At 38.9% G+C, this 72089-nt stretch overlaps 3 protein-coding genes and 1 non-coding gene across 9 annotated transcripts in view; 2 read left to right on the top strand and 2 right to left on the bottom strand.

Moving 5' to 3' along the window:
- LOC110787285 (leucine--tRNA ligase, cytoplasmic) overlaps positions 1-44 on the top strand; it is a 9286-nt gene extending 9242 nt beyond the window's left edge. For all 5 annotated transcript variants that reach the window (XM_021991887.2, XM_021991885.2, XM_021991884.2 and 2 more), the window contains one exon: positions 1-44. This exon is cut by the window's left edge and continues 3416 nt beyond it. The gene's annotated coding sequence lies outside the window, so the exon portion shown is untranslated.
- Positions 45-27103: 27059 nt separating this feature from the next.
- On the top strand, positions 27104-42140 carry LOC110787284 (ubiquitin-like modifier-activating enzyme 5). Its single transcript, XM_021991883.2, has 14 exons — positions 27104-27490; positions 29714-29782; positions 29878-29991; positions 36670-36798; positions 37034-37102; positions 37814-37966; positions 38088-38124; positions 39842-39924; positions 40069-40143; positions 40670-40744; positions 41055-41141; positions 41247-41362; positions 41543-41589; positions 41779-42140. Exons 1-14 carry the CDS (start codon positions 27401-27403, stop codon positions 41925-41927), a joined length of 1293 nt encoding a protein of 430 aa, XP_021847575.1. The 5' UTR covers positions 27104-27400; the 3' UTR covers positions 41928-42140.
- A 171-nt stretch (positions 42141-42311) lies between these two features.
- Positions 42312-45962, bottom strand: LOC110787266 (uncharacterized). 2 transcript variants are annotated; one of them, XM_021991856.2, is made up of 9 exons: positions 45639-45957; positions 45151-45226; positions 44632-44671; positions 44455-44513; positions 44334-44371; positions 44170-44233; positions 43964-44017; positions 43078-43179; positions 42312-42588 (listed from the first exon to the last, which is right to left on the bottom strand). In XM_021991856.2, exons 1-9 carry the CDS (start codon positions 45836-45838, stop codon positions 42532-42534), a joined length of 690 nt encoding a protein of 229 aa, XP_021847548.2. In that variant the 5' UTR covers positions 45839-45957; the 3' UTR covers positions 42312-42531. The 2 variants fall into 2 exon arrangements, with proteins under 2 accessions (XP_021847548.2, XP_021847549.2); XM_021991857.2 differs by lacking the exon at positions 43078-43179 and having other exon boundaries at positions 45639-45962.
- A 25456-nt stretch (positions 45963-71418) lies between these two features.
- LOC130462132 (small nucleolar RNA R71) lies at positions 71419-71525 on the bottom strand. The gene has a single exon (XR_008922273.1). It is a non-coding gene; the product is annotated as a small nucleolar RNA R71 (small nucleolar RNA).
- Positions 71526-72089: the final 564 nt, after the last annotated feature.

Raw genomic sequence — 72089 nt, 5'->3', positions numbered from 1 at the left:
GGACATGCCTTCAATTTGAACATGGATTTTGTGTTTACCATACATATTTCGGAGTGCATCATTTTACAGTTCACAACAGTGTTCATTTACAACGAAGCATGTTGTATACTCGTATTGGTATCTCCAGTCGTCTTTCAACTTACCTAAGCTATGTTCCCATGATTTAATCGAATAATCTGTTGAGTGTTGCTGCACATGTCATGCTCAAGGTGCTGCAAGGTATTTAGAAGCTAAATATTCATGTAAGGCTGGAAAAGTCAGCAAAGCATTTTACATGTGAATAGAAGGCTCTTTGCTAGGATTCTATAGGAATAATCCAGTTGTTGGCTCTTTTACACATCCACTGAGAAAGAGTTACATATTCTAGGGCAAGAAGTGTTATTGAGAAGTAGCATTGCAGACTTGCTGTGAAATAGGTAGAGTTTCTCCACATTGTTTGCTGTCTACCTTGACTTATGGTTTAAAAATGATTTCAAACGAATAACCATCTCACTCGGTTTTGAAGTTCCCTTTTGATGGTACTAGACAGTATATATGTCCCTCTGAATTCATAAAGGCCTCTGAAATATTTATACCCTTTGTTAACACAGATTTTTTCGATCACAGGCGAGTCTGTGATGTTATCTGTCAGTTTTCTCTTAAGCTAATGTCCACAAAACTTCATGATATTAGATCTGAAAGTTGTGTCTTGAATTGTGTTAACTGTTACATTCAGAGTTTGTCCAGTGTAAGATAGTGAGATGTCTTTAGAAATCATGTTTGCACGACGTGAAAGCTGCTGAGGCTTCTGTAAATGACTAATGGGACAATAAAAGGTTATATTCATTAGTAATTTATCTATTTCCAGCATACTTTCTTGTGGTTCTGTTGATAATACTGTAATGAACTGCTGCACTTAATTTTAACTAGATGAAATTCACCTAAGACAAGTGTTAGAAATGGCATAGAGTTTGCAATGGACTCGAGCAGAGTACCTAGTACCTACTGTATCTTTTGCAAAATTTTAGAATCTCTTTTCACGTCAATGCACCAATTGAGGCTCTCAATCTCCTAAGTGGTAGCTATGACTAGTTTTACTGAGGGCATGCCCACTTTGAAAGACACTGTGACAGTGGTGAAGAACCAGGTCTGTTGTCGCGAACAGAGACAACAAAAGGCTGGATGAGTACTGAATATTTTGCTCACTATAAGCACGCTTGAGCTTCATTAATACTCTATTTGTCAATGGTAAAATTATGATGTCCTTTGTTGAGTTCTAACTCTTTTATAATCGTTTCAAAAGTAGAAGGGTAGAGCTAGCGTTAGCCAGAGTAACATTAACAACAGTGTCTTAAAATACAGTCACTAATACTCCGAACTACTCCGTAGTTTTCTCCTAGTCTCTTACACAAATCAATACTCTCTTCTCGGACAACACTCTTGTCACTACTCAGTAGTGCCTTGGGAGCGGAATTTCGGCATGCTGTGATGTAGTACATCACATGGCATTTTGTGTACCATTCATTAAAAAGAAAGTACCATTTCGTTAGACAGAGTACCATTACGATAAAAGCATGTACTATTACGAATAAAACATGTACCATTGAAATTCAATTTATTTACAGAAATGCCCTTGTGATGTGTTTTGAAACACATCACAGCATGCCGAAATGACTTCCTCGAGTTTAGTTAAGTTCAAATTATATAAGTTCAGAAAAAATAAGTTTTTTTCAAATATTTTCACACACAAATAGGTTTATTTTAGACAACATAATTTTTTTTTTCAAATAAAATTAATTCAGATAGGTTAAGTTAAGTTCGAAGAATATAAGCTCGGTCAAAGTAAGTCGAACATAATGGAGCCTTAGTTTATGGTTTCTGATATGTATTTTGCCTGATTCCTGCATAACAATAAACAAATAATAACATAAAGAAAAGTAATAAAAAAAAAGAATAAATAATCAATTAACCATTTAAAATGTTTATTTATCAACTTTTTTCATATATTATAAAAGTCAATGAAACATTATAGTATTAAAAGTTACAAAAAAATTAGGTAAAATTTACAAAAATTTGGCAAAAGTTATTTAACTATTGTACATCATGTGCATGCAAGACCTTTTGCCAACCAATAGGTTGAGAGTTCAATCCCCACTAAGGACACTTTAAGGAAGAGTTCAAAGTTTCTAACCCGCTAATCTGGGTGCGGAATGGCCCGTACGAGATTCCTTTCGGTAGGGGCTTTATCTTACCTTCAAAATAATACAAGTACAATACTTTTATATGAGGTCCATCTTAAACCCTATTGATAATCGGTAAAGCATTCTAGACATATTTAGATGTGTTGAACGTGAATGTGTTGGACTTGATTCATGTTGTAAGAAAAAATCAAGCTACATTAAGTGTTCATACAACTTTGTCATGCATATTATTACCTAGAGGCGGATCTTTCATTATGACGGCCAGGGCCTGATCCCTCTTAGATCTCGGGACGAGTCTGTTAACCTCAAACAAAAAGAATAAATTATCGAGACGTTTGGTTAAGGGAAAGGTGAAAGACTAATAAGTACTCTTTGTTGTTGTTTGTTAGGCCTATTTCGTAATTATTTTTATCCTCTTTTATTTTTGAGTTCACCTCAAAGTGTTCTATATTGATTCCCCACCACCCATATAGGTTTTTCCATTCTCTTTCCCCTTGACTAAGGTTGTAACACCAAACTTCCACCTAAGTTCACCACCCAAGCCACCTACACCAAAGCACCACCGACCCACCACCCCAGAAACACCACACCACCAAATCCATCACCCCACCATTTATCCACCATATACCCTAGAAGCAGTGCATCGAGGACCCCACAACCCAGAACCACCGTGACGCCAACCCACCACCTTACTTTAATTGATCTCACCCTGAAACCACGTACCACTCTAACCCACCTCTCCCCACCCGTCTTCTACTCGAAACACCCACCTCCTCCTACTCGAAAATAACCCCACTACCTTGTAAACGCACCCCTAACCACCCGAAAACTACCAGCGTAACACTCATAAAAAAATATAACCCTAAAATTTGAAAAATAAAAAGCACGAGTGAAAATTGAAAATAAAACATTTCTTATCATCGATTATGGTTTTATATGGCCAAATTCGACGGTCTAAAGTTTTCATGTTTGAATTTTACCATTTAAATCTAAAACTTAAACTTTTAGGGTGGTGGTGGTGAAAAATAAGAGAAAGAAGAGAAAGAGAAAGGGACGATGGCGCGACCGTAGGGGGGGGGGGGGGGTTAGTGGCGAGAACATGGATGTATGGCGGTGAAAACGTTGAGGAGCGGCGGCAAAAACATGTGAGTAGGGAGAATATATGATGGAGTATTGGTGATAGATTGAAGAGGGTTGAGTGACCATATATGACCCAAACAACGTATTTCCCTTTGTTGGCTTCATTCCTTTTATCTCATGTGAACCAAACGCCCTTAATAGTATTAGAGTAATGTCGAGGTTCCCCAAAACTTCTAACTTCTTTCCTCTTTCCTCCACCTCACTTTCCACTAACTTTAATCTCCAACCTTTCAAATCATTTTTTGTTTTCCACAATGCTAGGCTAGCCTAAATCTTTCTCTCTTTTACTTTTTGTACACCCCACTATTTTTCTAGTAAGGGCTTGCCTGAAATTAGGAGAACTTTCAAGGGAGTACTATCTAGGAGGATAATTATTGGGGTTGGGGGGGGGGGGGGAGGGGGGGGGGGGGGTTGACTAATTTATGGGGAATTGTCAGGGAGAACTAATTACTAGCAATTTTGGTATAAGGTAAATTTACAAAGATAATATATTACTGGGTTTACTATTACTATGAAACATTGTTGTTGTTCCAATTCATCATGCTCGCCACTGCTCCGCTCATTCCCACTTCTTTCATTTTGAAGATACTTGTGCAACACATATTTTCTGCATCGAGAATGATTATAACAAACTTATGTGCCAGCACCACCCATTTGAATTTACAAATTGGCATAAAGATCATGAATACAACAACCACAATAATCTAATTTAAGATGATTTTAATTAAAGCCTCCATTGAATTATAGTAAACTCAAGCAAAAAAATTCCATCAAGAAAACCCAAATTCAGTGAATAAACATAAACCCAAAACTCTAGAAATTAAGATAAAAGGGTAAAAATTGCCTCAAATAGATAAAAATAAAATTGGGGAGAGAGAGATTAGATTCGTACTCGAGAAGTTAATTAACCAAAAAACCGTTTTGTTGAAGGTAATCGTAGATATAAAAACACCAAGTTGAAGGGGGGTCGGTAAATTTTACTCAGGGGAAAATCACACCAGTTTTGGGGTGGGTAAATTTTACTCAGGGGAAAATAACTCTAGGGGGGCTAGGCTAACTCATTACGCTCTTATTGGGGGTAATAATTTCGAGCACAGTTCATTAACTGAAGGAAATAATGCCCTTGGTCCAAGTATGCATATAATATTAAGTCTAATAAATGCGGTTCAGTATTAATTAACAAGTTAATAATTCAGTGAGATCAAGTGAGCTGAATGCCTAGCTAGAGGCCGCTTCAGTTCAAGTGGAATTAATTATATTAATCCACAGCTTACTCTTGACTGAACCCGTAGGGTCACACAAATAGTACGTAAACAGATCAAGTATTTAATGGAATTAAATACTCTATCTATGGATACTCGGAATCGACGGATCTTGGTTTCAGTGGGAGCTGAGATCGTCACAAGCAAGAAATGAATACTCCGGAAACGATGATATTGCCAGAAACGGAAATATGGATCGTATCGGAAATATAAATATTATCCAAGTCGTAGATGTTGCCGGAAACGGAAACATGGTACGTATCGGAAAATATTATCGGAAATGGAAATATTGCCGGAATCGGAAATATTGCCGGAAACGGAAATATTGTCAGAATCGGAAATATTATCGGAATCGGAAATATTGCCGGAAACGGAAATATTGTCAGAATCGGAAATATTATACGAATGCTTCTATTGCAAGAAGAAGGGGCATTGGAAGAGAGATTGCTTGAAGCTAAAGGAAGATCAGAAGAACGGAACAGTCGTTCCATCTTTAGGTATTTTCGTTATAGACTGTATACTTGCTAATTCAACTTCTTGGGTATTAGATACAGGTTGTGGCTCACACTTATGTTCCAATTCACAGGGACTAAGAAGAAGTAGAAAGTCAAGCAAGGGTGAAGTCGACCTACGAGTGGGAAATGGAGCACGGATTGCTGCATTAGCTGTAAGAACTTATTATTTGTCGTTGCCCTCTGGGCTAGTTTTGGAACTGGAAGAGTGTTTCCATGTTCCAAGTCTTACTAAAAACATCATTTCTGTTTCTTGCTTAGATGCTAAGGGATTTTCCTTTTTAATAAAAGACAATAGTTGTTCGTTTTATTTTAAAGAGATGTTTTATGGATCTGCTAGATTAGTCAATGGACTTTATTTATTAGATCACGACAAACAAGTTTATAACATAAATACCAAAAAGGCCAAAAAGGATGATTCAGATCTCACCTATCTGTGGCATTGTCGATTAGGCCATATTAACTTGAAACGCATGGAAAGACTTCAAAAGGAAGGAATTCTAGAACCATTTGACTTAGAGGATTATGGTAAGTGCGAATCATGTTTACTTGGCAAAATGACAAAGCAACCTTTCTCTAAAGTTGGAGAAAGAGCAACTAAACTATTGGGTTTAATCCATACAGATGTATGTGGACCAATAAGTACAAATGCTAGGGGTGGTTTCAGCTACTTTATCACTTTCACTGATGACTTCAGTAGATATGGTTATGTCTACCTAATGAAGCATAAGTCTGAATCCATTGACAAATTCAAGGAATTTCAGAGTGAAGTAGAGAATCAATTAGGCAAGAAGATTAAGGCACTGCGGTCTGATAGAGGCGGTGAATATCTGAGCTATGAATTTGATGACCATCTGAAAGAATGTGGAATTCTATCAGAATTGACTCCTCCTGGAACACCACAATGGAACGGTGTGTCGGAACGGAGGAACAGAACCTTGCTAGACATGGTTAGATCAATGATGGGTCAGGCCGAACTTCCAATAGAATTTTGGGGACATGCACTAAATACAGCCGCACTCACTATAAATAGAGCTCCGTCTAAAGCTGTTGAAAAGACTCCATATGAGTTATGGTTTGGAAAGCCTCCAAAAGTGTCTTTTCTTAAGATTTGGGGATGTGAAGTATACGTCAAACGATTAATTTCAGACAAACTTCATCCAAAATCTGACAAATGTATCCTTGTGGGCTATCCAAAGGAAACAAAGGGGTATTACTTCTACAATACATCTGAGAACAAGGTGTTTGTTGCTCGAGATGGTATCTTTTTGGAAAAGAATCACATTTCCAAAATGACAAGTGGGAGAAAAGTAGACCTCGAAGAAATTCGAGTCGAACAACAAACTCTAGAGAATGCTCAAGATGACATTCAGGATGAAACTCAGAGATCTTTAGAAGTTTCTGGTGAGAATCATGGACAATCTAGAGATGTAACCCCGCGTAGATCGCAGAGATATAGATCTCAACCGGAAAGGTACTTAGTTATTTTGACGAACGAGAGCTATGACGTTCTATTACTTGAAAGTGATGAACCTGCGACTTACAAGCAAGCTATGACGAGCCCTAGCTCCAAGCAATGGCAAGAAGCCATGCAATCTGAATTAGACTCCATGTCTGAAAACCAAGTTTGGGATTTGGTCGATTTGTCAGATGGCTACCAAGCCATTGGAAGCAAATGGGTTTTCAAACTGAAAAAGGACAAGGATGGGAAACTAGAAGTTTTCAAAGCTAGATTGGTTGCAAAAGGTTACAGGCAAGTCCACGGTGTGGATTACGATGAAACCTTTTCACCAGTTGCAATGCTAAAGTCTATTCGGATAATGTTAGCAATCGCTGCATATTACGATTACGAAATATGGCAGATGGATGTCAAAACCGCTTTCTTAAACGGCGTTTTAATAGAAACTGTGTTTATGACACAGCCCGAGGGTTTTGAAGATCCAAAGAATGCTAAAAAGGTATGCAAGCTAAAGAAATCAATCTACGGATTGAAGCAGGCATCCAAGAGCTGGAATATACGTTTTGATGAAGCAGTCAGTGACTTTGGTTCCATCAAGAACGCAGACGAATCTTGTGTATACAAGAAGGTCAGTGGGAGCAAAATTTCTTTTCTAGTATTATATGTCGACGATATATTACTTATCGGAAATGACATTCCTATGTGAACTCTGTCAAGTTTTGGCTTGGGAAATGTTTTTCGATGAAGGATCTAGGAGAAGCACAGTACATATTGGGCATCAAGATTTACAGAGATAGATCTAAAAAGATGATTGGACTTAGTCAAAGTACTTATATCAATAAGGTGCTTGATAGGTTCAAGATGGCAGACTCCAAGCGAGGCTACCTACCCATGTCTCATGGAATGACTCTAAGCAAGACTCAGTGCCCAAAAACACTTGATGAGCGTAGACGAATGAATGGGATTCCATATGCATCATTGATTGGTTCAATAATGTATGCTATGATATGTACACGCCCGGATGTTGCGTACGCACTCAGTGCTACGAGCAGATACCAGTCAGACCCAGGAGAGGCACATTGGACTGCTGCCAAGAATATTCTGAAGTACCTGAAAAGGCACAAAGATGACTTCCTGGTCTATGGTGGAGATGATGAATTAATTGTTAAAGGCTATACGGACGCAAGTTTCCAAACCGACAAAGATGATTTCAGATCACAGTCTGGGTTTGTCTTCTGCCTCAACGGAGGTGTAGTAAGCTGGAAAAGTGCTAAGCAAAGCACCATTGCGGATTCTACAACTGAAGCGGAGTACATTGCTGCACATGAAGCAACAAAGGAAGCTATATGGCTAAGGAAGTTCATAGGAGAACTTGGTGCAGTCCCCTCCATATATTAAAGGACCAATAGCCCTGTATTGTGATAATAACGGAGCTATTGCACAGGCAAAGGAGCCTAGACACCACCAAAGAGTCAAGCATGTACTTCATAGATTTCACCTTCTACGAGAGTTCGTTGAAAGAAAAGAAGTCGAGATAAGCAAGATTGGAACTGATGACAACATATCAGATCCATTGACTAAACCTCTGCCGCAGGCGAAGCACAACTCGCACACTGCAGGTATGGGAATCAAGCATATTGGAGAATGGCTTTGATGTCCTTGTTTGATGTTTTAAAGTTTTAGAGTTTAATACGTTGTAAAACATTATTGGTTAATCATTCACAATAAATGAATAGAATTCATTTTCCATTTAATTTGTGGTTTATTAAATGATGAGTCCCTTCAATTTGACGAAATATTTAAGATAGACTGTCAGGACCAGTCCTGTGACTAAGAAATATCTATCAAGTGAGCTTGAATGTCAAAAGTTGAAAATGGTCCCTGGTCGGAGTTTTCTATAAAGATGGACGCATAGAAAACGTTAGACGACTAGAATGCAAGATGACTAGTAGTTCTGTTTCTTGAACTATGTGGACATGGCAATATCACAATCATTTGCATAGATACTTACTTTGGGAAGACTAGTATCGGACAGACCTATGAAACTTTTACTGTAAGAGATGAAAATCTGTCATAAGTAAATTTCATTAAAATTATTAGACACTAAATCCTCAATACCTAAGTGATTTGAGATTACTTGTTTGAGAACTGGTTACTTTGACGTTGACCAACCGTCGCACCGTAAAAGGAGGCTATAAAGGCAATGCTCAGGTAATCACCTATCAAACGAAGTCTAATCTCAAGATCGCAAGATTGAGATTGTCCTCCCATAAATCGGGATGAGATGCTTAAAAGTTGTACAAGGCCACTCGGAGAGCTAGAAACTGTAAAATGCATGGCCGTGCTCGGATGAATCATAGGCTATGATTATCTGTTTATTTGATCAGTTGAACTCTGAAAACGAGAAACACCTCTGGACATAATAAGGATGACAACTCTTACCTTATGTTCAAGAGCAAGCATCGAGCGACAAAGAAATTAGGAAATGCACACTTGTCCCTAAGGACAAGTGGGAGACTGAAGGAAATAATGCCCTTGGTCCAAGTATGCATATAATATTAAGTCTAATAAATGCGGTTCAGTATTAATTAACAAGTTAATAATTCAGTGAGATCAAGTGAGCTGAATGCCTAGCTAGAGGCCGCTTGAGTTCAAGTGGAATTAATTATATTAATCCACAGCTTACTCTTGACTGAACCCGTAGGGTCACACAAATAATACGTAAACGGATCAAGTATTTAATGGAATTAAATACTCCATCTATGGATACTCGGAATCGACGGATCTTGGTTTCAGTGGGAGTTGAGATCGTCACAAGCAAGAAATGAATACTCCGGAAACGATGATATTGCCGGAAACGGAAATATGGATCGTATCGGAAATATAAATATTATCCAAGTCGTAGATGTTGCCGGAAACGGAAACATGGTACGTATCGGAAAATATTATCGGAAATGGAAATATTGCCGGAAACGGAAATATTGTCAGAATCGGAAATATTATCGGAATCGGAAAATAATTCCGGAAACGGAAATATTAAACATTTGTTCGAAACGGAAATTAATTCCGGAATCGGAAATATTAAATATTGTTCGTATCGGAAATGAATTCCGGAATCGGGAATTTAATCGGAAAGCGTATCGTACGAATTAGCATCGGACGAGGCTTGTTAGACGAAGGCCCAGCACGAGGCCAGACCAACGCCCAGCAAGCCGCACGCCAAGTGCTCGACCAGGCCCAGTGCAAGGCCAGGCCCAACCAAGCAATGGCGGGCGCGCACGAAGCCCATGGGCTGCGACGCCGCATGCGTTGTGCGCTCGGCGTGGGCCGCAAGGCCTGCGTGCGGGCGTGCATGCGTGTGCGTGTGCTCGTGTTCGTAACGAATCCTAATCCTATCGGAATTCGTGCATTGATTAAATCCTAATCCTAAAAGATTAAATTTATTTTTTAGAGTTCTAATAGGATTCTAATTAATAAATCCATATCCTAGTAGGATTATAATTCCTTTCCATAAACTCTATAAATAGGTGCCTAGGGTCACATATTTACATCGAGATTTGAAGTATTCAAAAGGTAAGATTTTCAAGCAAAATCAACCAAACACTTGCAACCCAAATAGCCGAAAATCCTAGTAACCTTAAGGGCGATTCTTGTTGGTCAAGCTTAAGGCGGATCCGGACGTGTTGTGGACTATCTACAGAGGGACGACACCTGGAGTCCTAAAGACTTGTTCTTGTTCGGTTCGGGCGCAGCTAGGGAGGGCACGCTACAAAGTGTATGCATCTGAATTATGCTAAATGATTATGTGTAAATAATATGTTTCCTGGCTTTATGGTTTTTCCGCATGATTTATGTTTATTCATATGTATCATAACCCAACATTAACCTCATTCCAAAATTTCGTTTTCATTCCATAAAACCTACCATTTGAATTATTCCGACTCATTCCACTCAATCCAGGCAAGCCCTAAATAATTCAAAAGTTATACTTCTCAAAGTATATTGATTATATATATGATATTAATTTAGATATATGAAACAAGACATATTAAATAACAAACCTGATAAGAACAGTTCAAGAATTTAATTAAGTGCAGTAAGAATTCAACTTTCAAAAAGTTGATTAGTGTAACAATTACACAGGGTAAGGTGAAATGTCGTGACGATTCCATAAAATTTAAACGTTTGAATATAACGATAAGTTCCCCCGATCAATGAAGTCTATAAGATTTCACTTGTGTGGGTTGGCCATGGGGAGAGAGAAACTAGGTTAGGGTTCTTAAATATGGGTCATTCCTTGTTAAAAAAATCGTTTTCTCTCCCTCTTCCTCCTTCCACGACCCCCCTCTCCTCACCCCTAAACTAACACATATTTTTTTCGTCTCCTTACCGGTCTTAAATTTGTTGCACGATCTTCCTCCATAACAACCACCGCTTCCTTTGCTCACCGCATCATCATCGTTGATTGTGTTAACGAAGAGTGCAAGGGTTTATGATATTAGAAATTGCAATTTATGGAGAGATTTGGTGAATGGTTTGATTGACATTTTGAAACTTTCTCACAATTCCTACGAATTGAAATAGATTCGAGAGCAAGTTAATGACAAAGAAAATAAAGTACTTGGTAGCGGTGAATTTCAAAATCGAGCCACGTAGTTTGGAGGTTGTGCAAGAGAAAATGGAGATCAATATATATTTGGTTCCTTGTCGTGATGTTCTTTGAGTTTTAAGTGCTGATGATTCATAAATTTTTGTTGCCGCCAACAATCATTGTGGTGGAGAATTTTTCGAGAAAATTGGAGCCGAAGGTAGTGGTTCTAGGTGTTTTAGTTAGGACGAAGTCCGTTGTATTTATATTTTGTGCTCCTATATATAGTTATGTTATAACTGTTCTATTCTGGATTGAATTAGTTATGGTTTTATTGCTTTTATTTACGTTCTATATTGATTTAGTTATGTATTACTCCGTATCTTTTATTCGTTTGAATGTAATGCTTTTATTACTTTTAGGGGACGTTTGGTTGGAGAAGGAGAAAGGAAAAGAGTATAAGAAACGGAATCAAGGAGAATGGAATGAAAACCCTTTGATATAAAATATTGGTTGAGTTTTCATTCCATTCTCTCACTCCACTCTTTGCTTCCAACAACACCCTTCTCCCTCTTCCTCTGTCACAGCCCCCCCCCCCCCCTTCCCATACCGCCACACTGTTATAAATGAAGGACCTTTTAGGCTTGAATGTTGATTTGTATGACAATTTGATGTTTGAATAATGAGAAGAAATAATTAAAGAAATTAAAACACACACAAAGATTTAAGGTGGTTCACTCTTCAATGAGCTACATCCACCATGGGGGAGGGTTTGGAGCTTGTATTACTCTTCAATGGAGAAAGGATTACAAAGAGGAATTCTCAAAGGTGAAGAAGAGAGAATTCTATGTATGCTTAGATCTAGGGTTTCAACCTCACTTATGTTTCTCTCTCTTAATACTGAAAATCTCATTACATTTGGTATTTATAGTGTTAGACATCAAACCAATCTAAGGGACAAGAAAAGGCCACGTCGATTGAACCTTGCAGAGAAGAAAACAGTTTACCCGCAGAGTTCGGTCGAACCTTTAAAGGGTTCGGCCGAACCAAGGTCAGGTTCGGCCGAACTTACCCAAAGTTCGGGCGAACCTCCAAAAACAAAGCTACTGACTTCAGGTTCGGCCGAACAACCAAAGAGTTCGGCCGAACTTCCAACAGGTTCGGCCGAACTTCCAGCAGGTTCGGCCGAACTTCCCCTGCAGCATGACAGCTTCTCGTAAAACAGTCATAACTCCCTCATTTCTCATCCAAAATGAGATTATGACCAGGCGTTGGAAAGATATTGAGCCAAGCTTTCACCTCCAACTTGAATCAACTCAATCTAATGAGTAGATCATGAGATATGTCCATTTGAAGTCAGACCTTCCACTATAACACCCTAACATCCTTCAAGGAAGATTCGAGGCACACATAAACAATCTGGGAAATGAACGTAAGCCCTTCTACCGCATTCAAGAAGTAGTCACGCTTCCTCATATGCCCCGCCGTCAGTAATCCTCCGCCTCCACGACCAAGGCCGTCTTCTTTCAGCGATTGCTGGTGAATTTCCTGGTGCCTCTGGTACCTCAAGCGGAGTTTTATGGTTAGGCGCGATGGTCAGTGACGATAGTCGGAGACCCAGATGGTGGAAGGAGCTTGGTGGTCTCATGGTTGGACATTAGATCTAGGGTTAAAGGAGAGAGAAAGGAGGTGGGGGAAGTGAAGAGGGGAAAGAGAATGGAAAGGAGGGGGGTTGTGGGGGTGGGGAATGAATGTAGAGGGTTTTGGGGTAAACTCTGTGAGGGGGTCGAAAAAGCGCGAGGCTAATGCGTGACCTTGTCCCTCGTGGGTGTGACGATTCTTTTTATTCAATCAAGTGTAATTGGATTTCCTGTGAGTATACACCCAATTGACTAGTAATATAGGAGTCGCCATTCAGTTTTTAACGACAATGAGAAAAACTGACAAAACCCGGTTATCGTGACATAAAGGGAGTGCAATTATGTTTGACCACGACGGCCGTAGGTTCCCTTGTGATCCCTGGTGTGGGGATATCTCAATATACACCCGCAAGGTAGAGATTGAGGGTTCGAGGGACTGTAACTACCGAGAGGAGTACTTCGCTCGTCGATAACTCCAGAGGCAGGATATCCTTACTAGCTCAGCATAAATAATTGAAGGGACATGCATTAACTATTAAACTAATCTGAGTTGATTTTAGCAATATGCAACATATAACACTAATTCGATCGTGATTATCTGATTTAAGTAGCATTAAGGGACCTAGCATGATAATCCGATTTCCCAAAAATATTATATTTGTTAGGCGTGATAGAACAATCAGATTAGGTTAGTTTAACAGTTCATAAAAAGGGCGAGGAAAGCAGTTAAATCATCGAAAAGGGACACATTACGACGCACCCTTGAGAGGTGCGTCACGGTTCTCAGAAAACTAACCACTTTGACTTTGCTATTTCTCCTTTTTATTTAACGAATCTCAATTATGGGACAGGATACGTTCTGTTCGATTTATGGATCGATTGCGACAGAACGCGTGAACAGTTTCGCAGCGAGAGGCTTAGGCTAAGGGTTGGAGTCAATACTCTGAATATAATTGTGTGTTGTTGTGTGTTCTTTTCACGTCGAATTTAGGGGCTTATTTATAGGGAAGAGTTCGTGGAAAGATAGAATTGCAGAGTTTTAATCCACAAAGAATTAGGAAAAAACACGTACCCAGGTATTTTCAGCGCCCAGGCCTGGGCGCCGAAGATTTCGGCGCCCAGAGCCAGGCGTTGGAAATAGGGTCTGGGCTGTTTTCTTTAATCAGATTCGGATTCCTGAAATCCGTAGAGTTTGAGATTAATTCAAGTCTTTTAGCGCGTATCAATTTTAAGACGGAATGCGTCTGGGCCCGTTACGAACTCTAGGCTCGTTAGGATTTTAATTAATACGTAACTCTTATTTCTGAATCATATTAGGAATAGGATTCTCGCAGTTTTCTATCTCATTTAGGATTTATGTTGGAATGCAACACCTAATTCTGACAGGTTTCTATCTTTTATGATTTGCCACTTTTAGAAGCTACCTTTTACGGCAGTTACTATTTTTAGCAGGTTTCCATAAATAGCAGGTTTCGGGTGAAATGAAATGGGGAATCGAGATTCGTTTATTTTATAGGAGATGCGTTGTCAAGTGGAGATTTACGCTTTCATCATCGAACTTTTTCCCTTGCGGGAACGGGGACAAAAGTAGGTGTCTATAGTTAGCCCCCACTTTGATTGAGTCTTGGAGTAAGACGATGGTCAAAGTATTAGACGGAGTGCGTCACACAAGCCATGGTGTATGTGACCTGTTTTGCGAGGGTCTCACGAGCCCCCGAGTGATAACTTTTGACTTAAGGGTCATCACTTGAAGTGTCGACATATCCCTCACGTGTCATTGGGATTTGTCAACTAATAGTATAGAAACTTCCTTACTTTGTCATTGGAAGGATCTAAAGGTGCGTAGAAACTCCCTCACTTTGTCATTGGGAGTAGCTACAGATGTTTTCGAAATTAAAGCTGTAAAGTGTAATTGGGCCTGGCCAAGCCCAATCACGAGGTAAAACGTTTTTAAAGATTCTCATTTTCAGGGCTAGCTAAACGAGAAAACCTCCTTGTTTTTATAGGACGTAAAACGAAGGAAAATCCAGCACATCGTTCTTTTTTGGAAAAACGGAAAACCAATCCTTTAATTTTTGGAAAAAGGGAAAACCGAAAAAGGTTATCGCTGCAGCGACTAAGGACCTGCGCGGTTAGTGACGCAGACCCCGCCCGCTGAAGGTGGGCGAGCCTGTCCGCTGAGGGTGGACGCCCCGTCCGATAGAAGTGGACGAATCTGTTTTGATGTTTTGAAAATAAGGACCTACTCGGTTTGTGACGTAGACCCCGCCGGCTGAAGATGGCGAACCTGTCCGCTAAGGGTGGACACCCCGTCCGATAGAAGTGGACGAATCTATTTTGAAATTTATTTTGCTTTTTTGAAAATAAGGACCTACGTGGTTTGCGCCGTTGACCCCGCCGGCTGAAGATGGCGAGCCTATTTTAAATTTGAAGATTTTATTTCTTTCGAAAACTGAGGACCTGCGCGGCTAGTGACGCAGATCTCGCCCGCTGAGGGTGGGCGAGCCCTGTCCGCTGAGGGTGGACGTCCCTGAATTCGTTTTCTTTTTGATTTGGGAACTCGCGCGGTTTGTGACGCGATTCTTTCCTGACTGAAGATGGGCAAGTTCCTATTTCTTTGGTTCTTTGGATTTCTTTTGAGAATTTCTTTTATTCATTCTTGCAAGAGCGAATTCTTTCGAGGGGTGCTCGAATTTAGTTGTAACCTGAACGTGGGCTGACAACGTGTTCAGACGGATCTTTGTCTTGCGACCGTCCGCTTTCGTGATTTTGAGCTAGTCTTTACGGCTCGACTTGGTCTTTGATCAGAGGACCGTGCACAAGCGTCAGTGACGTCCTTTCGATGAGGTCGAACCTATTGTTGTTCTTTTTTTTTTTGAGATATCCAAACATGATATGGTGTATGGCGCAGTCCGCGAATGTGATTTTGATCGCGCGCTCCTCGTTGGAGTCTATTTTTTTCGCGAGCCCCCAAGCACTGGGGCTCGTCGGTTGTTTTTCGCATCTTGTAATCATGTTTGGGGTCATGTTCGTATGTGCGAGCGACCTTCTATAGTAGTGTGCTACTTTAGCGAAGCCGTGGAGTGCGGCTTTAGTTTTCAGGCGACATCCGGTTTTAGCTTGGCCCGGATTAACCCTTTGACGGACAAACATTTTTTATTTGGAAAACCAATGACTTGACGACACATTTTTTGGTGTTTCGAAGAATGACCATGATATTTAACTTGCTTCTTTTTTTTGAAAAGTGTACATTGAGGATTTTCTGAGACGAGTCTAAGTTTCAACCAAGTTTTAATGTTATATTTTTTTTCTTGCTTATTTGGGAGCTAAAGGTGCTTTGGGCTTGATCCTACTTGCAATAGGGCCTCGTGTCTTAGCAACACGGTCTTAAGTCCTTTCCTATTCCGTGTTTTGTGAAATCTAGGCCTTGGGCTGCATTTTCAGCGCCCAAGTTCAGGCGTTAAACATTTCGGCGCCCAGCGGTGGGCGCTGAAAGTCCTTTCCTGGTAATATTTGATTTTCGGATTTCTAACACGTTTCCGAATGGAATCAGGATGTCATTGGGTGCGTTCAGCTATATATAGGGGCTAGATACGTCCTTATTTTCCACCACTCTCAAATTCTTTCTCTTCTTTTGCTGTGCTCTAATTATTTACTGCTTTTGTCATGTCGATCCCTACTTTCTTACTCCAACGGACTGTTAGGCGTTGGCTACGGGCCCTTACTCCCACAGAAAAAGCTTTGTTAAAAGAATACCACTTAGAGGCACTTTTAGGCTTACAACAAATTAATATTGATTATAACTTTCTGCATGCTGCCCTAAGCTTTTGGGACTCCGATCATCATGTTTTTTTCCTTTCGGGGCAATGAAATATGTCCTTTGCCCGATGAATTTGTTGCGATCCTTGGTTATCCTACTAATGCTACTCCTGTTACCCCTGGCACCGTTGAAGAGGGTAAAACAACCATAAGGGCTTTCCTAGGGCTAGATGATAACATGTTTGCTGAAATTGTTGTAGACGATAAGGTTAACTTGGCAAAACTTGTAAAACATCATTTTAGGCCTAGTAAGAATATGACCGAACAAAAATTGAACATTGGAGCCCTTGTATATTGCTTGTTGAATCATTACTTGCTGTCGAATAATAATGGTGAGTTCGGTGACATAAGGTTGATCCCCTTGATTAGCCAGATGGAAAGTTGCTATTCTATTATGCCGTTGGTTGTTGCTGAGACTTTGCTGAGTGCGGATGAACTGAAGAAAGGCGCCAAATCTGAATATTTTAAGGGGAGCCCCCTATTGCTGCAGGTAATCGATCTTTTCCTTGCGCACATGTATGTTTTTTTTTGCATATATTTCTTTTTGCCTGGGGATGAGTTTCAGCGCCCAGGGCTGGGCGCTGGAATTTTCGGCGCCTGGTCCTGGGCGTTGAAAGTGCGCCCCAGGAATCTTTTTTCTTTCTTTTCATTCTTTTGATTCGATCGTACCTGTTTTTGCAGATTTGGCTTGCGGAACGGCTTAGACTTTTGGAAGCTCCTGCCGATCCTAAACATTATCGCCCTATAGCTTTGGGTAACCGAAAATACTTGCACCAAGGCCAGGACGAGGCCGAATGGACCTCCTTTTTTACTTATGGCATTTGTTCTATTAAGTGGGTGGTACCATGGTGGGGTTTGACTACTATGACAGGGGGGTCTGATGTATCGGTTTATGTTTCTTTGTTGGGGCTATCTCGTCCCATTTATATTTTCCCTTACCGAGTCATGCGTCAATATGGTTTAAGGAAGACTATCCCCTTTTCTGATACGGTACCACCTAAGGTAGCGGCCTTTGCACAAACACGGGTCCTAGCGTGGGCCAAGTATTATGATGGTCTCCCGCGTTGGGCCGTGGCTACAAATGGCTTCGTGGGTCTTTCTGAAAACTACAAGTTGTGGATGAGCTCCGATGACAAAGATGTGAGGACCGAGGCTCGTAATGGGGAGCCGGCTGAGCTTTTGATACCTCGTATTCGTGTTAAGTATGAGGGTCCTGATTCTGCCAGACCTCGTACCTATAGTGTTAAGACTGTGAAAGCTCGTCCTGATCGAAAGCAAAAGGAAGTTCCTGCCCGTTCCAGTTTCAGGCCTAAAAAGATGCCTAACATGAAGGGGCCTGCTGTTGTTAAAAGAAATACAAGCTCTCGCGGAGATCGTCGCCGGAACAATGTATGGGTTAGGAAGGCTCGGCCGCCTATAGAAACAGTGGCTAGTCTAGTTGATGATAATAATCCTTCTCCCACCATTGTTTGTGCCCTTGAGGCTGAGCGGGCTATAACTGAGAATGTTTCTGAAGCCTTGGCATCTTTGGAAGTTAGTGTCCAGGAGCCGGTTCTTATGGAGATTGACATTGGGGCAGCGCAGAGGACTGTGGGGGTGGATCCTGCGAATATTGCCCTCTACAAGACTTTATTTGATGATCCAGAAGAACTAGAGTAGTATAGTTCTTGTTAGGGTGTAGGTGCCCTCTATTTATTTTAGTCGTGTTTGTTTTTATTTTTAGCACTCTGTTTTCCTTCTTATTATATTTTAATAAAGGCGTATTTTTAGTTTTCATTTATTTTGTTTCTCCTCTTTTTTTTTTATGTATTTTATATGTCTAACACTTTTTTGCAAAGAATATATTATTTTTTTATTTGGACCGAATCCTTGGTAAGGATTGCCTACGTATCTTGTCAGAATCAGGTCGCGCGTAGTTCTAGCTTTAGGATAAGTTCTAGTATGCCGGATTTCGGTAGATATGTCCTGAAGTGGAAACATATTACTTAATCGGTCAAATGAGTGAAGTATTTATCATTATTTTCATCTGCCGTTTTTTTTTGCCATAGGTTGCGTAAAATTCGACTAATTTGTATACCTATTTGGATACGTACTGTACCCCCCAAGTGTTCGTTATTTTTCCGTTGTGTGCCGATAAGATGACGAGCACTTTCAAAAAGGAAACTTTTGGCAGGCAGATAGTTTCAACGCCCAGGCTGGGGCGTCAGAAATTTTGGCGCCCAGCCCTGGGCGCTGAAAATGACTTGGGCAATCAATTTTTGACGCTTTGCTTCACATGTCCTTGCGTTTACTTCTATTCCTTTTTTTTTGTGCCTTGATATTTTGCTTCGTATTTAAAGTTAATTTTGAGGCTATTTTGGAGGCTTTTTTACTGTTAGTGTGAAACGCATTTTTGTCCAGATTAATTTTTTCTATTGGTGACTCAAAACAGTTTTGAAAATGGAGTTAGGGTGCGGAATTTATGAAGATCTTTGTGTAGGCTTTGGAGGTGGGTTGTTAGTGAAGGGTATGATGGAATCTATGTTTTATGAATCTTTTTTTTGGTAAGTTTTGCTTTTTTAATTTTTTGATTTCCTTTGATTTTGGGTTGCATGGATTGGCTCTTATGATGACACTGGTTTGGTTTTTTAGGTTTTGGGGATATGAATGGGATAGTGTGGTTCATTTTGTGGGTTTCGGGAATTGGTTCCCATGGCACTATTTCAAAACCGAGTGGGCTTTGTTTGTCGGGCCTAGAGTGGGCCGCTTCTTTATTTTTGTATTTTGCAAGTACATTTGGTGTTTATTTAGTGTTAGAATAAAATTTTAGGAGAAATATTACGCCTTTATTGATTCGGAAAGTAAGGAAAACACACTGAAATAAAACTGACCCATATTCTAAAGGGCCTTAGGACCATCTAAAGTCTCTATTTTTTTTTTTATCAATCTAAAGAACTACTAGGCGTTTTTTACTAATGGTGCTCTATGTGGCTCAAGCCTGGGGTTTAGTCTCATAAAACTTTGGTCCTTCACCGGTACTCATCTTGAATTCCATTCCTTTTGCATTGACCCACTGATATGTCTTCACCCATACGTTCTCGGCCTCTTCTAGTGTTGATGCAGGAGAGATTAACCGGGTTGGATCGAAACCTTCATCTTGTAAATCTAGGGTAGTCATCACAGTCTCGTCCTTCATAGGCCTCGATTCGTTAAACAATGTCCATAGAGCCTGGTTGTCCAATATTTCAGCTGTTTTAGTCTTGGTGAGGTGGGGTGCCTCATCCAAGGTGTGGCAGTCATGGAAAATTTCAAATCCGGGTTTTAGCAAGCCATCCTGAACGAAGGGTTCAGGGAAATCACAGCATGGGTGTTCTTCTCCTTCCCGAACGAACATCCCGTTAAGGGTCCTTTGATATGGGGGAAGGAGGGTGGTTTGTTTGGCTTTGTTAAGGCGTAGCCTAGATAGGCGGTCAGCAATATCTTCCTCCGGTTGTTCATAACCTAAGGCAAAGGGAGTAGATTTGTCGGGAAAAGGACGGAACGTGTATTCCTTCTTCCTTATGCCCAATGGGGTTCCTGGGAAATAACCTTGAGCTAACAGCATTCTAGGGATGACTCGGGATGCATGCGGGTCTAGGAATGCTGGATCATAATCTTTGATGAACTGGATTGTTTCCTCCATTTGAAACCCATAAAGGTCGTCTGCAGTTTCGGCTGTTCCAACCATAGTACAACTGACGTCGAGAGGAGGGGCGCGGATTTCTAGTATTACCCCGTTATGGTTAAGTTTAACCATTTGGTGCAAGGTAGAAGCCACACCTCCTAAGTCATGGAGCCAAGGTCGCCCCAAGAGGAGGTTGAAAGTGGGCTTGATGTCGATTATTTGAAACTCCGTGGTGCGTGCCACAGGCCCGGTTTGTATGGTAAGGTTGATTTTCCCCAATACAGGCCTTCGGGAGTTATCATAAGCTCGTACCCCTTGCGTGGAGGTTTGGAAGTCATCGCTTCCTAGCCCCAAGCAATGGGCGGTTCGCAATGGGCAGACATTAACCGCCGAACCATTATCTACGAGCGCTAGAGGGATGTTTTGTCCTTTGCATCCAACCACTAAGTAAAGGGCTTTATTGTGAGCACCCCCCTCTTTGGGTAAGTCTTTATCAGTGAAAACTATGGCCTTTTCTCCGGCATCTCTCGTGACATGGCTAACCAATGAGTCAGGTGTGATATTTGTAGGTACTGAGATGAGGTCAAGTGAGCGAATAAGCTTTTCGCGATGTTCCTTTGAAGTACACATAAGATCCCAGATGGTAATCTCAGCCTTGGTTCTTTTTAGTTGTTTCAGGAGAGGATTTTCAATGACTTCCGCGACGGTGGCGTGCCGTCCATTCTCAGGAGTTTGCCTAACCGGGACGTCGTCCATGGGAGGTGGGTCAATGTCCGGTTGGTATATTCTTCCGGATCGAGTGAGGTTGTCGACCTCGGGCTCCTGAGGGGTGGTGTCAATGAGAGCATACCCGGGCCAAGTTTCAGTGAAGAAGTCCTGGCCCGAGATTTGAGATAGGTAAATATCTTCAGCATCATCGTTCCACACACCGCACACTTCCCTCTCGATTCGATCCATAGGGACCACAGCGAGTGGTGCACCTTGAGGTGTAATATACACCGTGGGGTCGAAATTCTCTGGTTGGTCGAGAGAGATGTGACAAGAGCCGAGTGGGCTCTTGTTGTTGTTGGGTTTGCCAACGTTAGGGAGAGGTATTACTTCATCCTCTATCATGTCCTGGATCGTATGTTTTATAGTCCAGCAGTTTTCAGTGTCATGCCCATTTCCTTGATGGAATTTGCAGTAAGTACCTTCGACCCAATATTTGTTTTTGACAGGAGGGTCACGGGTGGGGCCTATAGGTCTCAACTTTCCTTGATTGGTTAGTCTTTCAAAGGCTTGTACCAAAGTTGACCCGAGTGGGGCAAACTTTCGGTCTCGGACCCATCTTACAGGGTTTCTTCGGGCGGGAGCCTCTTCTACAACATGGACTTCTTGGGCTTGGGATGTGTTACCCCGATTATAGGTGTTGGTCTTATATGTGGGTTTGTTCTGTATGGTTTTGGCGAGGTCGTCCTCGATCTTTATTTCCACATCATAAACTCTTTTGAAAGTGCCGAGTCCCAGGTACCTAAGGTGTTGTCTGTAAGCCGGGTCCAGGTTGTCAATGAATTTTTGGACCAATTCTGTTTCGGGAGGCCTATTGATTAGCTGGGCCGCCTGGACCCTCCATCTAGAAAAGTAGGTTGTGAAACCCTCATTTTTCTTTTGGAAGAGAACTTCCAGCTCGCGCATGGTGACTTGGAAATCCATGTTCGACGAGTATTGCTTGATGAAGACATTGACAAAGTCTTCCCAAGTGGGGAAGAGCTTAGGGTCCTGGTGATAGTACCATTTGAGCGGCACAGGTTCCAAGGTCAAAGGAAAGGCAGGTAAGTTCATGGACTTGTCCACGCCTTTCAAGTTCATGGTATTCACAAAGCTCAGTAGATGATCATGGGGGTTGTCCGTGGCCTTGAACTTTGGTAAGTCAGATGAACTGAACTTTTCTGGTAATTTGCCAGGAAAAGGTTCAGGATCGAGGGAGAAGTATTTTCTCCCCATGGTTTGCTGTAGGACCATTTTTTCAATCCTCTTCTCGTTTTCGAGGTCATTTATGGCTTGCGCAGCCGCTAAAGCTTCATTTTCCATTTTCAGCTGGCCCATAAGTTGGGTCATTTGGACCATCTGGTCTCGCAAATCTTCGATGGACATGTTTGAAGGTGCGAATCGAGGTTGGGGAAGCGGTGATCATTGAAATGAGGGACGACGGACGGAGCTTGGGGCTACTAAACCTGGTGTTGGTGATGTATCTTCGAGACACACTAACCGTTGATTCCCTAATCGGCACCAAGTGGCAGGACCAGTCCTAGGCATAAGATAAGCTAAAGTTTTAGGTTCCCAAAGTTTCAAGCATTACTTAGTCTAGACTTCGACTCTCTAAATTGGTTTTTAACTTTTTCTTTTGTCGGTACACTTTTTGGTTTTGTTTTTTGATTTTGGTCATTCTTTGGATTTTCGAAACACTTGCCCGTGTGACATTCATAGTTATTAGCACGTTCGGTTTTGGTGCCGAGCATTGCCGTCGTAGGAGGCCCACCGACGACACAAAGAGTTATTAATTTTTTCACGAGTCGCTTTTGAAATCGAGTGCTTTTCTTACGCCCTCGTAGCAATTCTTTTGATGACCATTTTTTTTTGCTACGTATTTTCCTTTCGCTCGGGCACCGAGGCTGCTGCGCCTGACCAGAAGGCCAAGCAACAACTTCAGCGCCCAGCTAGGGACGTGGGAAATTCTGGCGCCCAGCCAGGGGCGTTGAAAATGCGTCCCTGACTGGTTCTCGTTTTCTGTCTTCTGTTTATGCGACTTCGACTTGCGTGCTTGCCTAATAACGTCCTTTACGCGTAACAACGTTTGTGGGATTCGTTACAGGCCATCCCGAGCGTCGCTTATTTTGTGGCGTTCATTCGGGTTTGCGGAACACGTGTTTCGGTATAACTCTTTGGCAAATTAGTCTATGAATGTTAGGGCAGTTTTTAAGGTCGTTGGTTTTCTAGGATAGTTTGTCACACACAATCACATATTTCGCTACACATAACTACATTACAAACATGGATTTGAAAATTAAATATGCCACGTAGTTTATGATAGCTAGGCTTCTATGGGTAGTTTATTTGCGCCTGGCTTGGTACCGCTTCTATCGTAGATCCAACACATGCCCCGGTCGAGGTAGTGTCTTCAACAGACGAATTTCGCTCAAGAGGCCAACCCGCAAGTGCAAGCCAAGGGGGCATGCAGGCGAGAGGGACCTAATGGGCGAGCGATTGGGTTCGGGATAGGTGTACTACCTGCACAAGTACAGAGTGGAAAACATGCGCGGCGTATGCACCCCCCTATTGGCGAAAAAAGGTATCCTTAGTCCCAACTCCCGAGGGAGCCGAGATTCGTTATGATGTTCTGCCCGTTCACATTAATATGCTGATTTTCAGGTCGTCCCAACTTGATGGGGAAATAAAGGCGGGGTAGGATCGTTTCACCCTTCGGCTATTTTGATTACCTACAAGCACGAGTATTTCCTTCACTATCCCCGGCGGAGTCGCCACTGTGAGGGGGTCGAAAAAGCGCGAGGCTAATGCGTGACCTTGTCCCTCGTGGGTGTGACGATTCTTTTTATTCAATCAAGTGTAATTGGATTTCCTGTGAGTATACACCCAATTGACTAGTAATATAGGAGTCGCCATTCAGTTTTTAACGACAATGAGAAAAACTGACAAAACCCGGTTATCGTGACATAAAGGAAGTGCAATTATGTTTGACCACGACGGCCGTAGGTTCCCTTGTGATCCCTGGTGTGGGGATCTCTCAATATACACCCGCAAGGTAGAGATTGAGGGTTCGGGGGACTGTAACTACCGAGAGGAGTACTTCGCTCGTCGATAACTCCAGAGGCAGGATATCCTTACTAGCTCAGCATATATAATTGAAGGGACATGCATTAACTATTAAACTAATCTGAGTTGATTTTAGCAATATGCAACATATAACACTAATTCGATCGTGATCATCTGATTTAAGTAGCATTAAGGGACCTAGCATGATAATCCTATTTCCCAAAAATATTATATTTGTTAGGCGTGATAGAACAATCAGATTAGGTTAGTTTAACAGTTCATAAAAAAGGCGAGGAAAGCAGTTAAATCATTGAAAAGGGACACATTACGACGCACCCTTGAGAGGTGCGTCACGGTTCTCACAAAACTAACCACTTTGACTTTGCTATTTCTCCTTTTTATTTAACGAATCTCAATTATGGGACGGGGATACGTTCTGTTCGATTTATGGATCGATTGCGACAGAACGCGTGAACAGTTTCGCAGCGAGAGGCTTAGGCTAAGGGTTGGAGTCAATACTCTGAATATAATTGTGTGTTGTTGTGTGTTCTTTTCACGTCGAATTTAGGGGCTTATTTATAGGGAAGAGTTCGTGGAAAGATAGAATTGCAGAGTTTTAATCCACAAAGAATTAGGAAAAAACACGTACCCAGGTATTTTCAGCGCCCAGAGCCAGGCGTTGGAAATAGGGTCTGGGCTGTTTTCTTTAGTCAGATTCGGATTCCTGAAATACGTAGAGTTTGAGATTAATTCAAGTCTTTTAGCGCGTATCAATTTTATGACGGAATGCGTCTGGGCCCGTTACGAACTCTAGGCTCGTTAGGATTTTAATTAATACGTAACTCTTATTTCTGAATCATATTAGGAATAGGATTCTCGCAGTTTTCTTTCTCATTTAGGATTTATGTTGGAATGCAACACCTAATTCTGACAGGTTTCTATCTTTTATGATTTGCCACTTTTAGAAGCTACCTTTTACGGCAGTTACTATTTTTAGCAGGTTTCCATAAATAGCAGGTTTCGGGTGAAATGAAATGGGGAATCGAGATTCGTTTATTTTATAGGAGATGCGTTGTCAAGTGGAGATTTACGCTTTCATCATCGAAACTTTTCCCTTGCGGGAACGGGGACAAAAGTAGGTGTCTACAAACTCAAATACTCAATAATAAAAAAGTGTAAAGGGAATTATGAAATAGGCCTAACAAACAACAACAAAGGGACTGATTATAACCCATTTTCTTTCCCTTTGATCACTACCCCCAACCAAACGCCTCTTAGTTAAATCAATTTTTGAATATAATCTCAACTATTTGTATTATACTACAACTAATTTATGTAATATCTTAACTTTTCGACTCATAAGTGCAACTATTGTATTATAATTTAACTAATTCATATTAACTGTTCGACTCATAAGTGCAATTATTTGTATTATAACTAATGTATATAATATCTTAACTATTAGGCCCATAAGTGCAAATATTTGTATTACATTATAACTAATTTATATAATAGCTTAATTAGGCCAATAAGTCCAACTATTTTTATTATATTTAACTAAGATTTCGTTCTATTCGACTTATTATGACTTAACCTTATATTATCTAAACTTATCTGAACTCATATGAATTTGTTTTATCTGGAAAAAACTTATTTTGTCTGAAAAACTTATTTGTGTGTAACATGTCCGAAAAAACTTGTTTTTTCTGAACTTATATTTTCTGAACTTAACTGAACTTATTTTGTCTGAAATAGGTTAAAGTAAGTCGAACAAAACAACTAAGTAATTTATTTAAGAAAACTTAATTATTCGGCTCATAAGTAGGGGTGAAAGTTTGGTAGCAAAAAAACGAAAACCGAACAGAACAGAACCGAACCGAATAAGAAATTCGGTTCGGTTTTTTTCTATTCGGTTTGACTGAGAATTAAAAAAATTTGGTTTTATGGTTTGGATTGGACTAAAAAGTCTGAAACCAAATAAATTGAACTTAAACCGAATAAACCGAACTTGGCTAAAAAGTATTATAAGGGCCCGAAAAATGGCTAAAAACAGGTATAATATAGGCCCAATTGAAAGGCCCATGAAAATTCGATTATATGGTTTGAATTGGACTGAAAATTAAAAATCCGGTTTGGTTTGGTTTGGATTAAAAGGTTATTTGGTTTGGATTCGGTTCCAGAAAATGGAAATCGAATTAGTTCGGTTTGGATTCGGTTTGGGCCTTAATCCAAACCGAAAATCGAACTATCACCCCTACTCATATGTGCAATTATTTGTGTTGTACTATAACTAGTTTGTTCTTTAATTATTTATGCTTTATTAATTTTAGTTACGTTCTACACTGATTAGTTTACCATCTTTCATTATTTTAATGTATTATTCCATTTAAAAAAAAAAAAAAATTAAAAAACACAAAAAATGATGAACTTCAGTACCGCATGACAGGAAATGCACCTGGAAATGCAATGCACCTGTCAGGCGGTCTTACATGATATGCCCTGTCAGGTGGTCTGACATGAAATGCCCCTGTTAGACGAACTTACAAGAAATGCGTTGAAAACTGTAAAGTGTAAGAGCAAAATCAATTGCATCTTGTCTTAAGACTTTGTTCATATGTCATGTCAGCATTTCATTATTAATAATTATGTTATTGTCAAGATTTAAAACTCATTTAATACCTTACAAACTCATGTAAACCTATTCGTTTATAACTTAACAAAATTTAACTCTACACCTTACAAACTCATTAAAAACCTTTCGGTTTATATCCGATATTATTTTAGTGAATTCACATTGAGTACTCCGTATTAATTTGAGTTTTGATTTATCAAGAATAAAGTTAAGATATGTCAAATTCTGTTGATTTTAATGTGTTGTGAAGTGTAACAGAGTTGTTGCTTGTCAATTTACCATATAACAAAACTAAGTCATAAACTTAGGCTAATCAAAGCTAATCTCGTCTACACGCTTACATCATTGCCCTGTCTTTACCAATTGTCTATTGATTTAATGGTGATTGAAGTTGAACTTGGTAGGGAGGACTCGTGTTCGATCCCCTGCAACAACGATTGGGAGGAGACCGAAACCTATCCACTCAAAACTCACCCCGAATCCGGATTAGCCCTAAGTATGAACCGAGTCCTAACACCAAAAAAATAAAAAAAAATAAATCATTTACGGAGGCTGAGCTCCGGGAAAAAAGAATAAAAAAAAAAAAAAAAAACACACACACTCAGGGGTCACAGCTTGAAAAAGGACTTGAGTCAACCAAATCAACCCAACTGAGAAATCCTCAGTCCGATTCCCGGCGTCGAGATTTGGACATTTTCGAAACAATTACAGCATCATGGAGGCTGAGCTCAAAGAGATTCTTAGCGATGTCGACGCTCTCAAACGATCTTCTATAGATCCATCTCTTCATAATTCGATCGATCAGGTATATACGGAGTATTTCTTTAACTTCAATTTGTCATTTTTACCCCAATTTTGTTGAAATAATCCACAATTTCACTGGATTATTGTTCTCTGGCCAATGCATTATCGAAACGATTGTTGTATGTGTTGCGAATTAATACCATAAAAGAATAATGTTGCAACAGTATTCTCACTAGGATTTCCAACAGTATGATTGTATTTTTCGACGGAATGTTGCGTTCTCCAAGATTTGGTACCTTAATTGCATAATGTATTTACTGGATTTCGCTGATCTTAGGTCAATTGAGTGTTTCATGCTCTTCTGAATTAGTTTTTTGATCTCAAAAGAAGAAATGCAGTATTGGAAATGTAAAAGTGTATATAAAGTTATGTTTTGCTTATACTTCTTATGAAATCTTACATGCAATTGCCGCTGCAGTGATCTAATTGAGCTTTAACTAATTAATTGTGTGGCTGTTCTGAATTTTGAGATGTTGAACAATGGAAAATGTATTTGAAGTGCCTAGTTCGTCATCATCTTCGAATGTGCCTTTTCAAATTCTGTAGTAGTGAATAACTGAAGCAAGAGTTGTTTCTGAGGAATGTATTCCCTTCCTTATTATTTTTTAATAGCTGTGTACGTTACAACAGCATCATTATTGTCCCTTCGTTCGTTGGAGGTGGGGGCGGGGGTGCAGTAGTGAATAAGTAGAACAACAGTTGTTTGTAAGGAATGCTAGCTTTCCTGAATTTTACCATACTGTATCACTACTGCCCCTTGTGGGAGGTTTGGGGGGGGTGGGGGGTGGAGATGTTCAAATGTTCAATCATAAATGACAGTTATTGTTAAGTTTTGAGGGACTGAGGGGTATATTGATGTCGCTTTTATGCTCGCCAATTTTTTTTTTTGTGATGTTCGACATGCCTATGTGGTGTTCTAACCATTTCTATTTGGAGGACCGAAGCTTTTGAATTCACAAAATAATCACCACGTCATGTGTATAGTCCACTGCATGACTCTTGTTTGGAGGAAAAAAGTTACACCGTAAATTAATTGTTAAACGAAGACATGGGGATGCAATGCTAAATATCCGTGTTTGTTTGTTATGCGGAATGGTAAAATTGTCCAAAATACATCATTTATCACACGAGTTGTACCTCTGTATGATATTTCTCCTAAAGTAAGGCAATCATTTAGTTATATGGAGTACTCTAATCTTTTACTTACATCACATTCCCCTATTGTCTTGGCTGTTGAAGAGTTTTGATACCGTGAAATTGCCACATGGTCTATATTCAATTTAACTGCCATCGAGGAGAAGATTTTCATAACCTTTTAGACTTGGACGCATGAGATGCTTCATGGTAGCTAGATAAGGGTTCCGTTTGGTTAGATGGAAAACTCAATTCTAAACTAGTTTCCTTTTGTTTATTTCATTACAAGAAAAGTCATAGAGAAAAGAAATGAAAGGGTGAGGATTGATGGGAGGAGAAGAAAAGGGAGATGAGGAAGAGGGAGAAAAATGTGTTTCCCTTCCCTTCAAAAGGAAAATGTTTCCACCTTGAGAGAGATATATTCCGTTGTGGGAAAAACTGTTTTCCGTCTCTTTACAAACTGAAAAAAGGGAAATGGGAAAATTATTTTCCTGGAAAACATTTTACAACCAACCAGACACTCCCTAGATGACCCATATGACAATTTGATGTGTTAAAAGCCTACCATTTTCAATCGTGAAGGGAAAGCGAGATGGCTGTTTTTCTTCTTCCTGCGAAGCGAAGATCATTCGTAAGGAAAGTGAGTATTCCACTTACAAGGCCTACTGCCTTGTTTATGAAGAAAACCCGCGGGAGGAACTTTTTTTGGGAGCCAGTGATGTGTTAAGTTATTAAGTGTATTTGTGTACGTTCTAAAATGCAAAACAAGTTACTCAAGTTAGCATTTCCGTTAAGATTTCGGGCAACACCGTTATGTTAATTTTAACATATGATTTCCACAAAAGGTTACAATACGTCAAAAACACACCTAACAGGATATATTGTTAAATAATATGCAGGGTGCCCATGTTAAATGTAACTTGTTTTGGTAAACACCCTTGATTGGAAAGACATTGGCTGATTTACTAGTCGATTATAAACATGAAGCGATACATTTGACGGGGTTTCTAGGATTCTAAGAAATAATATTGCTAACTGCTTTTTCACCATCTTTTGTTTTCCTTTACCCGCTTTTTTTTTTAATTTGCAGTTGCGACTTCGAGTGGAGCATCTTGCTAGCCTTGCAGAGTCAGCACCAGTCCAGCGTTCCAAAGTCAAGGTCACCTTCTTTTTGTTGATTGTAGTTGCAGCATTACATTAACACTGTATCTGACAGTCAGATTACTGATACATGTGTTGACCTGCTTGTAACAGGATATGAGTGCAGAGGTTATAGATAGCAATCCCTACAGTCGACTAATGGCACTTCAGAGAATGGGCATCGTCGCTAATTATGAAAGAATACGGGAATTCTCAGTTGCAATTGTTGTAAGTGATTGACTCTTCCCATTCTTTTCCTTGTTGTTTCAATTGCTGATTTTGGTTAGAGAAAAAATATAATAAGTTAAAGAACATTAAGTTTTAAAAGAAAAAACTACACACACAAACAAATTACGTATATGTTTAAATATGTAGGAAAAAGATAAAGAAGAATAATAAATGTGAAACGAAAATTTAAAACTTACTTCGAATAACTTTTTTCTTGAATTAAGACCGGCAACAATAGATACAATCTTGAATGTACTAACACCTCTATGGAAAACTTGTGTCCCTCTTTTTAGTAATAATAGCACTTGTGTACTCTTTTTGAAAAGGTGGTGGCTTGAATTGTGGCACTTTGGAAATTGATAATCAAATTCTTATATACCCCATTCGTTCATTTTTATTCTTTACGTATTCCATATTTCCGTTTTGGGGTTCCATTTTAATCTTTTCATTTGGAATATTTCCTTTTATATTATAATATAAATGCCCCTAATATTCAGTCAAAAATCGTATCAAGTGATTATATTAACCAATCAATTTTATTGGGGCATTAAATCTCCAACAATTTCTCATTGGGGCATTAAGTTTCTATCACTTTCTCAATGTCAAATTATGGATAAATGTGAAAGCAATATTATTTTATGTGATTTACATTGTTTAAATAAATAAAATAAAAATCTTTGCCCATATTAATTATTGTTAAATCGCGCGCATGATACCAAACGTAAAGAATAAAAAGGGATAGAGGGAGTAGCATTTTGAGTCATTTAAAATTGTGACGTCTTAGTCATCTTCCATACTTGGCCACCTATTATTGCTTTTCTCATTTGTCCATTTCTTTGGGAAAAGATTTTTCAATACGATCATCTCCTTTAGAAAAGAATCAAGTCTCTTTTGTCCGGTCATCGAAAATTTTGACTACCAGTGTAGCTAGTTGAACGAAATACGACTCTTCCCTGGTATTGAATATTAGGAGGTGAAGGTCTAGGGAAGACTTATTGTGAAGTTTATTAATATCAGAAGTTAAGGATTTAAGGATTCATCTAAGTTTGTTCTAAGATAGTGATATTTTAATGAGTTTTTCACCATCATATTGTTCAAATTCTGATTCTGATTCTGATTCATAGTCTGTTTTGTCTGGACATGTTTATCTAAACAGGCTATTCCTTTTGAAATTGTTGGTAAGTTCTCAAGGATTTGTGATATCTTTTGTAAAAGACCATCTCGTGCAGACATATTGGCTTCTGTCTATGAAATTTTCTAGATTTAAAGTGGGTTGTAATATGTTAGAGAAAACAAAGACTAGGTTCTGGAAGAGAATCAAACTTTGTAGATATTGAATCAATTTGAGTAGTTATTTTTTAAAACAAGTTTATTAGACTAGTCATTTTGACGTATTTTACGAATATCGTAGGACGGCAATCAGGATGTATGATAACTCATACAGTTAAGTCTGGGTGGTTTAAGTTGATAGTGCACAACTGGTTATTAACTTATTTTGTGACAGTAGTGTGCCTTTATGGTTGAAAGGGAAATTCTATAGGATGGCAATCAAATCGGCATTACTGTGTAGGTCCGAATGTTAGGGCATTTAGGAAGAGGCATGTTAAGAAGATGCGTGAAGCAGAGATGCACATGATGAGATGGATGTCTGTGTCGGTCCTATATACCCGAACTGAAGTTGGAGCCGCTAGATAAGACAAGGGAGAACCGGCTATGCATGCGAGACGTAGTCTAAAGGATGCACCGGTAAGGACTAAGGAAGGTGGAGAATAGTCGAGGGAGGCCGGAGATGGCTTAGATTGAGGGAGTTAAGAATGATATAAATTGGGTTTGCCAGAGCATGCAACACTGGATAGAAGCGAACGAAAAAAGATCTTTGTGAATGACAACAAGAGATAAGTTCTTAAATACTTGGTTCATGCACTGTACCCCCACCCCGTCCGTTTGGGATAGGTTTTTGTTGTTGTTGTATGAAGATTTTTAGCGGCCTTTGGTAGGATATACTACTTCTCTACCTCTCTTAAAGGGAGACGTGGTTACCTGAGGTACACATACTAAGGAGGGGTACTAAATGCAGGTGGAAGTTTCTTAAGAGGGTGTTTGTTTTGTGGGAATTGGAGCATGGGAATGGGAAATGAGAGAGTGGGAATTAAAACCCCCATGTTTGTTTTGTGGGAATGGGAAATGAAGTTGAGATTGGGGATGGGAAATGGAGGGATCAATTCCCTTGTTTTAATTCCCATGGGGAGGGCAAAGAATTGAGATGGGGATTAAAATAGAAATAAAATGACCAATTTTCCATTAATGAAACAAAAAGGGAATAATATTGTAAAGGGTGTTTTGGGAATTTGATCTTTTATTCCCACTCTATTCCCATCCCTAAACAAACAAAGGAAATGTAATATTTTCTTGAATTCCCGATCAACAATTCCCAATCCATATTCTACCTTCTATTCCCCAAATTCTCATTCTCAGTTATCAAATGCCCCTTAAATGCAGAACAACATAATATCATTTAAATTTTTATTTTTCTAAATTGCCCTTCTTTTATACGAAACTAAAGACATCATGATGAACTACAACTACTACACAATGAAAATTAAAATCATTTACAATACATAATATTATTGCTAGTTGAATCTTTTCTTTGCGCAAGATATTGATGGAATTAACACAAATTGTATCGCCGAAATGAATTTGAAACCACAAACTACCTATAAGGATCTGGTGCCTTTGACAAAAACTCGAGAATAAGTATTGGAAACTGTTACCACCCATCGGAAGCTTTACCCACAACCGTTGGTCGTCTGCCGTAAGCAACATGACCTGAAACCCCTTTTAAACCTCCGGAAGGAATTCTTGGAGCCCCTATTCAACCTTCGGTAGAATTTCTCGAAGCGCTTTATCAACTTCCGGAACCCTTTACATCGTATTACAAAATCTATACTAATATTTTAAAACACAATGTTTGCATAAGGTGATGCTCCGTGTCATCTCTTTTATATTATTTTATTTTGTTGTTAAATCACCATTTATATTCATCCTTTTAACTTCTCCCTAATTAGATATTCATTTTATTTCAAAATTAATTTTATTTGTTTCACATTCTAAGTTTAATTTCATTATACTTCAATTGCTTCACTTTTTATTATTTCAAAGTTTGTGTATCCTACTTTATATTACATAAACGATGTAACCAAATTTTTAAATTAAGAAACTCGTGCATCGCACGGGGTAAAAACTAGTTTTAATAAGAAAACAAAATTTGACAAAATGATTTGAACAAAATCACATACCTTAGCAAGGAGAGAAACAAGGGGGAAACAACAATGGAAACATCAAAAGAGGTGTAAAAAGAATAGAGAGCAAAGAGCAGTGAAGGAAATAGGGAGGGTATGAAGCGTGAAGATCTGGGAGAACAAGAAAAGGGCCATTTAATTATAAAGGGCATTTTGGTCTTAATATAATTTAGGTCTTTAAACCATCCTACATTTAGGTGTTTTTGTACTGGATTTAGTACTTGCGATATTGAAGATAAAAGGGGATGGGCAAACGTCATTGTTGTATTGTCAATCACTGTTCATTTCGTGTAAAGGGTAGTTCGTACATTAATTTTATGGTAATGAATAAAGGTTTAAAATACCATATGTTGATGTATATTTGGAAGAAGCCATCTAAAGAATGGAATATCGATAGATAATCGTTTCATGTCATTATGGCACTCTTCTTTAAGGTATTCTTGCCTTGATTAATCAAAGGCTGAAAACCATTCTATTTTATCTGCACTCGCTAGAAAATTTATGTATTGGTTGAGGTATTTATTGCCGGAAACAAATGTTGCAATATCATAAAATGGGAACAAGATAGGCGGATATTTTATTAGTGTAGGGCTGTGACGTGTTTGAAACATCGTCTTAGAAGCAAAATTCGCAGTTTCGCACCGAGGCACCGACTATGGTGCAATCATAAGTGGTGTTGCCCCCAAGATCACAAAAATCATTCGAATTGTGTACTCAAATAAGAAGGATTTTCGAACTCATTTCATGCTAGTAAATTACTCCATCTGTCCCATAATAGTCGTTACACTTATCTTTGCACAAAGTTTTAGGTGATAAGTGGTTGTTTGGTTATCAATTGTTATTTTATTGAAAAAGTAGATATGATAGGAGTTAGTGGGGTATTTTTTTAATTGAATGAGAGAGGGTGTGGGGACAAAAAAAAATTAGTGAGAAGAGAGAGACAATATAATAATTGTGGGGTCATTCCTAATTTAGAAGTGTAACAACTAATCTGGGACGGACGAAAAAGGAAAGTGTAACAACTAATCTGGGACGGAGGGAGTATTTTTTGGGGAGAAGAAGAGAGCAGATAGATTTATGTGTCTTTATAAGAACATCAAAAGTCTCCTTGTAAAGTCAAGATACAAATCGTAACTGATCAACCTCTAAACAAATTTTGGTAGTAACATTAATTTCTCCTATCATTTGAATCAGTTGGTGACATAGGCGGAGAATACTATTAAACAGGTTCAAGAATTATAGTTTTAGAATATACTATAAAGGAAGGATCACTATATGAGTTTTTTTTTTCAAGAAATAAATCAAGAACTTTTTTTCAAATTTTTATGAATATTTTTCTGAAGGGGTGGATGGTGTTTCTCTCAGTGAATTAAATTGTTGAAGAATTAGACCCATCTCTAATTTGTGAAATTTCCCTTCTGGATATATTATGAGTATGAGGCTGGATACATTATGAGATTGAGCCTTAAAAGACCATTTCGTATTTCAAAATTGGAGTAAGTTTAAATTTTAGGTTAGCCATTTTGGTCTCCATCAAAGTCTGCGTTGAATCCTTTACAAACTAACAGATGTAAACAAATAGCGCGCCCTTCCACTAAAATAGGTTGGAACGCCTATATAGCTAATCTATGAAGAGTAGGTGCTCTATTTAATACTTCCTCCGTTCCACAATAGATGCATCATTTCTCATTTGCGCACTATTCATCAATTAACTTTGACAACCTTTCTTTCACTGTTGTGTAAGAAAAAATATAGTCAAGTGAGATCTTGTTAAATTCGTATTAATGCAAGGATTCCAAATATCAACTTTTTATAATTTTTACTTATACTCATTTAGAGATATTAATGTTCAAATAAGCGCGTTGGCATACGTGCAATGAGAAATGATGCATCTATTGTGGAACGGAGGAAGTAGTACAGGATGCCCTTGCATAACTTGCCCTTGCATAACTTCCTGCAGTATTTTCCATACAATTTATGCTGAAGATGACTAAGATATTACAATTCAAAGAATCAAAATGTTACATACTCCCTCCGGTTTTATTGTTTTTTTATTTTTATTTTTTATGTACCCAACTATGTAGACTCTTGTTTTTAGAAGAGGTGAGTGGGTGTAAGAAAAATGTGGAAAAAGTAAGAGAGAGGTAGTAAATTAATGAGTCATAATGCGGGCGTGTAAGAAAAAGGTGGGTAAAGTAAGTGAAAGATGATGAAATGTGTAATTATTGTGAGGAAAATGGGGTAAGATGGTAAAATATGTGCCAAAAATAGAATAAAGTAGAATTGAGTAGAACAAAAATAAAACACCCATTTTTGGAAAGTGGGTAGTACATATAGAAAAACAGAGAGTTAAAATTTTGTTAGCAAATTTATAATTGGCTCCAATTGAAGAGCACGGCTACCTTTTTCAGAGAGAATACTCAAGTGTTGTGCCACTGCTTTAGAGAAATTATGTTAATTTTTCCGATAAAAGGGGCATAAATTTCCTCGTTAGTCTTAGAAGGCAAAGTGAATAGCATTGTAATATACTTGTACGTTCAAAATCAAAATAGTCTATTTCCTCAATTCTTGAATACAAGAATTCTTTTATCCAAAGTAAGTTTTAAATTTCGTTTCAAATTTATTGTTCTTCCTCATTTCTCAATATCAGTATCACGCATTTCTTTCTTAATTAAAGAAGTTCTTACTTGTTTAGTTTCTCTGTCGTAATGTCGTATTTATGAACCTGGGAAAGATCCTAGATCTTGATTTGTATTTATTAGTGTGTTTGTGTATTATAATACTACCTCCGTCTTTGAGTTAGTTACATTTACTATTTGCCAAAAGATTAAGGAGAATAGGAGAGAGAGTATAGAAAGTGGACTGTGTAAGAAAAAATAGGTGAGACAGTATTGTAAGTGGGTTTTATGTAATATGGAATAGGAAAAAGAGTGTTACAAATGGGGTTGTGTAAGAAAAAGTAAGAAAGAGAGTGTTGTGTGTGGGTAGGTCTAGTAGGGAGGGTTAAGAATGAAGAGACTCTTTAATAAAATGGATGAGAACGAAAAGTGTAACCAACTTTTAAAGGAACAAAAGTAGTATGATAGCTACATGCATATTTTCACAGGTAATGTTAATTTGCTTTGCTAACTGGCGAACTCAAGGCTCCAACCTTGTTATTAAGATTAGTGCTACTCCTCACCTTTGATTATAACAAGTCATTTTCATTTACACACATTATTTAACTGATACGTCTGATAGTTCATGTAATTAAAGTGAATTATTTGCCCATTTACTCATCTTCCCCTCATCATCTTCCTTTTACGAATAACTACTAACTGTATCTAATTTAATAGGTTAATATTGAAAGTTTTCCTACGATTTTACATTGTCAATTCAGGGTATAGGCGGAGTTGGAAGTGTTGCAGCTGAGATGCTCACCAGATGTGGCATAGGTCGGCTTTTGCTTTATGATTATGATACAGTCGAATTGGCTAATATGAACAGGCTGTTTTTCCGTCCTGAGCAGGTCTACTTCATATCTACTTGAATTCTCTTATAAATAATGTTTTTAAAAGAGCTGAATTATTTATGCTCCATATACCAATACTCTCTGTTGTAACTTTTCTACTTTATGCTGCGCACTGTAAAACATAGGAGTCGTGCTGACTTCAAATTAGTTGTACGGACTTCATTTTTTTGAGCTATGTAACGATCTACACCACTTCTAAGATCAATTAACATGATTAGATGTATGTTTACAGGTTGGTATGACAAAGACTGATGCTGCTGTCCAAACTCTATCAGATATAAATCCTGATGTTGTACTTGAGGCAAGTGTTTAAGCTGTTGTCCAAGCTGTTAATTCCTCCTGCTATCTGCGTGGGAATTTCCTGATCTAGTCATCCTCCGAAATTTGAGTGATTGTGTGAAAATGCAAGCTTTTTTGAGAACTTGAAACTCTGGTATTGGGGACTAATAAAGAGCGGAGATGTTCACCGTAATTTGCCTGTAGCAGTATATGTGGAAGTGGTTATTTTAGTAAAAAGCTATTTGTTATTCTAGTCCTTTTCTCTCCTCTAATCTTACAACTATTGTTTTATTTATAAAAGCTTGATAAAATATTTCTTTAGGAGCTACAACTTTGATGAGCTATCTTATTGTTGCTCAGGTTTTCCTTCATTGATATATTAATTTTGAAAATTTTGAATTGTAACTTATTACGTAAAATTGTAAACCATGAATGTTGACGCCTTTGTTTCAATAGTAGCCATTGGTTGTCGAATGCAGCTCTTGGGACTTATCTTAAACCTTTATCAACTCTCAGAATATAGTTTAGACTACCTTAATGGCATAGAGGATTCCTTGATTTTGGCATCACCATTCCATCAACTATAAATAAATAATAAGTAAATGCAAAAGATGATTAAAAGATTGGATGTAGAGGCTCCTCAATTTAGCTGCCAGGGAAAATATTAGTTTCTTTTCCTTCTCTTTTTTACTTTGTTTATTGTCTCAGCTAATATTTTTTTCCTTGTTTTCAGAGCTATACAATGAACGTTACAACAGTGGAAGGCTTTGATACTTTTATGTCCAGTTTGAAAAAGAAAACATTTCGCTCACATAAAGAAGGTTGTGGGGTGGATCTTGTTTTGAGTTGTGTAGACAATTATGAAGCCAGAATGGTAGTCAATCAGGTTGGATTTGTCATAATCATGCACTTCATCTGTTTTCTTAAGCTATTTGATGTTGGATCCTGCATTCAAATTGTTCAACTTTAATCTGAAATTCTGACTTAGAAATACTTTTTTTATGTAGGCATGCAATGAATTGAATCAAACATGGATGGAGTCTGGTGAGAAACACGTTCTTTGTGATAAACGTCACGTACTTGTGTAACCTCCGTTTTTAATCAGTTTTGGTGACTAGGTGCAACGTGCAACCGTCACAATTTATTAAGTACCACCTCTTGCATCTTACATGGTGGCCATAGTGCATTGGTTGATAATTGTTACTACTGTATGTCTTTATGTTCCTGAGTTATGTGAAACCTTCTTTTTTCATTGATGAATTTGTTTAAGATTTGAAATTTACCCTCCCTTTTGTTGCCTTGAAGCAGCAAAATATATTACTAGTTTAGTGGAGCTGAGCATTGGTTGATCCCGAGCATCTGGTGTTTTGTTTTCGTCTTTCACCTATGTATTATCTATAACTGAATTCAAAGTTGAATCTCTCTTTTTGTACTGGGACTTCGTGGGCTCTTAAAATAGGGGCTTATTGAGGCATCTGACTTCTTTTTTCTTCTTTTTTTTTTAGTTTATTTCTGTGGTCTATCTCAAAAGAGAATGTGGGGATATATCTGAAGAGTGAACTCTGACTTTGTGCGACGGGGATAATATTTATTATTGTTAACTGAGGAATATTTTAATTCGACTAAAAAATAGACATTCAGTTATTCATATAAATACTATTGTCCGCACATGGATATCTTGACCAAAGTGAATTATGGCCAACTTGTTTTTGGGTTGTTTGTACTGTTTTCCTTCTTCATTGGAAGTGTTAGTATTTCTAGAACATTAAGAACTGTTCCCTACCAAATATAAGGTGTAATAGCGAGTTAGCTATTCAAACCAATATATTGGAGAGATCACACCTGAATAGTGTGAATGTTCCAATTAACTGTTTGATGACAGATAAGAAAGTTCGTTTTGATAGTGACAACAGTCCTCAGGGATTCATGAAATGTAAGTAAACTTTGGGTATATTGAGGTAAAAATGCCATTCAACTGAATCCATGATGATTTCTCCCCATTAAAAGAAACCTAGAACCTAATGAAGAGGTTGGTATAAAATATTGTACCTGTATACAGTGTATTGTTGACCTGAAAAGGGAAACAAATTATTAGTTAGTACAATAGACCCAAACTTGGAATAGAAAGAAGAAGAAATAAAAAAAGTCATGGTGTTATTTGATTTTCTGTTTCAAGAACATTTTATAAGGGATATTATCGGATTACCACTTTTTTCTCTGTGAACTGTAATGAACTAGCCTAATATGAAGTGGTAGTTTAGTTATTGCATAGTTAGTGAGGAGTAAGATAGTCCACTATAAATAAGGGAATATAGGCATAGAGAAAGCATCCAGAAAAAATGAGTTGTTATCTTAGTGTTGTTTAGCATTTTAGAGTGAAGCAAGACACTCGAAAGCTTGTATCTATCAATCCATTGTTCTGTTTTCCATTATCAACAATCAGATCTCTTTGATCTTCCTTTAATTTATGTCCAGTTATTTTAATTCATAACATGAATGCAGAGTAGCATAGTGATCTTTATAGTTTTAGTAATTTAGTCATAGGAAATGCAAGAGGGGTCATGGGAAACACCCTACTAGAGGTGGTAAAAGTGTAGAAGAGGGATGACTTTGGAATTTCCTGCTTATAAAAGTAAATTAGTTTCTCAAACTCTTGATTGTGAAGCAATTTTAATTAATACAGTGACTTGGTGATGACGGGTATGGCATATAACTTCATAACAAACACCGGGAATGTCATATGAAGTTTTTTTGTGTGCAGGTGTCTCTGAGGATGCCGTCTCTGGTCATATACAATTATTAATTCCAGGAGAAACAGCTTGTTTTGCATGTGTTCCCCCCCTGGTAGGCTCAATGGTTAATTGATTACATCAGGCATGAACAATCCAACTAGCAATTGATAGGATGTATATGTTTATGATAAAAGAATGATTTTTTGAATGAGAACCAAACAACCACTGCAAGTATGTGATTTTGGGTACCTTGCAGGTAGTGGCGTCAGGAGTTGATGAGCGTACACTTAAACGTGAAGGTGTCTGTGCTGCCTCTCTCCCAACTACAATGGTAGGTAGTTAAATTTTCTGAATATAAACAATCCTTAATTTTCTTTATCTTTTAGAATATAAGATTAACAATTTAACATACTGTTTTCATACCGGATTTATGCTTTTCTGTTTGCCTAATCCTACATCATGCTCTGCGCCCTTCATATGTTCGGTTGCAATTTCCTTTTAGTTGAAACGTTACTATTTTTGGTTAATTTTCACTATTAAAATTATTCTCTTCTTATCCCCCCTTCGCTTTTGCCCAATCTACTACCTAAGTGGGGACCAAAAGGTCCTAGACCCACTATCCCTTTTCTTAATCCTCACGAGTCATGCCCATACATACGTTTGTTACTATTAGAAAACAGAGGAAGTACAGGCTAAGTGCAGTGGCTGTCTTTTCAGATAGAAAACATTTTAACAAACCAGTTTTGTTGGTGCTGTATGAGGATCTTATGCGCATCAACCTTGTTAATGATATAATGGGCATTTGCAGTATTTTGTATTGATATGTTCTCTATGTTTCCGTTCGATTGTTTATCTAGGGGGTTGTTGCTGGACTTCTTGTTCAAAATACACTTAAATATCTTCTGCAGTTTGGACAAGTTTCACGATACCTGGTAAGTCTCACGATACTTCCTGCGCTATGAACTGTGGCCCTCCGTTTCTCACTTCTTTTCTCTATTGTTTGCTTTTAAATGTATCAATATACAAGACTACATTCAAATTTCCAAAGCTTTTGTTGTTCTCCTGGTTGAATACTCGCATAAAAAAAATTCTAGATCTGAATAAACTTCTCAAATCTTTGCTGCCCCTTTCCTTTCATTCTCTGTCTATACATTAAAACCTGGCCGACTTATTGGTATAAGTTATAACAAGGAATCTACTTTTATTGTGTAACTTCAATTCTGCTCTGTTCCTTCATTTTAGGGATATAATGCTTTGAAAGACTACTTCCCAACTATGGAGATGAAACCAAACACACAATGTTCAAATAATGCCTGCCTGGAGAGACAGGTATAGCATCAGAGATGGAAACATTCTGCACTACAAGAACAAGATATTTTGGACCAATTTCTTTAGCTTGTGGTTTTCTCACTAGATTTGTCCTCTGTCATGCAGGCAGAATACATGTTGGCAAAACCTGCCAGAGATGCTGCTGCCAAAGCCAAGTTGGAGGCAGAAGCATTAGTAGTCGAGGAAATCCCACTTCATGATGATAATGAATGGAATATCAGGTACTTCTACAAAATCATTAATTGGAAACACTATGTTCTTCTCTGACGCAGACGCAGACACAGATTAGGATAAATTAGGACAAAACTTGGTGCTATTAATCTTTTCATCCACTGTATGAACAGTGTCCAAAATTCACGTATACTTGTTTTCGTTTACCATCTGATATTTCTTGCTTTCAGTGTTGGTGATGATATCGAGCTTGAAGAATCGGCAACACCAAGTACAGGTAATTTTGTCAATTTGCCAAGACAGATCTGTTCTTTTATGTTGAAGGATGTGATTTCGGTGTTGTCTTATTGTGCGCATGCTAAGTATTGACAATAAATACGTAGTGCATTTTATGTCGAGGTCTATAATCCTTGGTAACAAAATTTCAGATCTATACTCCCATTTTCTGACATGAAACTACTTTCAGATGTCCTTCCTGAGGGTCTTGTACACGAGCTCCCTGCTGCCGATGAATACAAACACGCATCTTCATTGGAGCAAGATACTCAAGATGCTAACTCAGCTGATGACCTTGACGAGCTCCGGAGACAACTTGAGGCCCTTAATGCAGTATAGGAAGTCTAAAGTTAAATACGGTCATTACAAAATATGCTTAACCCTGTTTGTTATGTACAAAGATTTTTGGGCACAATTTTGATAATATTTGCTCTATGTAGATTGGTAACTGTGCACAGATTTGTCTCATAGACTTTATGTCCTAAATGGGGGCTGTTGTTTCACTGACCATAGAGAACCTCAGAAGCTACTCAATCTACATAAATTGGATTACTTGTCTCTTAATAGGAGTTAAAATGACTTCACAATAAGATGAGATATATTTTAATGCTTGATGTATTATGAAATCATGTGTCTTGATCCCTTTGTATAAGATCACATCACCAATGTCATAGCAATTCTGTCTTCGGTAAGTGGAAGAAATGCGAAAAGAAATCATGCGTGTGACATGTGAAAAAGCTGAATTTGTACTTATATGTAGATTTCCGAAGATAACAATTTCAAGTAGTCTAATTAGAAGTAAAAGTTTGGTGGAAGTAGTCAGGGAGATTAAAAAGCAGGCAATCTCTTGCGAGCTGACTAGCACTAGTCGTAACATTGACACACTACTTTAAAAAAGGTACAAGAACAAGTTACAAAACCAGCAACAACATCAAACAACTGCTTAGGGTTCTTCAAATTTGATGTTGATCTGGTCCATCTGTGGCTGATGTTTCCTGACCTGCAGTAGAAGCCAAACAGCCAGTAAGAAACTCGATCACGACTTAATTACCATCTCCTTTCTGGATGAGATCTTTCCAGTGATACAAGTATGAAGAGCATATTCACAAGTTGATCAATATGATTTCTTTAGATATCCCAATTGCTACTTGTTAAATTTGAGAGTTTTGTTAGCAAACAACAGCAGAATATTTGGTCTGTTATTGAACGAGATTTAGTCAGAGTTACCTCCTACATCAGATATATACAATCACAGCATGTCAGAATGGTAAGTATCATATTTGTTTTGTGTAAAGCAACAAACATCTAGAACTCCCCGAACCCCATATTGGTGACCTCATTTATATTTTAATAAAATACGATTTGCTCTAGTTATTTAGCTAGAGAAAGTCAGAAAGAGGAACCAATGGAAAAAAGAGGAAGAATGTGGTTTTAATGGAGTTAAAATTGTGCGCAAAAATTTATATTTCGAGTGGGAAGGGAAGCTTGCCTTTACACCAGCCATTGACAGTAGTTTGTGAGAAGCAATGTAACATTTGTCTGAATTTGGAAGCCTCTTCTCCACAAAGTAGATAACTTCAGAAACACCTGACTGTACACAATAAATGTGAGGAGCTGAGCACAGAACTGGGAATGACAGGGAATAGATGAACTAGTAGAAAGTAGTTGAGGTTTTAAACATGCATACATCTTCTTGGTCTTGAAAGCACAGAACTCAAATTTTTGAATCAACCAGCAGTTAATATCCAAACACTTTGTTTGGATAAGAGGAAATGGACAGAAAGGGAAGGAGGGGAAAGGGAGGGGAACAAGCTCCCTTGTTTGAATACAAGGTTGGAAGAAAGAAGGGGATGGAGAGGGAGGGATCCATTTTCCCTCTCTATTTAATAAAAATATCATTCCTCTAAAATTGGAGAGATTTTGAAGGAAAATGGAGCTCACTCTCCCCCTCCCCTCCCTCTCTTTCCCATCCCCTTCCTCCTCTTCCCCTCCCCTCCCCTTCCTTACCATTCTATCTTGTTAATTGTTATCCAAACACACAGTAAATGACATCTAAACAGGCTGGAAGATATGTATTATTAGCAAGACAATCCTTCAACTCAAAATTATTCTTGTGTCACAAGATCAGTCTAAATTCCTTTTATTTTTTCTTCCTACATCTCCATATCAACGTGTTAGCTGAAAAGATTTTCTCTCATCATTGCCAATAACCTTTTCTCACTCATGTTAGCATTTGCTTAAATTGCGCAGAATTTGGTTTGAGGACAACTGAATGCATGTACAATATTGCAGACTTGCAAACAAAGGTCATGCTATACATGTAAGAACTGATACATTTCAAAGTTGAAAACCAAAAGTGTGATCAAGAAAGCTACCTGAATAATTATTTTAGCACATTCGTTGCATGGGAACATCGTAACATAAAGTTTCTGCGGAGAAATCAAGAAACAAATCAGCTGCACTTGTTGGAAATGACATTATGTGTAAACTGGAAATGAAAACGTGGGATACGATTTGCTCTTAATAATTGGACAGGTATCATCTGATGTCATGATAACTATCAATAGGCTAGTTTCGTTACCTGTCCTGCAGCAGATGCATGGTTTGTGTTGAGAATTGCATTCACTTCAGCGTGACAAACATACCTGAAAGAAGATATGTCAGGAAGAGAGACTCAGCCATATTAACCACAACCCCAAAAATCAGAAAAAGTGATGAAAAAGATGAAGTTTTAACATCACTCACGGATACTTAGTCTCCAAAGGATCTTCACTTTTCGACTTCTGAAGTGCAAAGAAAGATTTGTAAATGATTTGTTAAGAACTTGGACAATTTATCAAACCTAGCTTCAAATCAAGAACCTAACCTTTGCCCATGGAAGCTTGTCATCAGAACAACCTCGTGGAAATCCATTATAGCCAATGCCTGACTAGATAGCATATTGCACATAGCTTATGAGTGATGAATATAAAACCCAAGCAATAGAAAACCTCTATTGTTATACTATTTAATATAAATAATGGGTTCTTGCAAAGAATCATACCAAGTATTACACCATTTTGGCTAACCAAGCAAGCACCAACCTATGGCAATAAAATTTGAACTTTCGTGATTAGCTTTGTGTCAATCATAATTCATCTTGTGAGTCATAACAATCAAACTATGAAACACTAACTTAACTCGACTAATCAACAATATGAGTAGCAACAATTAGTTATCCATAACATTTTAAAGTGAAAAAGAATCATTGCTCAAGCATAACCAATTAGTCAGCCATAACATTTTTAAGAGAATATGAATCACTCCTCAAGCAGAACTAGTAAGTCGGAATTACTCAGACAAAATAACATGACAAGCCACTAACAACCAATTAATCCGCCTTCAAATTTCTAAGCGAGTTCAAATCATTACACAAGAGTAATAATCTCATTAATTTTAACATGTTAAAATCCAACACAAGAATTAACACTCAACTAGAAGTAAATGACAATTTTATTACAAGTTTCACAAATCAAATCAAGCAAAAAAAACTATAAACCAGATGAAGAACAAGAGATTTGACCTGACGATTCGGGTCTTTGGAGCGCTGAGCAGAAAGGAAAGCAATGGCCATAAAATAATCATCCCAAGATAAGTACCTAATACCTCAAACACTTTTAGCTATGAATTTCAACAAGTTTTTTCACAAAATTCACGGACTATTTAATTAGAACAATCAACAGAAAAGTAATACTCTGCACTTGATTTACAGAATAATTAACATTTACCGACAATTGAAGCAACATGGTACTAATCTATTAACAGTAATCAATGCCGAAATGTTTATTCACAAGCAATGTCAATAGAACAGTCAACAGAAAAAGTAATACTGAATTAACAGATCAATATTCAAATAGTTTATCAACAAAAAATTGAACAAAAATGTAGAAATCTGTTAATAATACTAATCAATTTCAACAAGTTTATTAAACAATTTCATTAGAACAATCAGCAGAAAAAAGTACCACTGAATTTGATGTAAAGAAATTGAAAGTGGATCAGAGAGCTAACCCTTGGCGCTTGGAAGGATCGAAAGGAGAAGGAGGAGGAGAAGAAAGTGTGTGTCCGTTTGAATTAGGGGATTTGGAGGAAGATTTATGGCGGTGCCGCGGCTTAGGGTTGTTGTTGAAGAAAAAGCGGATAACAATGGCAGACGCAACAGCACCGATTAAAGTAGCTGATGAGATCAAAGTTGCATCTCTTGAGTTCATAGCTTCACCATTCACCAACAATGGAAATTGGAGAGAGAGAGGGGAGAATGTTGGCGGCAAATGGTGATGGTAAAGGAAAAGGGGGCGGGAAATATTATTCACTTAGAAAGTTAGAAGACAAGATGATGCGGTTATTCTTGTTGTTAGGTGGGGGCAAATTTTAGCCACAGCTGGTTGTACACTTGTACCCCATCCAAAATTGGCGTGATTTTGTGTTGTTTAAAATGAACATTAATATACTGGTATGTAAATGAACATTTACTACTCCGAATTTTGGAAATGAACATTTATTTATTTATTTGAAAATAGACATTACTATTTTGGAAATAAACATTTATTTATTTATTTGAACATGAACATTTATCTACTCATTCGAATATGAACGTTTATCTAAGTATTTGGCAATCCTCATTTATTCAACCAATTTAGAAATGAACACTTATCTACGGATTGTGAAATGAGTATTTACTAATTTTAAATTGAACATAGTTATTACATCACTATGTTATTACTTTGAACATATATTTACACATGTTGAGCAATTAAAACAAGTCAAATGACATATTTTACCAAAAAACTGAACATTTTAAGCATTACATATGTAAAATTGTACTTAAATTACAATATATTGGTAGAAATCATCCACTTATTTTTCTATATCTTCAATCTTGAATCTTGTTTTTGATGTAGTCCCGAGTTCTTATAATTTCGAATGTGTGTATGAAGTGTGATTTGAACAGAATATTTGACTTTCACGATTTCAATTTCCTCGTTGTTGTAGGCTGAAAATGAAAATAGTAAGTAAGTTGATATGATGATCACAACTAATTTAAAAATGAACATTTACTGATTTGAAAATGATGAGCATGCAAAGTAAACAAATAGGTTTTAAAAAAAAGAACAAGGGTTTAAAAGATGCTCAGTAATAGAATAAGAAAGAACAAAGAATACAAAAGATACGAACAAATAAAATAAAAAGTATGAACAATGTCATTCTGAGCATTAACTAGATGATTATTATGAACAAAAATTAAACAAAAAAGAACAAACAGTATAAAAAAGAACATAAAATTCCAGAGGAAAGAACAAACAGTAAAACAATTATGAACAATTTTATGATGATTTTTAAAAAAGCAACATGAAAGAACAAACAGTACAATAAGAAAAAACAAACAATACAAAAAGAAGAACAAACAATATAGGTGCTTGGAAAACATAAAAGACCAATGAAGAGCTTAATTTCATTATGAACATTAACCAGATAATTATTATGAACAAACAAATAAATAAGAAAGAACAAACAATTCAACAAAAAATAACATACAATATTAAAAAGAACATAAAATTCCAGACGAAAGAACAAACCATACAACAATTATGAACAATTTTATGATGAATTTAAAAAACAACATGAAAGAACAAACAACACAACAAGAAAGAACAAACAATACCAAAAGAAAGAACAAACCATACAGACGCTCTAAATCACATAAAAATTGATGTGTAAGAAAATGGAGAGAGAAAATGGAGATTCAGCAAGAAAATTTCTAAATCACATAAAAATTGATGTGCGCACAAACGTAGAACATAAAAGGAAAAATCTACTGAGTTATCAAAGACATTCTTGTAATCAACATATAAATTCAATAAAACAAACCATAAAAAGTAAGAAAATTAAAAGCAAAAAAAGGAGAAAAGAGTAACAAGTTTAGAGCTAGTGGCAACGACATCATTCTCGTGAAGGATAAGGGCGGCGCAAACGTAAGCGGATTCTCCGATTGACATTGTTATTCAAGATTAGACAAAAAATCACATACAAATGAGGAGAGAGAAACTTTTGGGGAGAGAGAGAAAAAAAAAAAGCTTTCTGATATTTGAAAAAATTATATGCAATTTTTTTTGTTAAAAAGAAAGCACGTGATGTAGCTTTTTTTTAAAAAAATAAATAAATTCCAGCCGCGCGTCGTTTGGGGGGTGGGGGGTACAACTACTAATGTCTGTACCCGGGTATAGCAGTTAGGGGTATGTTAGGTGGGGGAAATTGGTGAAAAAATGGGTCTACGTGTTTGGGCTGAGACCTGAGGTATATAAGGTTAGAGATAGGCATGGGTCGGGCCAATACAGGGTTGTCTAATACGAATTTAGTTCGACACGACACTTTGCATGGACATCAATTTTAGAAACTTGGCACGAGTATGACGAGTGGGCCCGCACGTTGACACACTTATTTTTTAAGCAATTAATAAAAATCTTTAAATAAGTAAGGGAGTCCGCTTGCACGACACGATCCGGTCAGCGCCACACTTAGGACAGGTCGTGCATGAACCTCATTTATAGAAGAGAGGCACGGGTCTATCACGACATGATTTTCCCTTGGCCCGTTCTAGGCATGGCATATTATCACATGCAGGGCCCCGCATGCCTGCCTCATGCACGAGCCTACACAACCCGACATGTACCCAACTCTACAAAAGACATACTCGACCTGTAATCAACAATGACTATATATGTATATCCGAGCATCTATCTCAAGTAATCGGCATTTGATTTGAACTTGATGGTAAATAGACATTTGATTTGACTCGTGAATTCCATGTTCAAACTCGAGTTGAACCCGATCCATGGAAAATTGCTACCCAAGTTGGGCCTTATAATTATAATTGTAAACATCCGAATCGATAATAACATTAAACTCCTTCAATAATTTGGTACGGCTTCCAAGTTCCAACTGATGCAACTCAATTATGAGCCTCCGAAACAAGATTCTACCTCAATTATTGATCGGAATCGAGTAAACTCAAATGGTCATTCAATTAATCAAAGTCGATTTGATACCTGAAAAGCAACCCGACTCGAGATAATTAAAGTCAATTTGATACATGAATTCAACTCAGACTCGAGATAATCCGATCCCTATTGAACTCAACTTGAAGTTATTTGTGTTCCATTTAGATCGCAATTTTGATGGTGCAGGCGTGTGCACGTAGCTCTAGGTGCACCGGGATCAAAACGACCAACATTAAACATAAAACGCGCGTTTTCATTAAATTCCCAGAAAAAGATCAATTCCCTTGAATAAAAGAACAATTACCTTGAACAAAAGAACATTAAAGGCTCTGTTCTTTTTAGCTATGTTTTTCGCGTTTTTATTTGATTCGCTGTTATTTTTGCGATATATATTCTTCTGGGTTTTATGTTTTGGATTCAAACTGTGAATAGGAGAGAGAAAGTAATGAAAATTCCCAAAAATTCGTTGATTTTTCTGCTTTAACATCAAATTAAATTGATTCTTCTTCTTCGAATCTGAATTCTGCAGCTGATAATTCAAAGAGAGCATGTATAGGTTGAATTTTGGCAAAAATCCCATCTGAGACCCATATAGGAACGGGTGATTCTGATTTCGGAATAGCGAGCTCGACGGTCCATGCAGAGGCATTGGCATGCGTAAAATGCATGGCTTGGGCGAATGGCATAACTTTTAATAATATTGTCATTTTTACAGATTCTTTTAATTTGGTTGTTATTTTGCAAGGTACTATAGTCCAGGATATACAATCGAAATGGACGACTAAGCGTCTTCAATCGTGTTGGGAGAACTTTCAATCATGTGTGGTCTAAAAGGTTGATAGAGAAGTAATCGAGGTAGTACATCAAAAAGCTCAAACGTACTAGATTAAGATTGGTGGATCGTCTACGGATGTTTGCTCCTTTAGTTTTTTTGTTTGTTTAATCTATTTTATGTCAAAACATATATATAAAAGGCAAGTATTCAACCAACAAAGAAAACTTAAATGAATTATTCATAGGTACTAGTGTATTTATATATAAATTTTTTGAAATTTGACAGGGAATGCCCCCCTAGGCCCCTAGGCCTAAAGGTTGCTTTGTCCCTGCCTGTGTTAGGGGACGACGTCTCATGATTAAGGGTAATGTATGAATGTTTGTTTCTATATATCTCAAGGTGTAGTATAGTTAGCCGGTGTTTGTATTTTTTTCCCATGTGTATTAAATAGGGAGGGGAGAAATAACAATGTTACCTTCAAATTCATTGTATTCCAGGCGTAAAATAAAGGGATCTGGTGTGCTTGTAATTTGCACATATCTCGAAGACAATAGACATATTTCATGTGCATGTTAGCATAGATTAGTTACATATAGGTTCCATTTAGAGCAATTTCTATTTCCATGTGTTTCTTTACTTGTTTTCTACGGAGAGCCCATCTCTCTCTATTTTCAAGCCAAGCTAAAGCGACACACCCGAATTAGGAAATTCTAATCCAAAAGAGATAAGGACTATGGGCATTAGAACCTATAGTAGCCCGAGTCCGCTTTAGTTTTCTCACTCATCACCATCATGGACTCATGAGGAGAAGAAGAGTAAGTGTTGAAATCAGCAGTACACAACAAAATACTAGGACACAAAGGTTTGGTTCTTAGCAACCATAAACGAAGCTACTAAGAAAGAGAATCAGATTACAGAGAATTGCTTAATGTTCAAGCTATTACAGAATTAATGAAGTAAACTAGCTAGAATAATAACAAGCAACATATATAGGTAATAAATGCTCTGCTATCATGACCAATCAGAGAGCTGGAATAAACTCATCAACCAATAATAAAACAATAGTGCTAACACCCATGCTGGCAGTGCAAGAGTACAACTCAGTAATTCAGTTAGAGGAGCTCCAATCTAGTGTGTGCTAGACCAGCTTGAGAATGTTGTGGCTGCACTTGTTGTAGCTGATCATAATGATGTCCAACAACCCCCTCAAGCTAGGAGTTGCAGTAGAAAGACTTAGATAGGAAATAAGATCATTAAACTGAGGAGATGGTAAGGCCTTAGTGAAGACATCAACAATTTGAGACTGAGTAGGCAGATAAGTAAGTTGCAGAAGACCTTCCATAACCTTTTCCCTATTAAAGTGACAATCGATCTCTATCTATTTAGTCTTTTCATGAAAGACAAGATTCTTACCAATATACATAGAAGATTGATTATCACAATGTAGGGTGACTGGCTTCAGATTAGTGACACCAAATCCTCCAATAACCTGACTAGCCAAGTAACCTCTGAAGCAGCAGTTGCCATAACTCTATACTCAGCTTCAGAGGAACTTTTTAAAAATGTTCCTTGCTTCTTGGACTTCCATAAAACATGTGAATCACTAAGAAGAAGAATGTAACACTTGATTGACTTCCTGGTGTTAGGACAAGCTGCCCAATCACTATCTGAAAAGGCTTGCAGGGTGAGAGAAGCATAAGCTTCAGCAATATACCTTGTCCTTCAGTATGAGAAACATATCTTAGAACATGAACAAGGGCTGTAACATGAGGTAATCTAGGCATGTGCATGAACTGACTGAGAATTTGTACAGTAAAGCAAAGATCTGGTCTGGTGTGAGTGAGAAAATTCAACTTCCGCACCAAGCATCTGTACAACTCTGGTTTGTCATACATCTCTCCCTCATCAACATAAAGTTTTTGTTGATAGGAAGTGGGGTAAGAGAGTATCAAAACCACAATAATCTAACAATGACTTAGTGAACTTCTTCTGAGTTAAAATCACCCCATCAGGCAGATATCCAATCTCAATTCCCAGAAAGTAACTCAAGATCCCAAGATATTTGATGTTGAACACAATATCTATATGCTTCTTCAAGGCTGTTATAGTAGGCAAGTGATTCCCTGTGAGAAAGATATCATCTACATAAACAGCAACTAAAGTAATATGCATCCCATCTTTCTTGATGAACAAGGAATAGTCATTCTTGGATTGTACAAAACCTTGTTTCTGCAGCGCGCTCATTGTGTAACTACGCAAACCATTGTCTGCTTGCCTGTTTTAGACCATACAAGGATTTAGTGAATTTGGTTCTCTGGGTTTGGAATACCTTCTGGCATTTTCATGTACACTTCTTCATGAAAATCTTCATGAAGGAAGACATTGTTCACATCCAACTGATAAATGATTCTGCATGTTAGCTGCTAATGCAATGATACATCTAACAGTAGCCATTTTCACTACAGGGGAGAAGGTCTCCTTAAAGTCTATTCCATATTTATGTGTATATCCTTGTGCAACCAGCCTGGCCTTGCATCTCTCAAGACTACCATCAGGCTTAAGTTTGACTTTGAATACCCATTTGCACCCAATTGGTTTCTTACCATTGGGTAAGATGACCACTTCCCAAGTATGATTATTCAATAGTGCTTCAATTTCCTTTTCCATGGCCTCTATCCATACTGGACTCAAAATTGCTTCTTTGTAATTCTTTGTTTCAGTGAGACTTTCCAGCCTAGTAACCAAGGCATGATGACTTTGTGGTAAATAAATGTAGGAGACTAGATTACACCAGTGTTTGGTAGTAAAACAATGATAATTATCCAGACATGTAGGTGTCTTGTGTGATCTGGTGGATTTTCTGAGTGGTGGAGTATTGATATTTAGGGTAGGTGGGGAGAGGAAAGATTAGAAGAAACAGAAGTGGAATGAGGAGAAGAGAGAGGAGTAGTCTGTGGAGATGAGAGAGGAGTAGAAAGAGAGATGTCTTGATCAGTAGAAGGATCATGAGTGATGATTTGTGTTTGGTTTAGATGAATTGGTACTGGAAAATCAAGAGCAATATCTGGATCAGGTAAAAGAGGTGTATGTACAGGTAGGAATATGTAAGGAGTGAACTCTGAAACTATAGTAGCAGCATTATTGGTCAGGTGAAAAGGGAAATGAGTTTCATGAAATACAACATCCCTGGAGATGTTGATCTTGTTGGACTCTGTATTTAAGACCTTGTACCCTTTATGTGTTGGTGAATAACCTTGTACCCTTTCTTTGTTGGTGAATAACCAATGAAAACATAGGGTTTAGCCATAGGATCAAATTTTCTTCTATCAACCTTAGTAGTTGAAACATAACACAAATAACCAAAAGCTCTTAATTGATTATATGAAGGCTTGTATCCATGCAACTTCTCATATGGTGTTAAGTTCCCAATACTCTTCAGAGGCATCCTGTTAATCAGATAAGTAGCACACACAAAATGCATTCTCCCCAATATCTAATAGGCAACTTAGATTGGAAGTGTAAAGCTCTAGCTGATTCCAATAGATGTTTGTGTTTTCTTTCTATAACTCCATTTTGTTGAGGTATGCTACTACAACTGGTTGTTTGATGCACTATACCCTTAGCAATCAAAATCTTCTTCATGTCTCCTTCACACTGCTCTAAAGAATTATCTGATCTCACACATAATACCTTACTATTGAATTGTGTTTCAACTATTTTCGGAAAAGAATCAATAATAGAGACTACATCAAATTTAGACATCAAGAGATGAGTCCAAGTTGTTCTAGTAAAATCATCAACAATAGTGAGAAACATGGTACAACCATTGTGAGTTTTATTCTTGTAAGGACCCCAAGTATCTAAGTGTATCATCTGAAATATACTAGAGATTTTGATACTTCTAACAGGGAAGGAACTCCTAGGTTGCTTTGCTGCTGGACAAATCTGACATATGCTATCATTATTATGTGTAGAAGAAGTCAAATTATCAATAACATGTTTCATTTTCAAGTAAGGCATATGACCAAGTCTTAAGTGCCAAACCTTAGCATCTGCAGTGTTGCTTGAAGTAGAGGCTATGAGACAACTTGTAGCTGATTGAACTGATGTATGTTTAGTTGTATCCACACTGTACAATCCTAACTTTATACTACCAAGAACTCGTGGAGCTTTCATTAAATGGCCCTGAATGAAACATTTGTCAGTAGTGAAGGAAATAGTGCACTGCATGTCTGAACACAACTTATTAATAGATAATAAGTTGTACTGAAAATCTGGTACATGTAGAACTCCATGCAGCTGCATGTTCTCATTTATAGTTACAGTTCCTTTGTGATGTACTGACACCCTTCTTCCATCAGGTATAGTGATATATTCATCATTCCCATTCACAGATTCATATTGGTCAAACATATTAAGATTTGAGCACATGTGATCTGAAGCACCACTGCCTAATAACCAACTAGAATTAGAGAAAGTGAGGAAACAATAAGTACCTGCCATGAAAGCATGGCCAGATGTGTCTCCTTCCTCAAACTGTGTATCAGGTGTTGCCTTATCAACTTGTTGTTTGTTTAGAAGACTCAACAACTGTGTGCATTGTTCAGCTGTTAGAAAACCATGTTGGCTTTGAGGTGTTTCCTTTTTAGGTGTATAGAATTGTTGTTGGTACTCAGTAATATCATCTCCATATCCTTCATCTGAATATGTAGCTGTAGCTGCTCTCTTATCTGATTTGAAACCAGTGAAACCAGGTGGAAATCCATGTAGTTTGAAACATCTTTCTGTGTTGTGCCCATTCACCTTACAGTGATAAAAAAAAACTTTCAAGCTTCCTGTAGTTTCCTGAATTTCCAGGTTTGTTTCCACCAAAGTTATTGTAATTGCTCCTTCCTGGAGTAGAGGATTGTTGACCCCTGTAATATCCTCTATTGTGATAATCATTGAACCTCCTTCTACCAACAACATATGCACGAGACTCATGTTGTGGTGCAGGAGAGCTAATATCCATATGTCTCTCTTCTTGTGCCAACATCCTATATGCATGAGAAATTGTAGGCAATGGCTGTTGCATCAATAAGTTTCCTCTAACAGTTCCTAGATGCTCTTCTAACTTCATCAGAAATTGCATAAGCCTTTGATCTTGTTGCATCTTAAAGATCTTCCGAGTCAAGTTGCAAGTGCACAGGTTGCAAGTGCAAGTAGGCAAGGGATTGGCTGCACTGATCTTGTCCCACAGAGACTTGATTTCAGTGAAAAATATATTATGTCCACCTTGTGTAATTTCAGATGCATATTGTTCTAGGGAAAACAACCGAGGACCAGAAACAAAACCATATATCTCCTCCAAATTTACCCAAATTTCTCTGGCTGTTTGAAAATACAGAACACTTTTGGCAATAGTTGAATCTAAATTGAATAGCAACCATGATATCATCATATAATTACATCTCATCCAGGCCTGATATGTGGCATGTGTAGCATCTGGTTATGTTAAGGTGCCATTAATGAAACCTAATTTGTTCTTAGATGAGATGGAAATCATCATACTCCTCTTCCAATCTTCATAACCATGTCCTTTAAACTTGATAGATACCAACTGACTAGCAGTGTTATCTGTAGGATGAAGATAAAAGGGCTAGTAATATCTTGATTAGGTGTTCGTTGTTCATCCATTGTAAACAAGCAATTTCGAATTGAAACAGAAACTTGTGTTTGAATTTTCTTTGAGAAGGTAGAAAACAGAAGAAGAAATGTTCAATAAAAAAATTCTACAGTTACTGATTCAGAAATTATCAACCAAACAGGAGCAGAACAAATCAGAAATGCAGCTACAAATAACTTCAGATTTGCAGGAGGAAAAACAAACCTCAAAATTGAAAAACACAAAACTGCGATTAATTCATACCAGTAGAATCAGAAAGAAAATCTTAATCAAGATCTTAAACTTGTTGCTCTGATGCTATGTTGAAATCAGCATTACACCCCAGAATACTAGGACACAAAGGTTTGGTTCTTAGCAGCCATAAACGGAGCTACTAAGAGAGAGAATCAGATTAGAGAGAATTGCTTAATGTTCAAGCTATTGCAGAATTAATGAAGTAAACTAACTAGAATAATAACAAGCAACATATATAGGTAATAAATGCTCTGCTGTCATGACCAATCTGAGAGCTGGAATAAACTCATCAAACAATAATAAAACAACAGTGCTAACACCCATGCTGACAGTGTACTCAACAATTCAGTTAGAGGAGCTCCAATCTAGTGTGTGCTAGACCAGCTTGAGAATGTTGTGGCTGCACTTGTTGTAGCTGATCATGATGATGTCCAACAAAGAGAAAGCTCAACTCCCACCAATTCAAGTCCAAGACGCAATGCCTAATGGGCCCAGAGGAGCATTTATCCAAAGGAGAAAATAAACAGATCGAGTAGTCATCGACTCATGGGCACGATTTATGCACGAACCGTGCAACCCTTGGGACACCGGGCCATCAATAACATCAGAATATGGAGAAACTACGTGAACAAACCGTGCAAAAACATCGCACAGTCATGCACCATCACTTCTTCACGATGGTGTAGACACCTACTTTTGTCCCCATTCCCGAAAGGGAAGGTTCGATGATGAAAACGTAAATCTCCACTTGACAACGCATCTCCTATAAAATAACGAATCTCAATTCCCTTTTTCATTTCACCCAAAACCTGCTATTTATAGAAACCCGCTATTTATGAAAACCTGCTAAAAATAGTAACTGCCGTAATGGGTAGTTGTTAAAAGTGGCAAGTCATAAAAGATAGAAACCTGTCAGAATTAGGTGTTGCACTCCAACATAAATCCTAAATGAGATAGAAATTGCAAGAGAATCCTATTCCTAATACGATTCGAAAATAAGAGTTACGTATTAATTAAAATCCTAACGAGCCTAGAGTTCGTAACGGGCCCAGACGCATCCCGTCACAAGGTTAATACGCACTAAAAGACTCAACTAAATCTCAAATACTCCGGATTCTAGGAATCTGAATCTGACTAAGAAAAACAGCCCAGATCCTATTTTCAACGCCTGGCTCTGGGCGCCGAAATCTTCGGCACCCAGGCCTGAGCGCTGAAATTACCTGGTACGTGTTTTTTTCCTAATTCCTCATGGATTAGAGTTCTATAATTCTATCTTTCCACGAACTCTTTTCTATAAATAGGGCCTTAAGTTCGACGTGAAAAGGACACAACACACAATTATATTCTGAGTATTGACTCTAAACCCCTAAGCCTAAGCCTCACGCTGCAAAACTGATCACGCGTTCTGTCGCAATCGATCCATAAATCGAACAGAACGTATCCCGTCCCATAATTTGAGATTCGTTAAATAAAAGGAGAAATAGCAAAGTCAAAGTGGTTAGTTTTCTGAGAACCGTGACGCACCTTTCAAGGGTGCGTCGTAATGTGTCCCTTTTCCATGGTTTAATTGCTTTCCTCGCCCTTTTATGAACTGTTAAACTAACTAAAATCTGATTGTTCGATCAAGCTTAATAAATATGATATTTTTGGGAAATTGGATTATCATGCTAGGTCCCTTAAAACAATCTAAATCAGATAATCGCGCTCGATCTAGTACTATATGTTGCATATTATTAAAATCAACTCAGATTAGTTTAATAGTTAACGCATGTCCCTTCAATTATTTATGCTGAGCTAGTAAGGATATCCTGCCTCTGGAGTTATCGAAGAGCGAGTACTCCTCTCGGTAGTTACAGTCCCCCGAACCCTCAATCTCTACCCCGCGGGTGTACGTTGAGCGATCCCCATCACCAGGGATCACAAGGGAACCTACGGCCGTCGTGGTCAAACATAATTGCACTCCCTTTATGTCACGATAACCGGGTTTTGTCAGTTTTTCTCATTGTCGTTAAAAACTGAATGGTGTGAGGGGGTCGAAAAAGCGCGAGGCTAATGCGTGACCTGTCCCTCGTGGGTGTGACGATTATTTTTATTCAATCAAGTGTAATTGGATTTCCTGTGAGTATACACCCAATTGACTAGTAATATAGGAGTCGTCATTCAGTTTTTAACGACAATGAGAAAAACTGACAAAACCCGGTTATCGTGACATAAAGGGAGTGCAATTATGTTTGACCACGACGGCCGTAGGTTCCCTTGTGATCCCTGGTGTGGGGATCTCTCAATATACACCCGCAAGGTGAAGATTGAGGGTTCGGGGGACTGTAACTACCGAGAGGAGTAATTCGCTCGTCGATAACTCCAGAGGCAGGATATCCTTACTAGCTCAGCATAAATAATTGAAGGGACATGCGTTAACTATTAAACTAATCTGAATTGATTTTAGCAACATGCAGCATATAATACTAATTCGATCGTGATTATCTGATTTAAATAGAATTAAGAGACCTAGCATGATAATCCGATTTCCCAAAAATATTATATTTATTAGGCGTGATAGAACAATCATATTAGGTTAGTTTAACAGTTCATAAAAAGGGCGAGGAAAGCAGTTAAATCATCGAAAAGGGACACATTACGACGCACCCTTGAGAGGTGCGTCACGGTTCTCAGAAAACTAACCACTTTGACTTTGCTATTTCTCCTTTTTATTTAACGAATCTCGATTATGGGACGGGATACGTTCTGTTCGATTTATGGATCGATTGCGACAGAACGCGTGAACAGTTTCGCAGTGAGAGGCTTAGGCTAAGGGGTTTAGAGTCAATACTCAGAGCATATTATGTGTTGTTGTGTGTTCTTTTCACGTCGAACTCAGGGGTCTATTTATAGGAAAAAGTGGCGTAGAAAGATAGTTTTTCAGGATTTTGAATACGAAACGGATTAGGAAAAGAATCCGTCCCAGGTACTTTCGGCGCCCAGCTCTGGGCGCTGGAATTTTCGGCGCCCAGGGCTGGGCGTTGAAAATAGGGTATGGCAGTTTTGTTTAGTCAGATTCGGATTCCTAAAATCCGTAGAGTTTGAGATTAATTCGAGTCTTTTAGCGCGTATCAATTTTATGACGGAATGCGTCTGGGCCCGTTACGAACTCTAGGCTCGTTAGGATTTTAATTGATTCGTGACTCTTATTTCCGAATCCTATTAGGAATAGGATTCTCGCGGTTTTCTATCTCGTTTAGGATTTACGTTGGAGTGCAACACCTAATTCTGACAGGTTTCTATCTTTTATGATTTGGCACTTTTAGAAGCTACCTTTTACGGCAATTACTATTTTTAGCAGGTTTCCATAAATAGCAGGTTTCGGGTGAAATGAAATGGGGAATCGAGATTCGTTTATTTTATAGGAGATGCGTTGTCAAGTGGAGTTTTTATGCTTTCATCATCGAACCTTTCCCTTGCGGGAATGGGGACAAAAGTAGGTGTCTACAGTTAGCCCCCACTTTGACTGAGTCTTGAGTAAGACGATGGTCAAAGTATTAGACGGAGTGCGTCACACAAGTCATGGTGTATGTGACCTGTTTTGCGAGGGTCTCACGAGCCCCCGAGTGATAACATTTGACTTAAGGGTCATCACTTGAAGTGTCGACATATCCCTCACGTGTCATTGGGATTTTTCAACTGATAGTATAGAAACTTCCTCACTTTGTCATTGGAAGGATCTAAAGATGCGTAGAAACTCCCTCACTTTGTCATTGGGAGTAACTACAGATGTTTTCGAAATTAAAGCTGTAAAGTGTAATTGGGCCTGGCCAAGCCCAATCACGAGGTAAAACGTTTTTAAAGATTCTCATTTTCAGGGTTAGCTAAACGAGAAAACCCCCTTGTTTTTATAGGAAGTAAAACGAAGGAAAATCCAGTACCCTTGTTTTTATTGGAAGTAAAACGAAGGAAAATCCAGTAAAAGTTATCGCTACAGCGACTAAGGACCTGCGCTGTTAGTGACGCAGACCCCGCCCGCTGAAGGTGGGCGAGCCTGTCCTCTGAGGGGGACCCCCCGTCCGATAGAAGTGGACGAATATGTTTGATGTTTTTGAAAATAAGGACCTACGCGGTTTGTGACGTAGACCCCGCCCGCTGAAGGTGGCGAACCTTGTCTGCTGAGGGTGGACACCCCGTCCGCTGAAGTGGACGAATCTGTTTGAATTTTTTTGAAAATAAGGACCTACGCGGTTTGTGACGTAGACCCCGCCCGCTGAAGGTGGCGAACCTTGTCCGCTGAGGGTGGACACCCCGTCCGCTGAAGTGGACGAATCTGTTTGAAATTTTATTTTGTTTTGTTTTTTTTTTGAAAATAAGGACCTACGTGGTTTGCGCCGTAGACCCCGCCGGCTGAAGATGGCTAGCCTATTTTAAATTTGAAGACTTTATTTTTCGAAAACTGAGGACCTGCGCGACTAGTGACGCAGACCCCGCCCGCTGAGGGTGGGCGAGCCCATTTTGAATTTCTTATTTTGCTTATGCAGAAGGGCTTTTGGTGATTACAAACTGTTGGTGGGTCGTAATATTTCCTGATTAGATGTGTCCTATAAGTGGGTCCACATTGTGTATTTTTGTTTAACAATATTTTTTGAGATATCCAAACATGTTATGGTGCGTGGCGCAGTCCGGGAATGTGATTTTGATTGGCGCTCCCTGTTGGAGTCCGCTTTTCGCGAGCCCCCAAGCGTTGGGGCTCGTCGGTTGTTTTTGCATCTTGTAATCATGTTTGGGGTCACGCTCGTAAGTGCGGGTGATCTTTATAGTGGTGTGCTACTCTTAACAAAGCCGTGAGGTGCGACTTTCAGTGAAGAAATCGGCAATTTTCAAGCCGAATGAATCTGGCAGGGCCCAATAGAAGTTAGGGCCTTTTGAGCCTGGGTTCATTTTCGGCGCCCAGGCCTGGGCGTTGAAAAAATTCACGCCCAGGTGGGGCGTTAAAAGTGTTGTTTGGGCTGGTCTTTTGATGACACAGTTGGCCTCTTGTTCATTCGTTTATTTCACTTGGAAGTTCTATGTATTCTCTTTTCTTTTGTTTTTTCTTTGTTTTTAGAACGTGATGATTTTCTTGAGAAGCCGTAGCCGATTGGTGGACTACGGTGCTTGTCGCTTTTGGGCGATTATTTTAAGGAACTGTTGCTCTTAAGGCGTACAGTTATTGCGATAGTTGGGCGAGTCTATATGGCCCGAGAAACATACCTTGAGGTGCAAGACTTTGATCGCTCCTATATTTTTTGAACGTGTTCGTGAATGACGATATGTATGTGCGAACGAGCGTTCATAGAATGACCGTTGTGTGCAGTCCATTAATCAGTTTGCTTGAATCATTTTTTTTTGAGCAATGACTGATTTTGAATAGTTTGCTTAGAAGCTTGATAGGGGTCAGGTCCATTCATGAAGTGGGCTCAAACATCGTGCCCTTTCGATTGTTCAAACATTTGCTTCGAGATTTTTTATTTTGTTATGGTTGTTTCGTAGCTTGGAGCCCCCAAGTATGCATGTTGGGATGCTTCCCTTTGACGTACGATTTTGTAGGTTCTTTCGGGAAAGATGCCTTGGGGTTTCGCTCGTGTAGGTGCGAGCTATCCCTTCCGTGGTAGGTAATGTTTTGCTACCTTTAATCCTTAATGTAGAAGTCGTGTGGCTTGCATTTGGGCGATAAGTAGTCTTTGCCTCTTTTACACGTGCTCTTGGTCGTGCCTACATTAGTGTAATATGCCTTACTCTTTTTTAGACTTGTACCGTGGGATGGTTGAACTTATGGTGCGACGTAGGCTTGTGTGGCCTAACGGCGTGTCTTAGAACCTTCCTCCAGGCGTTGGGATATCATTATTATTTTTGCATTGGAGTATTTCATCATGCCTCGTTTAGGTGTTTGAACAAGTGTAGCATCTTCTGCGTGGGTTTGCACGGCTTATTACTTCGTTCGATGCGAGGATTCATAGATGTTTCTTTCTTATTTTTATATCTGGGCAAAACTTGGCTAGCAGAAAGATTCAGCGCCCAGGCTGGGGCGTTAAAGATATCGGCGCCCAGCCCTGGGCGTTGAAAATGATTTCTTGGCAGAACTTTGACAGTATTTTTTTCCTTTTTTTTTTTGGAACGATGTAGACTGTGTAACGGGCGCTTTATAGGGCGAGCGTTATGTGCAGTGGTTTGATCGGAGTTTTGGTGACTCGCGATTTTCAGTTACCCTTGTTAGTGGGGTGACTTTATATATTCTAAGTAGTGCTTAGAATTTGGGAGGGGTTGTAGCCATTCTAAGGTTTGTTTTTCACAATTTAAAGCTTAGGATTGTGCCCCTATGATGTATGTATAGCATTAGCGTCGAGAATTTGCGATAAAATCGTCATTTCGAGCATTTTTAGAGTGTTTTTCTCAAGCCCCCAATTGTAGCTACGGGATTGGCTTGGCGCTATAATGCTTTGCATACGTCTTTATGCATTCATGGTGACAGGGATCATGAATAGTTTGAACCAGACTCGTTTAGTGCGAGGTACGTTCGAGTAGTGACCTGCTACTTCTCTTGTAAGTGTCGTATTGTGCGACATTGCCATGGTCAAGGTAGTCACATGTTGAAGTGTGCCTTGACCAAAAACTAGGTGCCTTTCTTTACCCATAATCATATTTGGAAATCTTTTGACTCACTTGCAACATCGAGATAAATGCATACTTTAGATTAAACCAATGACACTTTATTATGTTCGAAGAAGTCTTTGAAAATTATTTGGAAATTGTTTAAAATCTGAGTCCTACTGTGTACAATCCGAGGTGTCCTAAGTAGGTTGACTTATAGAAGGGTTCGTACAGGATTACATGAGTGAATCAAAATACTGTTATGATTTTTGGAATGCTGTCTAAGGATTTGCTGGAAACCAGGGTGCAGGCGCCAAGATATTGCTTGTGCCTGTTTGGCATATGCTTTAGGCTTTTAGGGCCGTCTTTTCCAGAATGGCGGGAATATAAATTGTTTTCAAATTGACTTAGATTTACTTGGTGTATGTCTGTACAAAAGGTCAAGGTATACTTAGTTCTTTCCCTAGCTCTTTCAGTTCAATTTTTAGCCCCCAGTTGCTGTTATGTCTTCCCATTAATAATGTTTTCAGATTTCGATTTTAGATGCCCGTGTCGTATTCCTGAGTAGGGTGAGCCTTGGTTAAGTGCCAAATCCTATTGACAATGTCTGATTTTTTCCCCAAAGGGGATTCGCAAGCATTTGAATTACCATGAAAGGGTGCCCTGAGTTCGAAGGAATGATGGGGCGATGCCGTAGAACAATCCTCTTTATTGCAAGCTTAGCCCTTACTACTTGTTGGCGATCATGACTGTGTCTAGTGGTGAAAGAAGGTCTTTAAGCGAACGACTATGTCTAGTGGTGAAAGAAAGTCTTTAAGTGAGTTAGTTCGGTTTAGGGAGGGTCAAGTCGAGTATTTTAGAGGTCATGGACGCTTGCGTTAGCCCCCATTCAATTGAGGCAGAGCGATCTTTTGAGTCTTGGCTAAGTGCCTAGGAGTGTGAGTGCTCCTTCTGGCAAGGGTACGTGTCCTTATTATTTTTCGATGTGTGCTCATTAATTTTGGCATCTTGATGACTTGGATTCTTCCTTTGACCTAAATTTTTCTTTCGACTTGGATTGCAAGTAATTAAATTTCAATAAGGGACTTCTATTTTTATTCTTGTTATTCTATAGGCTTTAATATTTTTGCAAATTGGTTGGACCGAATCATGGATTGCCTACGTATCCGCCTTAAATAATTTTAATTTGGAATCAAGTCTTGCGTAGTTCTTAGCCTAGAGAATGGTTTCTTGGAATGCCGAATTCGATAAGTATGTTCTGAGGTGGAAACATATTATTTGAAATGGTAGAATAAGTGAATTTTATTATTATTTTAATCTGCTGCCTTGCCGTAGGCCAAAAATTTGTTTTATATTTTTTTTGAGTACATGTATTCTTTGGTGGTACGTATGTCTGAATACGTGTTGTACCCCTCCGAGTGTTCGTTATTTTTCCGTGCATGTGCGGATAAAATGACGAGCACTTCTGGACAAAATTTGGCGAGCAGGGAGATTCAGCGCCCAGGCTGGGGCGCTAAAAGATTTCGGCGCCCAGCTGTGGGCGCTGAAAATGATATCTGGGCAGATTTTTTTGGTGCGCTGAATGCTTCGTTTTTCTTTTTAGACTAACTTTAGAAGCGCTTTACGAAGTTCCTTTTTTTTTATTATTTATTACTTTTTTGTACTTTTCATTTGTTTCCTTTTTTTTTGTTTGTGACTCAAGACGGCTTGAAAGATGGGTTGAATGAGATAGGAGAATTTGTATAGGTGTTGGTCAAGCATGAGGATTATATCTGCTAGGGCTCACAATTTGCAGCTTCGTGCTAGTGTCACGAGTTTACATCAACCAAGGCCAATGAGCAGCATGGGGACGGCTCAAGGGTATATCAACAGGATGTATCCACACAAGTTATATGGTCATTATGCTAATGGTGGTATAAGAGTAGGTTTTGGAAATAAGGGGTATGACGCACGTGTCAATGGCCGTGCGTGGTTTGCGGTTGACAACGAGTTCAAGAACAAGAGTCGAGGTAATGGTTTCTTGGGTCATGGCAATGAGAACATGGATAGGTTAAGTGAGCTGAACAGGGACCCCAGAGCGAAGGCGTCTAAGAGCATAAGGATTGGAAAGGGTAGACATCGTAGAATTTTATGATTTGGATTGGTTGACTCAAATCTTTTCCTTCGTTTACTTAGGTAAATGTTGCACTACGGGATAAGTATTCCATGGCTTGCTCTTTTCGCTCTCCCTTTTCTCTTTCTATTTTTTCTTTCTTTTTTCCTTGGGATTCCTTCCCAACATAAATTCTTCAATTTTTAATTTGGGCTAAGAGGTAGATGGTTGTGGTCTTTGAGTCACGAGGCGAGACTGAGTGAGCCTCGTTTGGTAGGCCTATAGTGGACCTTTAATTTTAGTAGGCCTAGGGTGGACCTTTTAAATTGTCTTACTTTGCAAGCGTATTTAGTTGTTTCTTAAAATGTGAAAATAGCGTAGATTCAAAATGTTGTTTTTACCTTATTGAAATATAACGAAAGAATTACATCGAAAATAATTTTTTGTTTCTTTTCAGACTCCAGTTTCTGGGATTTAATTGGACGTTGTGATTTATATTTAATCTTTCTGATTATAACTCGTGTATGAATACAAGGAGGTGGCCTAGACTCAAAATAATGACGTGGCGTAAGCCTATAATACTTGACCAAGCAACTCTCAGACTTAGGCTAATTGGACCATGACTTTCGTTGGTTGACACTTTAGATTTTAACCCTTGGGTGTTCATTTGTCATGCGCCATTCTGCTTAATGTTGGCAAGGTAGTTAATTGGGGAGATCGAATTTTTATTTTTGCAAGACTAGAATCATTAGTGCAGCTTCTCTCTTAGTGTGTATTGCTTTACCCCAATGGTAGCCTTATGGTATGCCGATTTGGGTATTTTCATGGTTGGTCATGTTGTATTCATGGAAAATCTTTTAGTCCGTACTTAGGAGTATTTAAAGGAGCGAGTGGCTCGAGAGGACTACGATAGTCGTGACCCAATGTGATTATAAGCCTTGGGGCCATTAATTTTTTCTTTGCCAATGGTATTAACACCTTAGGTTCACTTTGGGGGTTGTGCGACTATGGGGGATGATTTCCAGAATGTGACTGCTTCCATTTTGCAAATACTATAATATAGTCTTTTTATTGGTGAGAGAGTATTGAGGCCGTGGATTCTTAGCAAGGGATGACAAATACATATGGGTGCTTATTGATTTAAATGTTAGGAAGGGAGGCTCAATATGGTTTAACCTTTTAACTTGCAGAACGACACCAACCATTAGGACCGATTCTATGGATAAGACAACTAAGACTTAGGATTTGGATTGTATTTTGGCATAGCCTAGTCTAGACTCGGATTTATTTGAACATTTATTTTTTCTTGAAGACTTTATTCGATTATTTTTTTTGAATACTTCGCCCATTGTGACATTCAAGGTCGTTTAATTAGCATGCTCGGTTTTGGTGCCGAGCATTGTCGTCGTAGGAGGCCTAACAACGACACAAAGAGTTATTTATTTATTTTTATTTTTTAGTCGCTTTTAGAGTCGAGTGCCTTTTCATACGCCCTTGCAGCAATTTTTACGAAAAAGTTTTTTTTTGCTACGTATATTTTTTTATGCGCGGGCACCGAGGCTGCTGTGCCTGACCAAAAGGCCAGGCAGCAACTTCAGCGCCCAGCAGTGGGCGTGAGAAATTTCGGCGCCCAGCCAGGGGCGTTGAAAATGCGTCCTTAGATGGTTCTCATTTTCTGTTTGCGTCTACTTTTGTTTATGCGACTTCGATTTTGCGTGCTTGCCTAATAACGTCCTTACGCGTTGTGCAGCGTTTGTGGGATTCGTTACAGGCCATCCCGAGCGTCGCTTATTTTTGTGGCGATCGCTCGGGTTTGTGGAACACGTGTTTCGGTATAACTCTTTGGCAAAGTAGTCTATGAATGTTTGGGCAGTTTTTAAGGTCGTTGGTTTTTTAGGATAGTTTGTCACACACAATCACATATTTCGCTACACATAACTACATTACAAACATGGATTTGAAAATTAAATATGCCACGTAGTTTATGATAGGCTTCTATGGGTAGTTTATTTGCGCCTGGCTTGGTACCGCTTCTATCGTAGATCCAACACATGCCCCGGTCGAGGTAGTGCCTTCAATAGACGAATTTCGCTCAAGAGGCCAACTCGCAAGTGCAAGCCAAGGGGGCAGGCAGGCGAGAGGGACCTAATGGGCGAGCGATTGGGTTCGGGATAGGTGTACTACCTGCACAAGTACCGAGTGGGAAACATGTGCGGCGTATGCACCCCCCTATTGGCGGAAAAAGGTATCCTTAGTCCCAACTCCCGAGGGAGCCGAGATTCGTTATGATGTTCTGCCCGTTCACATTAATATGCTGATTTTCAGGTCGTCCCAACTTGATGGGGAAATAAACGCGGGGCAGGATCGTTTCACCCTTCGGCTATTTTGATTACCTACAAGCACGAGTATTTCCTTCACTATCTCCAGTGGAGTCGCCACTGTGAGGGGGTCGAAAAAGCGCGAGGCTAATGCGTGACCTGTCCCTCGTGGGTGTGACGATTCTTTTTATTCAATCAAGTGTAATTGGATTTCCTGTGAGTATACACCCAATTGAATAGTAATATAGGAGTCGCCATTCAGTTTTTAACGACAATGAGAAAAACTGACAAAACCCGGTTATCGTGACATAAAGGGAGTGCAATTATGTTTGACCACGACGGCCGTAGGTTCCCTTGTGATCCCTGGTGTGAGGATCTCTCAATATACACCCGCAAGGTAGAGATTGAGGGTTCGGGGGACTGTAACTACCGAGAGGATTAATTCGCTCGTCGATAACTCCAGAGGCAGGATATCCTTACTAGCTCAGCATAAATAATTGAAAGGACATGCGTTAACTATTAAACTAATCTGAATTGATTTTAGCAACATGCAGCATATAATACTAATTCGATCGTGATTATCTGATTTAAATAGCATTAAGAGACCTAGCATGATAATCCGATTTCCTAAAAATATTATATTTATTAGGCGTGATAGAACAATCATATTAGGTTAGTTTAACAGTTCATAAAAAGGGCGAGGAAAGCATTTAAATCATCGAAAAGAGACACATTACGACGCACCCTTGAGAGGTGCGTCACGGTTCTCAGAAAACTAACCACTTTGACTTTGCTATTTCTCCTTTTTATTTAACGAATCTCGATTATGGGACGGGATACGTTCTGTTCGATTTATGGATCGATTGCGACAGAACGCGTGAACAGTTTCGCAGCGAGAGGCTTAGGCTAAGGGGTTTAGAGTCAATACTCAGAGCATATTATGTGTTGTTGTGTGTTCTTTTCACGTCGAACTCAGGGGTCTATTTATAGGAAAAAGTGGCGTAGAAAGATAGTTTTTCAGGATTTTGAATACGAAACGGATTAGGAAAAGAATCCGTCCCAGGTACTTTCGGCGCCCAGCTCTGGGTGCTGGAATTTTCGGCGCCCAGGGCTGGGCGTTGAAAATAGGGTCTGGCAGTTTTGTTTAGTCAGATTCGGATTCCTAAAATCCGTAGAGTTTGAGATTAATTCGAGTCTTTTAGCGCGTATCAATTTTATGACGGAATGCGTCTGGGCCCGTTACGAACTCTAGGCTCGTTAGGATTTTAATTGATTCGTGACTCTTATTTCCGAATCCTATTAGGAATAGGATTCTCGCGGTTTTCTATCTCGTTTAGGATTTACGTTGGAGTGCAACACCTAATTCTGACAGGTTTCTATCTTTTATGATTTGCCACTTTTAGAAGCTACCTTTTACGGCAATTACTATTTTTAGCAGGTTTCCATAAATAGCATGTTTCGGGCGAAATGAAATGGGGAATCGAGATTCGTTTATTTTATAGAAGATGCGTTGTCAAGTGGAGTTTTTATGCTTTTATCATCGAACCTTTCCCTTGCGGGAATGGGGACAAAAGTAGGTGTCTACAAATTGCGACTCCTATATTACTAGTCAGATGGGTGTAAACTCACAGGAAATCCAATTATACTTGATTTGACAAAAATAAGCGTCACACCCACGAGGGACGAGGTCACGCATTAGCCTCGAGCTTTTTCGACACCCTCACAGTGGCGACTCCACTGGGGATAGTGAAGGAAATACTCGTGCTTGTAGGTAATCAAAATAGCCGAAGGGTGAAACTATCCTACCCCGCGTTTATTTCCCCATCAAGTTGGGACGACTTTAATTAAAATCAGCATATTAATGTGAACGGGCAGAACCGCATAACGAATCTCGGCTCCCTCGGGAGTTGGGACTAAGGATACCTTTTTTCGCCAATAGGGGGTGCACACGCCGCGCATGTTGCCCACTCGGTACTTGTGCAGGTAGTACACCTATCCCGAACCCAATCGCTCGCCCATTAGGTCCCTCTCGCCTGCATGCCCCCTTGGCTTGCACTTGCGGGTTGGCCTCTTGAGCGAAATTCGTCTGTTGAAGACACTACCTCGACCGGGGCATGTGTTGGATCTAAGATAGAAGCGGTACCAAGCCAGGCGCAAATAACTACCCATAGAAGCCTATCATAAACTACATGACATGTTATTATTGCCTCATGATGGAATGTTAGTTATGTGTAGCGAAATATATGATTATGTGTGACAAACTATCCTAGAAAAACCAACGACCTTAAAAATTTCCCAAACATTCATAAACCAATTTGCCAAAGAGTTATACCGAAATACGTGTTTCGCAAACCCAAACGATCGCCACAAAAATAAGCGACGCTCGGGATGGCCTGTAACGAATCCCACAAACGCTGCACAACGCGTAAGGACGTTACTAGGCAAGCACGCTAAATCGAAGTCGCATAAACAAAAAGTAGACGCAAACAGAAAACGAGAACCAGCCAGGGACGCATTTTCAACGCCCCTGGCTGGGCGCCAGAATTTCTCACGCCCTACGCTGGGCGCTGAAGTTGCTGCTTGGCCTTCTGGTCAGGCGCAGCATCCTCGGTGCCCGCGCAAAAGGAAAATACGTAGCACGAAAAAAAATCGTTCGTAAAAAATTGCTACGAGGGCGTAAGAAAAAGCACTCGATTCTAGAAGCGACTTAAAAAAATAAAAATAAATAAATAACTCTTTGTGTCGTTGATAGGCCTCCTACGACGACAATGTTCGACACCAAAACCGAACATGCTAGTAACTATGAATGTCACACGGGCAACGATTTTCGAAAATATAAAGAGTTCAAAGTGCACACATAGCAGTCCAAATATACTAGTCCGACTTAAGGGTAGTCATAAAATGTCTAAAAACCGACTCACGAAACAAACTAATGTGTCTCCTACTCCACAACAATAATGCAGGGCCCCTGAATACCTACCCGTGATAGCTGATATGCATGTTTTATATAGTATTTTTACCCCCGTCCCTTAGTACTTTTATGTGTCAAACGTGCTCTTAGGAGCCGTTTCTAGTACTAATGTGTGTTATTGAGTGTGCCTTGAGTTTCAGGTTTGATTATGATAAATTGGTCGTTTTAGACCCATTTCATTGTTGATCTAGGCCACTATATGAGTCCGAGAAGTTCGGGACCTCCATCGTCGACTTTCGGGAGCCTTGGATGCTTATGGTTGAGCCCCGGGAGTTAGACTCAGTGATATGGGCGAGCTACATTGAAGATTGCAAATCGCCCTGGAAGCTGAGGGGGAAATGCAACCATCGGGCGGAATTATAAGTAATTCTGGATTCATCAACGCGCGCCCGATCGGGCGCAGCTCGCCCGATCCGGATCGGGCGGTCAATCTGGAGGCTATATGGAGAGTTCACAATCCGCCCGATCGGGCGGATTTTGGCCCGATCGGGCCGACTATCGAGGGGATCGCCCGATCGGGCGGAGCGACGCCCGATCGGGCGACGCCAACCCCCAGCACTTATGCGCGAGTTTTCTTTCCGTGTTTTAGGCTTTATTTTGGGCAAACTATATAAGCAAGCCTTAATTGTTTTTAGAGAACACTTTATTTTCTAGCATTAAACCTTAGTATTATTTTCCTTAACCTAATTTTCTCTGTAGTTTATGCAAAAACACTTAGTTTAATTCTCAATAAAAATTCAAGCTTTCAATTCCCTTGTTCTTCAAATAGGTATTAATTCTTATTTCAATTCATTGTCTTGCTTTAATAATGCTTTCAATTATGATTATTGCTTTGTTTATTGTCAACATGCTTGAGTAGTTTAATTTCTAGGGTTGGGGATCCATGAATAATATGAAGGGATGATTGAATGATTATGATTGTTGGATTGTAATTGATTCCTATTGATTGGTTTATTTCACTATACAATTAGATTTGCGCAGGTTTAATTGTGGTAGTTATGCAATATCAAATTAAGATTCGAGAGATGCAATTTGATGTTTAGGCTTGTGTCAATAGGTAGAATTAGAGTTAATACGTAGCGAGAGCCCGTTAATTCTAAGTCTATGATTAGTATCGACTTGAGAGAGCATGCTAATCTAATTAATTACTTTGTTGATTATCGTGATTGTTCAATGTCCTGGATTATTATTTATTGGCAAACCTATACCCTAGATTCCTTAATATATTGATTCATTCTTGTTTAATATTCGTTCGTAGTCTTAGTATACAAACCATCAACCAACTTTGTTCACAATAGTCTAGATTAATTAATTGATAGTAGAAAGAACGCCTGTTTCCCTGTGGATTCGATCCTAACTTCCCTTGCTACCTAGCTAGTGGACCTTAGGTTATTTTTGATTAGGTAATACGACTTTAGCCTGTCAAAATTTAGCGCCGTTGCCGGGGAAACGGTTTTATTTTCTGTTGTTGATTGCTTATCCTAGATTATTGTTTGTTACTACTCAAGGAACTCACGTTCCTTGAGACCGGATCTCACATTGTTTTGTAGTCTTTGTCTATGCCCAGGACCGTAGGTACTAGTAATCTTACTCCGTTCGATCCTGAGCCCGAAAGAACCTTTCGTAGACGAAGAACTTTCATTGCACAGTGTGGGAATTATTATGATTCTGATCATAATATTGGCGATCTTTTTCCTTCAGATACAGATTCAGTTTCAGAGATAGAGATGGGTGACGAAAATCTGATACCGCCACCTACCCCACGGCTTACAGACTATTCTAAGCCAAGTCTGTCCGTGCTACCAAAGGCGATCATGCCTTCTATTGCAGCTGAGACCTTCAAGATTGAGCCTGCATTGATTAACATGATCGAGAGACGCCAGTACGGTGGGGAACCAGGTGAAGATCCGAATATTCACATTCAGTCCTTTATCCAATATTGTTCCACCATCAAGCAAAAGGGATTGACTCCGGAGCAGACTATGGAGATACTTTTCCCGTTCTCTTTGAGTGGGAAAGCTAAACTGTGGATTAATGGGTTGAATCGGGCGGCTTTGAAAATCAATAATTGGGAATCCTTCGCTCTTGCTTTTTATGTTAAATATTTTCCACCTGAGAAAACGGCTCGTCTGAGGGGTCAGATATTAGGTATCTCACAACAAGCGGATGAGAGTTTGTTCGAGGTCTGGGAGAGATTCAAGGATTTGCAAAGAGAGTGCCCGCACCATGGTTTGGAAGATTGGTTCTTGATTCAGCAGTTTTATAATGGTCTGGGCAATGAGTCTAGATGTTTGTTGGATTCAGCTGCAAGTGGGAGGTTCATGCAACTTGAGGTGCCTAGAGCTATGGAGGTGATTGAGGAGATAGCCATTCACAATGCCCAGTATGGAAATCCTAGAGGTCTATCTAACAGGGGTGAAGCATGATTTAAATTCTATTGAACAATTAACTGCCCAATTGACTGCTTTACACTATAAGTTTGATAATATGCAAGCAGCCAATACTCAATCTGCCTAACCTGCTAGTGTAGCTGCTATGAGTGCCCAACCTGCTACTGTTTGTGAAAGTTGTGGAATGTCTGGTCATTATGCACCGGAATGTAGGAGCTCTGTTGAACAATGTCACGCATTTCAATCCTACAAACAAAATAACCCATTCTCCAACTCTTACAATGAGGGCTACAAAAATAACCCTCTACTATCTTACAGGAGCAACAATATCCAGAACCCTCACCAAGTCCAACATCCACCACAACAACCATACCAACCCTACCAACCACGGAACAACTACAACCAAC

This window comes from Spinacia oleracea, chromosome 5 (assembly GCF_020520425.1).
Source record: "Spinacia oleracea cultivar Varoflay chromosome 5, BTI_SOV_V1, whole genome shotgun sequence".
NCBI lineage: Eukaryota > Viridiplantae > Streptophyta > Magnoliopsida > Caryophyllales > Amaranthaceae > Spinacia > Spinacia oleracea.
This window is presented reverse-complemented; position numbering and strand designations above follow the sequence as displayed.

Coding starts and splice junctions, on each gene's coding strand:
- LOC110787284 (XM_021991883.2), top strand. CDS start 27,401: ATGGAGGCTGAGCTCAAAGAGATTCTTAGCGATGTCGACGCTCTCAAA. Junction 29,783..29,877: donor TCCAGCGTTCCAAAGTCAAG/GTCACCTTCTTT, acceptor TGCTTGTAACAG/GATATGAGTGCAGAGGTTAT. Junction 38,125..39,841: donor TCAAACATGGATGGAGTCTG/GTGAGAAACACG, acceptor TTTTGTGTGCAG/GTGTCTCTGAGGATGCCGTC.
- LOC110787266 (XM_021991856.2), bottom strand. CDS start 45,838: ATGAACTCAAGAGATGCAACTTTGATCTCATCAGCTACTTTAATCGGT. Junction 44,234..44,333: donor CCTTTGGAGACTAAGTATCC/GTGAGTGATGTT, acceptor ATCTTCTTTCAG/GTATGTTTGTCACGCTGAAG. Junction 44,018..44,169: donor ATGCATCTGCTGCAGGACAG/GTAACGAAACTA, acceptor ATTTCTCCGCAG/AAACTTTATGTTACGATGTT.